The 57,729-nt window shown below is 37.0% G+C and overlaps 1 protein-coding gene across 5 annotated transcripts; it reads right to left on the reverse strand.

The window, feature by feature from the left end:
* Positions 1 to 6,525: 6,525 nt before the first annotated feature.
* On the reverse strand, positions 6,526 to 39,958 carry Asb15 (ankyrin repeat and SOCS box containing 15). 5 transcript variants are annotated; one of them, XM_047562866.1, is made up of 12 exons: positions 39,825 to 39,958; positions 33,556 to 33,628; positions 29,009 to 29,088; positions 27,918 to 28,023; positions 26,440 to 26,492; positions 26,221 to 26,352; positions 24,851 to 25,009; positions 18,039 to 18,284; positions 16,442 to 16,613; positions 14,247 to 14,817; positions 13,292 to 13,445; positions 6,531 to 9,078 (listed from the first exon to the last, which is right to left on the reverse strand). In XM_047562866.1, the coding sequence occupies exons 3-12, from the start codon at positions 29,016 to 29,018 to the stop codon at positions 8,906 to 8,908; spliced, it is 1,776 nt and encodes a 591-aa protein (XP_047418822.1). In that variant the 5' UTR covers positions 29,019 to 29,088; positions 33,556 to 33,628; positions 39,825 to 39,958; the 3' UTR covers positions 6,531 to 8,905. The 5 variants fall into 5 exon arrangements, 3 of the variants coding, with proteins under 3 accessions (XP_047418825.1, XP_047418822.1, XP_047418823.1); XR_007109990.1 differs by having other exon boundaries at positions 8,942 to 9,078; positions 13,292 to 13,378; XR_007109991.1 differs by having other exon boundaries at positions 9,064 to 9,078; positions 13,292 to 13,426.
* Between the last annotated feature and the right edge of the window lie 17,771 nt (positions 39,959 to 57,729).

Here is a 57,729-nt window from a genome sequence, read left to right on the forward strand (position 1 = left end):
AAGTGCTACTATCTCACAGTTGAGCTTTGTTCATTTCATAGACACCTTTCTTATTTAATTTGTCCTCAACAGGCAGATGAGGAAACAGAAATCATGCTATATTGTCATTTGCAAATTTGGGGAAACTAGAAATTCTTTTATTCTAACAAATATCAAAGATCATCTACTGTTAATAAGCTATTCCTGCTTTTTTTTTTTTCCTCCCCTAAGTCTTATCTGGTCTGTGTCACTGTCCAGGTGCAAGGTCATTTCCTGAAATAGATCTAACAAGGTTCTCACTTACACAGAAAGGTTTGGATTTTCAACATTTCTTACAGATGGTCTGTAACACGGTTGCTGAGCATACGTAATGGTTCTGAAGGAAGTTAAACTTCCGACTTTGCTCAGTCTGTTTGCTGGGAGAGTCTAGATAGCTGGAGAGAGGCTCCCAGGGGAGAATGTCAAGCAAAGGTCAGGCTCTGCACAGACAACAACTGAGCAGGCCACAGGGATCAGATGAGATGGCAATTCCCTTATCAAGTCTCACTCTCAGGCTTGGCAGTCAAGCAAATCCAGCTCTGCCAAGTTGTGGTAGAGAACATGAGTCAAATTTAAAATTGTTAGAGCTATTTATAATAAGGTCTTACAATTGTATAACATTTGTAGTTTACAAAATACATTTTGCACAGTGTAGCAGGCAGTACAATTAAATATGATATTCATTTAATAATCTTGTGCCCTGCCACTTACTGTGTGTGAGGAAAAAGTAAATGCTTTTAACTCCATATTGCAGAAGATGGGAACAGGTTTTGAGAGGTTAAAAGTCTCTTCACATTCACCCAGCTAGTAAGTGCTGGATATAGTTATGTTCCATAAGTCCAAGCAGATCCTCACACTGAAGTTTACTAGTTTGCCATTTCAAAATGCATCAAAGTGAAAGATGCATAGGATGCAAGATGGAGATTTGTACACAGCATCGATCTCTACTTGGTCACATATATAGCAGGCCAATGATTATTTATTGTTCTAACTCAAACATGTCAAAGCAAAACTGCAAGCTGATAATACTGAAACTATAAAGATGAAAATTTGATTTCCAGAAAAAAATCCAAAAGTGAGAAATAACTGAATTATCAATTTTTTAAAAAAGTGATACAACAGACCATGAACTTGGAATTCCACTTCTGAAACAGGAAACAGATTTGATGTATGCCTTGTGAAGGTCTGATAAAGGACATGTTACCTGGTGTGGACAAGATTTTTATTCCTTTCAGCAACTCCCTTAGTTATAACCCTGCGTGTTGGTGTCACTCTTTTGGACAGGTTTGCTCACTGGGGTGTCAGGAAGAACCACCGGAAGGGCGGACACTCAAACATGATCTTTGCCTTGGTGTGGCTCCCTCCTTGTGGTCATGACAACTGCTACCTTAGAACACTCCAAGCTCAGTGGTAGGGTGCTGGCCTAGACTGTGGGCGGCCCTGGTTTGATCCCCACCACCACTGGGGGTGAGAAGGAGAGAAACAACAGCAACCACAAACAACAATGAAAAAACCAAACGTCAAGTCCTGTAGGAAAATGGTACCTTACAGGACAGAAAAGTGGAGACCTGCTGTGAAGAGGGGGTAGAAAGGTAAAGTCAAGGTCAAAGTACGAATCAGAGGACTCAGCATGCCTGATAGTGGGGCAGTTAGTGCTTGAAAGCTAAAGCTGGACGCTGGTTACTGAGCTTTTTCACTTGCAGTTTTATCCTGAAAGTCAAAGGCACTGCCTTTTCCTCCAGACTCACAGCTCCTAACTGACCTTACTTCTATGTGCCCCCGGTGTTGAGAACCACTGCCTTTTGCTTGTTTGCCTCTGATTTTCCCAGGCACTCATTTCGGCAGTGCCCCATGTCTCCTGGATTTCCTTTCTGGAGCTGGTTTTCAACGATGTTATAAAAGACCCATTCTGCAGGTAACAAGAGCCTTTGCAGATTTGTGCCCTTTATGGGACAGGAAAACCTCCCTTTTAGCTCTTCAATCTATATGTTTTTGTACATTTGATTTTTAAGTTAAAAAAAAATCTAAAAATTTGTATTATAACCAGCATGCAAATGTGGGAGACTGGCAGAGCTTAGCTGGGTTGAAGGCCAGTCAGACCAGTAAAGGCAGCAAGCATCCTGTGGCCCTTGAAGTCTTCGTCTTCTACTTCTAATGGTCCTATCGGCATGGCAGACCTAATAAATTCTGCCCTGCCAGCACAAGAGCCAAAAACTTTCCTCTGAGCTGGAAGATCCCGTTGTTCAGTGGGGCCACCTCATCGAGGCTGTAAACAGAGCATTCAGCATTCACCTGTCCAGAGACATGTGCTTCCCTATCTTTGAAAGTGATTTTTCTTTCTTTCTTTTTTTAAACAAGGTGCTTGGTTCACACCTCAAATCACAGCTACTCAGGAGGTTGAGGCAGAAGGATACAAGTTCAAGGCCAGTCTGGACAATTTAGCAAGATCCTCTTTCAAAATAAAAATAAAAAGAACTGGGGACATAGCTCAGTGATAGAGTGCTTGCCTACCGTGTGCAAGGCCTGAGTCCATTCCCTGCACACACACCTGCACACCTACACAAGAAAGAAAAAGGTGATTTTTGAGATGTGACTTACGTAAGACTTATGTATAGTATTTTTTCTATAAAAATCACTCACCATAGTGTAAAAGTTTAATGATTTTTTTTTTAAGTCAACTTACCAAGTTGTGTCACCATCACCAAAAATCAGTTTTAGAGTATTTCTGTTGCCCTCAAAATATCCTTTGTGCCCATTTGCCATCAACCTTTATTCCCAACTCTCAGTTCCAGGAAACTACTCATCTGTTTTCTGTCCTTTGTTTAAATATTTTAAATAACTGGAATTCTGCAGTTTATGGTCTTTTGTGCCGGCTTCTTTTCACTTAGCCTAATGTTTCTGAAGTTCATGCATGTTTTAGCTTGTTGACTAATCGTACTCCATTGTAAGGATATGCCACATTGAGTTTTATGTTGCTAATGGGTATTGGGGTTATTTTCCTTTTTTTTTTTTTTTTTTTTTTGGCTATAATGGATGATGCTCTCCTAATTCCTGATGAACTAAAAATGGTGAGATGAAAAGAGCTTTGGATTTGAAATCAGGAATCCCAGGTTGAGTCCTAGTTCTGGCATTTACTACCTTAATTGCTACAAGATTTATTTCCTTTCATTGAGAGTGGAGGTAATCCAGCCCTTTCCTGCTCTGTACCTAGAGAAGTAATAAGACTTAAGTGAGACAATGTATGTGAAGTGCTTCGTGTAATACACAGGGGAAATGAGAGACCCTGCTATCCAAGCAGTCTTTCCAGATGTGATGAAGTGGACCAGATGTTTCTCAAGATTCTTTCCCCATTCATGGAACAAATGAGTTAGCCTTTGAACTCTAGGAAAAACCTATGCATTTTTCCCCCCTATGGACTTGGGGTCCTCTCCTTCTCCTATAAAAACCTGTTACTTAGAAAGTTTTTAATATCATCCTAACTTTCTGAAGTTTACTTGCTTTTTAAAGTTTATTTTAATGATCAGATAATAGGCTGTGTTTCCTGTTGAATAATAGGTTATCAGACATAGGAGAATCACTGTCAGAAGTGTACAACTCTGTGTCATTGATGCTCAGATTTAATCAGGGCACCCTCCAACCCATAGATTCAACTTAGTCTCTTGGGTACCTCTGGAGGGAACTTGGTGAAGGTCGAGGGGTCAGAGCAAAGCCTAAGCAAATGTTAGCATCTTCAAAAGTGAGTAAAATTGTGGCCTCATTCAAAATATTAATTCAATTGGGTAACTTGAACTTCATGGGTATTCAAGCATCCAGGAACATAGATTTCTGACTCTTCTTATATGTCATTTCTAGTTACTTGGCTCCTACAAAACAAAAAAACAAAACAAAACCCCAAAACAATAACAACAAAACCCAGAAAGATGCAAAAAATGAGATATTGGTATCTGACTCTGAATTCACCCTAAGGAAAGTATCACTTTTGTACCCTCCACACCTCCTACCTCATCCAGCATTAAAGGCTGCTTCCAGTTTAATCTCGACTGGCAGTTCCAGTCATGGAAGACTTACAGATTGAGAGCTGTGACTGTCCCATTTGCTGGAATCTGAAGCAGAGAATGTGAATTCCTGTCAGGGCCTCTGGTAGAATCACTGGCCAGCACAGCGTTAGAACTCAGGCACTCCAGTGCCCAGATTCAAATTACGAGACCATCTCCTTTTGAAAACAGCAAATCCCCAGACATCTCTAGCACTCCCTGATATTATATAACACGGTCACTGGGGTCAAATAAGTTGACTCTTTCTACACATCTTTTCCACTGAGAAGCCCTTTTCCCCCTTGTAAACAATTATTGATCAGGACTTTACAAAGCAAAAGAAGATGTGGGATTTTATGTGCCAGCGACGGTTCTCTGCTGAGTTTTCATCTTGTGAATGTTGTCAAATGATTTAGAGATGATAGTGAGAAGCCATATGCATCCTTAACATTATTTTTCATAGTCTCAGATCTAATTATGACAACCTGCAACTCAGTGAGACCAACTCTACATAAAATATGAAAAAGAACTGGGGATGTGGCTCAGTGGTTAAGCAACCCTGGTTCAATCCCTGGCATCCCGCCCCTGCCCCCCAAAATGGACCAAGGTCGTTGACTTTCACAGCTTTGGCACTGCCATCACCACTCTGTAATAGGAAGGAGAGCTTGGGTTTCACTTACACTTACTTTGTGTTGGGCATAATGCATCATAAATTTGTATCTTGTTTAGAATAAAAATAATAATAACTTGCAGAGCTTGGTTCAAACTAGTTCAAAGCCTGTATGTTAATAAGATTTGTTTACATACTTAAGGTATGTGAGGTAATCACTATCTTTTGCAGTTTTTTATGCTTTAAAATTGACAAATGTATATCTTTATCATGTACAACGTGATGTTTTGAAATACATATACATTGTGGAATGGCTAAGGGGAGCTACTTCACATGCACTAACTTTCATACTTATCATTTTTAATGGTGAGAACATACAAAATCTATTTTTTAGTGATTTTCACACATGCAAAGCATTGTTATTAACTATAGTCAATCTGTTACAGATCTCTAAATCTTATTCTTCCTGTCTAACTTTGTATATTTTGATCAATATCTTCCCAATCCTCCCCCACCTCCCAGTCTCTGGTAACCACTATTCTACTTTCTGCTTTGGAATTTGCCTTTTTTAGATCCCACATATAAGTGAGATCATGTGGTATTTGTCTTTCTGTGACTTATTTCACTTAATGTAATGTCTTTGAAAACAAAGTACATGTCTTTGCCTACTGCATTATTTATGGCACTGCAATAACATGACATATTACAGAACATACACACTATATATGTATGTGTGTATTATATTAAATGTGTGTGTCATACACATGTACTTGTGCATGTGTGTGTGTATATATGTGTACATATATAATATACATTTTGGTTAATAAATAATTTGGAGCATCTTTGAATTTTTATGTCCTAAATAATTTCAGATTAGGAGGGTAGCAATATACATAGAAGAAATGTGATTTGGAACTACAATTCGAATATTAATTTTGATAAAAATTTTGTTGTCAGTGTTGGCAAAAGTGCAAGCTCTATGCCATGAGACTCATCTTGTTGTTTCCAGGCTGTTCAGTCCCTATGTGCTGATTTTTCAATAACCTGCATCAGAAAGATGTTACCTAGGGATATTTGCTGCACAATTATACAGTCATTTCCTGTCTTTTGCACTGTCATTCTATTGCCCAGAAATGTGTTCAGTAAGTACTTAAAATGATTGAACCGTATTCTATAGGAGGCACTCAGCTTCAGTGTGCAGCTTCAAATTTTTTTTTAACCCGAAATGGATGTACTCTTTGGCTTTGGTCCACAGGAGAGCTAAATAACACCCAACTCAGAGTTCAGATCTGCTCTTCTCCATCCGGCTCTCTGGATGACACTGAGCAAGATTCACAGTGACTGCAGCAGCCACAGACGGCTCGGCAGCCTGAGAAGACGGCGTCCGGGCTCCACCACGTCAGGCCACAGGGCTGAACTGGCACCACTGTTGAATGTTTGGCTTCTCTTGGGCTGACTGGGAGGAGCAGCTGTTACCCTCTCCCAGATAAAGTGACACACACACTCTAGGAGAAACAGAGTGTGTAATTAATCCCTAATTAGATAGGGATTAATTACTTTTTTCCATCTAGTCCTCTTCAAAATAAAAACATTGCTAGAAAAGTCTAAAATGTGGTGAGAAAAAAATTGATCTGTTCTGAATATGGCAATTGCCTTAGTTTCTTAATTTTCATTTTCCTCCTGCTTCATAGATGCCAAAATAACCACTCTGAAAACTTATCGTATGTGCAGTTAATTCATATCTTTATATCAAAACATTTCATGAATATATTTGCCCCAAAGTGCACAAGAGAAAATGTCAAGGTTTAAGTATATTAGTTTAATATATGAAGTATCATATAGCAGACTTTCAACCTAATTATTATATTTTATTTATTTAGAGAAATATTTGTAGACAACAATGCATTTTAACCACAAATAAGAAAGCAATAACGAAATTGTACAATCCTGTGCTCAAAACATTACAGTTCAAATTAAATACATGAAATTTAATTTCTACAAAAATATGTCCTCTAGGAAATATGAAACTATAGCCCTAATTATACAGCTTTTTTCATACTTATTTATCTTTCAAAGATAAGCTAAATTCAATTTGAAAATTTTACAAATCAATGAGGTTTTACTACTGAAAGAATATAGTCAACTAATAGTAAAAATAAACATAAGAAAATGCATTTTCAAAATCGAAGAATAATAAATTTTAAAGATTACTAAGATTGCACAACCAATTTGGAAATTCAAAACTATCATTTTACCATGAGGTCACTGATTATTTTTGTCTGGGTCTTATATAACATTCATGCATTAGAGAATGTGCTTGACCCTGAGGAGACACCAGGAAACACAATAGCCATTGAGGACCCCCTCTCAGAGTTTCCAGTCGATGGGAAGACAGGCAAGAACAGAGGCTCCTACAGTATGGACTGAGAAGTTCTGGGTCAGGGCCTCCTCTCCTCCAGGAGGCAACATCTCAGCTGAGATCTGTAGGGTGAGGGTGAGTCAGTCAGGTGAAGAGGGTCAAAAGGAAGTGGAGAGAGGGTTCCAGGTGGAGGGAGAAGGAAATGCCAAGACCTCTAGGTGCAAGACAGCATAGTCCATTCTATAGCAGTGATTCCCAAACAGAGTTCCTCAGATACTTGCTGGTCCACAGGGAGATCTTCACCCATCAACAGGGAAATGAGGACAGTGCAATAAGTTCTTTCAAAGCTAAAGTCACTCAATTTTCATGACCGAATTTATGATCATCTTATTTTCTGTCATTCAAAAATATGATCTCTCATTATGAAATGGTGGAGATAGTAAACAGCATATTTTTAAAAAAAATAGATGACCCTATTTTTAAAATTAATGAAACAAAAACTATTCGCATATGAAACCCTAAAGTCTGGGAATCACTGTTCAATGAATAAACTTCTAGAAAGCATATAATATGGTTAAAGGGGAGAGAGGAAAGGGAGACATTAAGAGAGAAGGTTAAAGAGGAAGGCAGGAGGAATTTGATAGTGAAGGGCCACATAAGAACTTTGGACTTTTATTCTACAAGCAATGGGAATGGTTTTAAGCAAGGGAGTGAAACTACTAGCATTTATAAAATATCATTCTGGGATGCTGTGTGCAGAATGTGTGTGGGATAGGGGAAGACAGCCAGCAGGCAAGCCAGAGAAGCAGTACTGAATTATCCTAGGAAAAGGACCAAAGCCAGGCTTAGCACCAAGCTGGTGGAACTGAATAAAAGAAAGATCACTTCAAGCAATACACTTTTTAGGATGTGGTGATCAGTTATACTGGGTGAGGAAATTAGATGGTCAAGCCTGATGTCTAGTCTTTTTGCTTTGGAAACTAAATTGATCATTGTGCCAACAAACTACAGAATATAAGAGAAAGTCATGAGTTCAATTGGGGACATGTTGAATTTGAGGTATCTTTAGGCTCAAATGTTCATTGGGCTAGTTGCCTACACAGGTCTCAAGCACAGGAGAGAAAGTTTTTTTTCGGATATAAGAGCTGTGGTTTCCAAAAAAATCATTGGAGTCATACAAGCGGATGACATTTCCTAGAGAAAATATTACTAAAGGATTGGCAGGAGATGAGTGACATAGGAAGAAGCAGAGATAGACCATCCAGAGAGATAGGAGGAGAGCTAAGAGAACAAGATATGCATATATTGAAAACCAAGGAGGAGATAGAACTTCAAGAAGAGAGCAGGCAACAGGGTTAGGTGCCACAGGAAGCAATTGGAAGAGGAACTGAAGGGTGCTCATTGTCGTTAGCAACACGGAGATTGTTAGGGACCTCAAGAAGAGCAGGAGAGGAGACAGCAGATGTCAGTTTATAGTGTGGGAATCTGCAGGCAGGCAGGAATCCTTTAATACAGAGGTGCTCTCACAGAAGAGAAATGGGCCAGCAGCAGGTAGGAGGTATGGGTTTGAGAAAGTGGTTTTTTGCTTTTTAAACACAGAACCTTGATAGTGAGTATTGTAGCAGTCAATTGATAGGAAAAATTTAAAGACTTGTTGCAAGTGAAAATAATCTTAGAAATTCAAATACAGAATATTGACTCTCTCAAAATAAGGAAAATTCTTTGATGATGTACAATATGGTGTTCCCACAGGGACACAATACACCTATAAAATTGTCAGTGGATTTAAATACACTTAAAGATGTAAAATGATTCCAATAAATTCTCTGAGGGAATCACATTTTTGAACATTTAAAAATCACATTTAAAAATATTATTTTTAAGTTATGGTAATTTTAGCTCCTGTCCATAGAGATCATACTCTTTAAATAATATGTATCTTTGAATAGCTGGTGGTAGAGGAAGCTTTTCCATGGAGGCTGGCTGGCAGAGGCGCTGGAGTCCCATAAGTCTTCTGATTTTTAACCGGCACAAATGCTTTAACGAACAAGGATTCTCTAAAATGAATGGGAAACGAGCAAAAATTTAAAACAATGTTAGTGGATTGACCTATAAAATACAGATTTTATTTTTCAGAATAACATGAATAGTATCATTCTGAAAAAGGGGTTTGTAAACTTAGCAACTGGCGATTTTAATTGAAATTCACATTGAAATTAAGTATTCTAGACTACTTACATTCTATTTTATTCTATAACGTAAGCTCCAAGAAGACAGAGATTTAATCTGCCTCTGTGCCAGGAATGGAGTCTAACTCATAATAGATGTTTAACTGGAATTTATCAAATAAACAAATGAACTTGATTTAAGAAAGCAAATGCTTACATCTGTTTACTTTTCTAGAACTGAATATTATAGAGGTATTTTTCTTTACTTCCTTCCTCCCTCTTCCAATCTTTCTGATGAATAATTATCCAGGAAACATCAACACGAATTATTGCATAATTCTTCATTATTCCAGGTGAGGTTTGTTTCCAGGATCTGATACCTAAATACTTTATATTTTCATGAAAAAGATACTAACATTGTTCATCTATCTTGTATAAGCCTTTATTTTCAATTCTTGCTTTAATCTAAGTTATTATGACAATATTGATATATAATATCAACAACATGAACTAGTAAAGGGGCCACAAAGCACACAGGCAGAGGTGTGGCTTTTAGACTTAGCTGGCTTGGCTTAAAAATGAAATGCATATAACAATGGGACCTACCTTCTAAAGTAGTTTAAAGATTTAATAATTTAGTTCATGTAAAGTATAAAGTAAGTGCTTGGTACATTGTAACTGTTCAATAAATGTTAACGATTATTTAATTCAATAATAAAAGTGATTACATTTTTCTCTCATTTTAAATTATGACTATTCAGATAATCTCTTTTAAAAATCAACACATTTTCCAAAAATTACTGAGACAAACTTGTTGTTACCAAAATAGGCAGAAAAAAAATTCACATTTTTACAAAAACTACAATTTTATTTTATTGTTTTCCCTGACAAACTACCTTACATATACCTGGAGGAATCCTGACATCCAGTGGTTGACTGTGCTCATAGCAATCAACTGACAGGCTGCAGTAATACATGATAGAAACAAACAAACCAACAAAATTCCTGGCCTTATTCTTACTTAGATTGTCTTTTTTAAAGGCATCAGAATTGGGGGTTATTTTGAAATAAAAACATAGAACATAGAAGCAAAATCCATGCTGTCTACAAAAGAAGGTATAGTGGTATTGTAGAAAGAGCCTGTGTATTGAAGTAAGACAGGAGTTCAGATCTTTGCATTGTTATTTTCTATGTCTATAATTTTGAGCAATTAATTTATTTAAGCCTAAGTTTCTCCCCTTTTCCAGTCTCTAAACTGTTTCAACCTTTTTATTGTGAAATAAAATACCTATAAAGAAACTACACACATGTATAGTTTCACGAGTTATCATAAGTGACTATTAGGCAAACACTTTTAATCACCTCCCAGGCAAGAAATAGAACTTTGCCAGCCACCCCAGAATTTCCTCTGTGGTCCTTCCCATCTTAATTCCTTTCTTCCCCCATGAGTAATTGCTACTTCTATGTGTACAGCAATCACTTCCTTCAGAGTTTCATCAGCTAAGTGTACTATCCCTCTACTAAATGTACTAAAGATAGGAACAATACCTTTTAAAAAAACATTTGATTTGTTCTGTAAGTCTCTTTAGTCTGTGACTCTGCATTCCCTTTTTGTTAACCCTATTAGTTAACCGTGGAAGACCCCAATGCTCTGTGTTTTTCTACTGCCCAAGTTTTACTGATGGCATGTGATAGTACATGTAACCCCAGGTCCTATTGTCTTGTCTATTTTTTGATTAGACACAGGTTTGATCTCTTTAGCAGAACTGTATTCAGGATATAATGTGACATGAACAGCAGTTAATACTCAATGACCACATCCATTAGTTTACTGGGAACCACAGAAGGGTGATATTTATTTGTATAATTTCCTTTTCATTGATTATTTGAAATACTTTTATAAAGGGAAATTTTTGCTCACTTATTCTGGTTATAGGGAAACAAATTATATAAGTAAGGTAGAATGGTTTAAATCTTTTCTTTTATTAATTTTAAAGATAACAAGTTGATTATCATTCTTTGGAGCTGACCAGTTTTAAAATATCATACAGTTAAGATTGGGTATGTTTTCTACTCATAGTAACTATCTCCTTTCAGGTCTGAATGGTCCCATTGTGACCAGGGGAAGCTTTAAGTAGGCTCCTGAATTCTTTTGGCATGGTTTGTGTATCTTTGAGGGGTTCGTTGTCATTGATGTGACCAGGTGGATGTTCCAGGTTCATCTTGTACATTTCCTTCCCCAGATCTGGAGTCACCCATTTCTCCAAGAAATCACACAATTTCTTTACTCTTTTTTTGGAATGGCATTCAAGATAACTCGTCCAGTTTTACAGACATTCTTGCTCTGTTAGTAATTTCTTTGTTACCAGATCCAAAAATCTGGTAGTTTGCTCCCTGAGGGCTCCTCATCCTGTTTGCCACGCATTTTATGTGAACTGTCTCTTGTCCCTGTCCTGCTTGATTTTGACTTTACTTCTAATGTGGGCTTCCATCCAGGAAGGGAGCTCTGAGGGTTCAGTTTCAAGAATCCATAGGACCTAGGCTGTTTTGTGATTCCCTTCAGACTTAGCTTTTAATTTATAAAAATAAGCATGATTATTCTTTATAATGTCTCATGACATATTTTGCATATACATTTCAGATACTTTCCATAAACTTATCATGTAATAAAGATATCATAAAATAGCTAAATTTATTCAATAGTTTTAATATTATAGACACTGGTTAAACACCTTACATGCATTCTCTCCCCCTTTCTCTGCTTTTGGTGATGGGATCAAACGCAGGGTTTAGTGCACACTAGGCAAGTCTCTACCACTGAACCCATCCCGCAATGCCATGCGTTATCTCTTTATATCCCCACAACAGTTTTTTGATGCAAATATTATCTTACCCCATTTTTCAATGGGAAAACTAGGCATAAAAAGTGTAAGTAATTTCCTCAAAGTCACAAAGTACTATGGCTATCTTGAGAATTTTCTAGGAAACAAAATAGAATAAATTGTTGTTTGTTTCCATGAAGCTATCAGCCCTGAATCACATCTGAACTGAATAATCCTTCATCCCTCCTCTTAGGTATAGCCTGAAGTCTACCCCATCCTGTCTGTCTGACCTCAGCGAATAACTTTTAGGGTCACACAACTACATCATTCATTAGACTAAGAGTCCTGTTTTATTTTCCACACAATCTCTTCTGTTATAGAACTCATTCCAGGAGAAGGCTGATTTAGGTACATCAAGAGTACCAGATTATTTAAAATGTCATGCAATGTTCTATGGTACTTTTTTAAGCTCCATGAAATTGATATTCAAGTAGGTTTTGAGAGTTTATTTTCTCAAACTCTTATTTCGAAGGAGAAAACCTCTCCAATCTATGATGTTTTCCTAGTTTTTATTAGTATATGGTATAAACTGTACTTTTTTTCTGTATTGGGTATTGAACCTAGATGTGCTCTATTACTGAGCTACATTTCCAGTCCCTCCTCTTTTTTTTTTCTTTGAGATAGGGTCTCCCTAAGTTGTCCAGATTGACCTCGTGATCCTCCTACCTCAGCCTCTTAAGTAGCTAGGATTGTAGGAGTTCACTGCCACACTGCATGATTATAAACTTTGGCCTAGAGACTACAAAATGGCCTACCTCTAACCCAAACCTTTGATACTAGGTCTTTGTCAGTAAAGACCTAAGAGAAAGCCTGTCAAAAAATAATTCTAATTCCTTCCATTTCTTCACTTACTGTGTAATTATTTACTAAGTGTTAACTACTCATTAGGCATATGCTAAGTGTTGAGAACACAAAAAAGAAACAAGGCAGATCCCTGTCCACGTGGAGACTGCAGTCTATGTATTAAATATTATAGAAGTTAATTTTCAAAAAATGAGATCTAGTCAGAATGTAATATTATTCATTGTTCAACTAAAGAGTTGGAAATATTAAAACTCCAAATTTGTAACTCACAACAAAGGAAGTATTAAGGATGATTAAAATATATCGTAGGTAATTCTGAATAAAGAAACACTTAAAGGTATCAAAGACATTAAAAAACTTTCCTCACACACATTTTTAATAAAAAAATAATTATAGATGAATTTTTTTTTTTTTACCTAGTATTTGGCGGATTTCTGGCCATTCTCTCTGTACTTCTAATGCAGCCTTCAGTTTAGCACACAGAGGAACATAATCCATGTAATCTATCAATACACGAATAATGCTGCCTACTAGATGTTTCATCCAAGGAACTGTAATAAACTCACAGAACTGAGAGAATTGATATAATTTAATTTAGCAGTACTTTTCATATACCATATACATAAACATTATACATAAACAATTTTGTTATGGAAAATTACTCTTTGTCTTTCTATAAAAAAAGAAAACATCACTCCTTGCAATGAACAAAGACAAAAAACTGCTTGTTTTGTGAACCAATGGTCTTTAAGATGTATGCATCATTTGGACATGATTCTAGTCAACACAGCATAGAGAAGAATCATGCTTTTATCCATTCAGCCCTAATATTCTACCAAATAAGCAAAAGTAATTAATTGAACATATTTTACTTTCTTTACATTCTTGTTCCAATTCAAGAAAAAGAAACAACATTTTCTTGGCTAAATTTATGTTTATATCCCTATGTCATTGCAAATAAAAAAAATCAAGGATAAGAAATACATATAAATAGGATTGATTTTTTTTCTTGTAATGCTCTTAAACAAGTGAAAGTTTGAGTTAGGCCACAGAAAACACGTTCTTTCTTAGTAGTATAGGGAACATCCTCCAGGATAGACCCTATGGTAGGCCACAAAACAAGCCTTAAAAATTTGAGATCAAAATCATCTTTCTGGCCATGATGGTCTAAAACTAGACATCAACATCTGGAAGAAATTCAGAAACTTTAGCAAATAAGTGGAAGTTAAACAGCATGTTCCTGAGTAGCATTGGATTGTGAGGAAATCGAAAAGGAAAAATTAAAATGAAATATTAAAAATTGAAAATATTTATTGAGACTACTGTAAGAGGATGATAGCCCCATATGAAAAGGAAGAAGATGCAACTCACCGGGTTATCTTTTATTACACACGATGTCCATCCTGGCAGTACTTCTTCCTCTATTTCTGACCACACAAATGAATTCCCAAAGATGTCACCATGCATGCAGTCAAAGCACATCTCCACCTGATAGCCATTGTTCAGCAATAGCCTCAGCATGACCTCGTCATTTAGGGCATACTGAATGGCACTGGGGAAACGGGTGTCATTCACATGCATAAAGTAACAATTGACATTAGCTCCGTGAGAGAGAAGCAGTCGGACAAGCTCGTGATTATTGGCCCTCACTGCCACAAGCAGACAGTTGAGGGGATCTAGGTTTGGGTCTGCACCTGCAGCCAGAAGGACTTCTGTGCAATGGATATCATTATTAGAGACAGCAAAATAGAGCGCAGTCTTCCTGTCGTCGTCATAGTTCTGGGAAATGTGGTCAGCAAGAAGGGCGTTGACATCGAAACCATTTTCAATGAGTAGTTCCAGGCACTGTGTATTCTGTCCATCTGCTGCTGAGTGAATGGGAGTTAGCCCACTTTTCCGAATTGCATTTTTGGATGTTACTGGGATAAGATATTTCAGTGCACTAAAACAAACAACCACCAAATACCCTATGACATTAAGAAAATCAAGAAATTGAATACATCACCTTCCTTACTAGACAAGTGCATACAGTTCATTTGGTTTCCCTTACTTTCTCTAGGTTGCCTTACATTGAAATGTTTAGCCTTTGTTCATCAAACTACTAGTATTGGTGTCATTTAGTTCAACTTTGATTTATCTTCCTTCTCTCAATATTTCTGGGGAACATCCTAGATCTTATTTTTCTTATATTTGGTCCTAGATGTGATTCCTCAGAACTCCTCCCCACTCTCCTATTCTTTTCTAAGCAATATAAGTTTTTGTAAGCAACCAATGCTAATTTAATAGAAAATATATAAAAAAGTAAGCCCTTCTGATGACACAGACGAACACTTCATAATCTTGACCATTAGACTCATGGAGTCACTGGAAGTGAAAGCTGACAGTCACCTTGGACATTACTTAGTATAGTCCCTTTTCTTAACAGAAGGACAGTATGAAGTCTCCAGAGGGAAAATGACTTGTCCAAGGTCACACAGTTACATGTAAAGAAAGGACTAGACATTTGACCTTTTGAATTCTCATGAATTATTTCTCTCTCACTCATTTCTAGGCAATCTTCTTTAATATTAGCTATATAATTCTCCTTCTGAATTATTGGTAAAAAAAAATAACTTTATCATTTCATCAAATTTATACCAGTCCAATTGAAATCACTGACCACAGCTTATGTTTCTAAGGACATGTGATAAATAGTTGTGAATTTCACACTTGACTAACCATTTAGACATGCAAGAGAGTTACAAGCAAGGATAACTTGATCTCTTGTGCCTAATTCAGAGCTACCATGTGTGAATTTATGAACACTGGGAGTAAATCCAGGTAAACTTTAACAACATGTCACTTAGCGTCGATGATGCGTCATTGGTCCCTTAACTTAGCCACTGTGGCCACTGAAAATGATAAAACCTAAAACGATAAAGTTTAAAATGTTTTGTTTTATTAGAAAATCTTTGGGTCACAAGTTTTATAAACTACATTTAATTGCTTAAAACCATCTTTTCATGGTAGTGATTCTACAATTCTACTGGTATGTTGTTTTTAACACATTTTGTGGTTTCAAAATGTATTCAACCATTTGTATGGAAAAAAAATCTAAAACCAATACTTTTCTACTCTAGAATACATTTATTGTTATCCTATAATATCCTGAAGATACTGGAAAATAATTGAATAACACGTTGTATTGTTACAAATTCTAATCCTTTGTCAAAAGCAAAGTTTTAGAAACTCCATGGCCTTTAGTTAAATGCTTTTTTTAAAAAAGCAGAAAAGCACTCGGGTAACTTGTGCAGAATTCTCAACTATAATTTAATTCCTCCTAAAAAAGAGTGAAAGAGTATTTCTTTTTGCTATTATAGTAGTGTAAATTCATTTTGTGAAGTATAAGACTATAAAAAGGTGAAAACCCAAACAAGTTCTAAACATTTAATTACAAAACTTGCAAGCACTTTACTGATTTCTCCTTGGATTTGTGCGAGTATTATGTATGGAGAGACTGTGATTATTCTGTATTTATAATTTTGTATTTTCAACTTAAAGTAACCATACCATAACATATCACTCACAGATAATGTCCCTCATAGGCAGCTCGGTGTATCGGGAGATGCCCTGCTCTGTTAGGCACATTTCCACTTCCTCCATACTCCAGCAGGAGAGCAATGCAGTCAGGATTACCGCCCCCGGCAGCCTCAAACAACACTGATGCCCCGTCATCCGCCAAAGCAAACACATCGCCACCTGGCAGTATAAAGCACATGGCCTACAGATGACTGGATGGTACTGTTAATATAATCCCCCTTTTTACTTATGGGGATTGAACTCAGGAGCATTCGACCTCTGAGCCACATCCTCAGCCCTATTTTGTATTTTACTTAGAGACAGGGTCTCACTGGGTTGCTTAGGGCCTTGCTAAGCTGCTGAGGCTGGCTTTGAACTAGTGATCCTCCTGCCTTAACCTCCTGAGCTGTTGGGATAACAGGCATGTGCCACAGCATCTGGCTAAGATAGTTCCCTTGAAGGGGTGGAGGGAAATTGTTGCTTTCCCTTCCGGTTAGATGAGCCTAGAATGAGTAAGTCTGACTACCTTAAGATATCATCAGATAAACAATGTGACATGTGAGCACCATCAGCACTGAGAAACAGTGTAAGGCAACAGTGCAGTGTTTGAACCTGGCTCTGATGCTTACTTTGGGAGTTGGGAAAACTTTACTTCTATGCACCTGCTCCTCTGCATCTGTAATCTGGAGTAATATAGTTTATATCATAGGGATTTTCTGATAATTAAATGAGGTTATATTAGGAGGCAAAAAATGTTTGTTATTTCCCCATAGAGAATCCTTTGGGGCTCATGTGGTTCCTGCCTTCATTTACCGATGAGGAAACTGAAGACCAGTCATTTAAGCAAGTAGGCAACGGTCTCACAAGGAGTAGCTGGCAAAAACCAGTTTAGCAATTAAGTTTCTTAACTCCTGGCTCTTTAGTTATAGAAAGCACTTTGAAGGCTTAAAGCAGGAGCAAGATCACAACCTGTTGTGGAGAAGTCGGGAAAGATTTAGGGAGGAAGTATCTTCAAAGACTGATTTTGATGGTGTTGGAGAGCATTCCAGGACCTGACCCAAACCCTGGCAGAGGGAATACTGCTAGTCTGTTTTGGTTGAAGTGCAGGACACAATATGGGAATAGTGAAGCATAGGCCTGGAAAAACCACTCAAGTTAATGGAGAGGAACCGAGTTGCGGTATATAACGTAGGTTCTCATGTGGACATTGGAACCCTGGAGATTGGTGAGGAAATGATTACACTGGTCCAGGGAAGATGTGGGGGGCCTGCCCAGGAAGGCAGATGGAGAGACAGACCCAACCTTTCAGTGCAAGTAAATTATTGTGTCAGGAAGTTGGAGAAAAGGAGGATTTCAGTTTAGAAGAAGGTGAGGGTGAGACCCTGGTGAGCCGTCTGTGTGAAAATCAGGCTCTCTATAGAGAGCAGTCAGGGCTGGCTTTGCAACATGTAAGGCTTAATTGAGTTGTGGAATCGGAGGTCTAGGTCTGAAAGTCTCATGCCCAGTGACATTCAAGGCGGGCAAGAGAAATTCCCTAGGACCGCAGAAGAGGAGAGTCAGAGAGTCAGGACAAAAACCAGTAAAGCACAATCCCTTTTCATGTACCTTTGTGGATTAGATGTTCTAACACATCACAGTGACCATATTCAGCTGCCACACCTAATGGTGTGACTCCAAATCCATCTCTCAGGTGGACATTGCCTCCATGGCTTAGTAGCAGAGCTATGATGTCTTTCCGGCCTTGCTTGGCTGCTTCGTGCATTGCTGACCATCGCTTGACACAGGGCTGATCAAGGCTGGTGTTGTGTTTTATCAGAGTAGACACCATGTCGTAGGAGCCCTGTCTTACAGCTTGAGAATCATTTTAAAAAGAACATCCAAGAGGAAGCATATTAACATGGATACTTGACATGGTATTAAACTAATTACCAATTTTAATAGCAAATAGATATTAGCTATTCCTTTTTCTGCTGCTAGGGGACCTTGTATTTCTCACACCCACATTTCTAATTGTAGAGTATGCAAGATGACAATTTTTTTTTCTTTATGTCTCAGAGGAGGATAGGAATTTCATGGGAAATGCATGTCACCAGGATAGGATGTTGTATGCAGTCTTTCAAACTTCAATTTCTTCAGTAACGAAATGGGAATAGCATTTGCTCTCAAATTGTATAAATTAAATAGTGTATTTGAAATGCTTAGTATAGTACTCAGTACATAATAGGAGCTTAATAAATTAATGTCACTATTATTTTATCACCCTGGGACTCTGGAGCTGCATTATGTTGATGATACATATCCAGTTTTCCCCATAGACACAGGTTTTCTTTTTTCCCACTCAAAGGGAACTTTTCATTCCTCTACTTTCCTTTTTGGGTACCAGGGGTTGATCCCAGAGGTGCTTAACCACTGAGCCACATCCTCAGCCCTCTTTATTTTGAGAGAGGGTCTTGCTGAATTGCGTAGGGCCTCACTAAGTTGCTAAGGCTGGCTTTGAACTTTCCATCCTCCTGCATCAGCCTCTCAAGTCACTGAGATTACGGGTGTGCACCCTATACTTTCAATGAAGGTTAACAATAGTGCTGTGTAAAATCTAGGTAGGTCAACTGTGCTAAACGGAAGTATGTGACAGTTAATGAAGTACAAGGGGGTCACTAAATTTGATGTCTCTCTGCTCTCTTGCTTGTCTCTAGTGTTTGAAAATACTCTGTTAAAAGAAGTTTTTTTCTCCCAGTCTTGGATTATTAAGAGGTTCTCTTTGTTATGGAAACACTTATGAAAGATGTCACACATCATATTCTTGTCAATAGATAAAACCTTGGTAAGAAACCAGTTAGTTACAGTCACTCCTTTTCATCCAGTTCATGCTAGTTGTGTGGCAGGCTCTGGGTGAGTCACAGGGACTGTCTAGAGGAGAAGCTTATGCTATCTTCTATTTGAAGAGACATTCAAAGTCTGGACCTTTGCTGGGAGAGGCAGGAGAAGCTGTGAGGCCACATAGAACATTCTGGGCAGGAAGGAGGCAGAACACAGAAAGAATCTAAGGCCAAAGGGAGGGAAATGGCTCTAAATTGCCTAACAGGAGGATGAAGATGAACTGTACCTACTACTTCCTTTGGAGGCAGGTTCCCGTTTTCCTCCTCTCACCGTCCAAAGTAGAATCTGTTGACAAATGCCTCTCTCTGAACTGCCCGTCTGCCTGTGGCAGCTCTAATTCTGGTGAATTACTTCACCCTGGTATTGCAGGGCAGACACCAAGCAAGCTAACCCGGCTACGGGGAATGTGTCCTCATTTATCTCCTTGCCCCTGTTGCAGTTTTTATGATTAAAAAAAAAAAAAGTATCAAAATAATCAACATCTTTCCTCATGTTTGTTTTGCTTTTTTTTCACTCAGAATATATATTGATTAGAGATTAGTCTTTCTTTGTGAAAATAACAGCATGCCTAGGCCATACTCGACTTAAATAATTTCTTAAATATCAAAACTTCATTTCTAATTTAATTTTTCAGTCTCTAAGAACATATTTTTCACAGAAATAGTAATACAAATAGAGGGGAAACCTCTAAGACATCCTTAACCAGTAAATAACTGGAAAAAATGAAAAACTCATAGGGCACAGTATTGGTGTAACATAACTAAGTCAAACAAAAATTGAAAAATTTCTAGTTTTATAAGTATATGTCATATATTTTTAATTCTTTAGAATTTAAAATTCTAAAACTTAAAATTCTTTAGTACTCTTTAGCATATCATCAGAAAAATTTTAAATGAATTTTCAAATTTTATTCTTTAATAGTAAATGCTTAATGAAAACCTAACTTAAGTTGGAGAATTTCGAGACTTAGATGAAGCATTTTGCACCCATTATAGGCACTTTTGAGCATTTATTTCCTTTTTATTTTAAATTTATCATTTTCTTCCCCCCTCCCTCCCCCTGGTTATTTGTGTTTTGCTCATGTAATTTAGTAAACAGCTACAAATGATTTTATAACTCAAAACATACAGAGAAGACTTTTCTGAGGGATCTGAACAAAGGCTGGAAGATTAAAATAGGAGATGATGATTTGAGAGAAAGAAACTGTTGGTAGTGAAATGAACTGATATGTAAATGGCGGAAGGTGATGGGGAACAGAGAACAGTGGACCTAAGACATAGTGCCAGTTACCTGAGCTTCCTCCCTACTCTGGGCTCCACTGGCCAGGGTAAGCTTGTGCCTATCCAACTGAGGAAAGGTGACACCAAATCCTAGGGTGTGGGCAGAGAGGGAGTCCAAGAGAAAAAACAAACCTTAATAAGTGTCAGATCATCACAAATCAGATATATACTACTCAGCAAGCACATGTGTCACATGACTGTGATGCATCAAAGGCTGACAGGGAAGAAAGGACCTAGAGGGATCAAAAGTAATTATTTTCATTTTCTGCTGTCTAAGGATATCCCATAAATAGAGACAAAAATGATGGCATGAGGCTAAGAATATGTAAAAAATGGAATTATACAGAAAACAGGAACAATACTTTTTTACCTCTTATCTCTCCTCTGCAAGTTAAAGGACTGTAAATGACAAATTTCAAAGCAGAACATAGATTCAAGAAGAAAACTGAGGAAGTGACAGGAATGATCCATTTTCCTATAGAACCTAAAAGACTTAACATGACTACACAGCAAAAGTCCTGGAGAAGGCAACCAAGAAAATCTTTTCTCCAGATGCATGGGTGATGGGAATGCATGTGCATACCACCTCTGGAATGTTTCTCCATTTCCTCCATGGAGAATTTTGTCCTTTCTTTGACAGCTTTGACATTTCCAAATGCTAATTCTAGTAATCAATTCTGATAATTCAGTGATAGAATACCTTTTGCACACTTTAGATATGGCTAGAGAATTAAAACAACATATGTAACTTTGAAATATATATATATACATGCTTACTGCTTTGTTGTAGGCCTTAAGCATTAAAGGCATGCTTAGATGAAACAAAAACAAAATAAATGAATGATAGATGCAACTGGTGGTTGTTCTTTAAGAAATGACTGAACTGTCAATGCCAAGTGCAGAATAATTGTTTGCAAAGTAAAGCAGTATGGAACTCTGAAGAATGTGCCTTTTATTTTCTTTCAGAAATCAAAGGCTCTCTATAGAAACAACATATTCTTGAATGTTACTGCAAATACTCCATGGTATGTGTTAGCCTTTAAAAAATAATACATATTGCGTTAATTCTGATGAAGCAACCCCACATGTGGCTATTTCATTTACTGTTTATAGAATTTTCTCAGGCAAAGAATTCTGATGTTTTCATGAAAAGCACCATGATATTGTGACAGGCTAATGAGCATGTGCCCTGGGACTACTGTTTGTTTCTCAGTACTCATGTTTGCCCTTTTCTTTTTAGCAATAAAAGCTCCAAGTGTTAGCAGGTCACAAGTGGTCCACGTAGAGATAAAGTATCCCAGGCTCCCTTACACCTTGGAGCCTATGTGACAAAAGCTGAACTAATGGGACAGGAATGAAACTATCAATGCCAAATTCCTCTTCTTAAGTTGAAAACGCTTTCCCAGGGCTACTTCTTTCCTCCTTCCTGCTGCCTGGGACATGGAGACATCTGCAGCAACTCTGGAAACCCTTGCAATGGTGGCAAAACCTCATGCCAATCTTAGGCTCCTCACCTCTTGTCGGGGTTTCCGAGACCCCCAGCCTTAGGCATGGTCAAGATGGCGCCTGACGCTGAGCCAAAAGCGGCCAGCTATACAGTAAACAACCAGCGAATTCCAATGATTGGCTAGTTAACGATGTGACTAGAGCATGCCCCCCTCGTGTACCTATCCTGTGCTTGCAGCTGTCCGCGTTTATCTCGTGTACTCTCCCCTGATTGGTTGAAGTGTATATAAGCCTGGTGGGTGGGAGAGTAGGGGGGAGAAGCTGAGGAAGAGGCAGAAGCGGCGGGGGCTGAAGAAGAGGAAGAAGCGGAAGAAGCGGCGAAGGCGGAGGCTGAAGCCAAGCTGGAAGCTGGGAGTACGCGGGAGCTGGAAGAAGCTGGGAGAAGGGAAGCTGGGAGTGCGCAGAAGCTAGGGGTAAGAGAAGCGTAGGAGAGGGACTGTGCACAATAAACTTCCAAAGCTTCAGACGTTTGTCGTGTCTCTCTCTGCGGCCAGAGGGGACGCGATAACCTCTGAAATGTGATGTGAGAAATAACTTTTTTTAAAGTCACTTTTGTTTGCTTGCTTGCCTCGTTGTGTCCTTTTTGTTTTTTGTAACAGAAGCTCTTGCCATACCATAACTATCATAATTAGGTAGTTTGATCTAATCTGAATTCGGAAAGGCTGAAAGCTTTGACCTAGGGCTGGAGTTAGTGAAGGAAAGGCAGATCAGAGTGATCCCATGCTGTGGTGACATTCTCCTTGGAGAGTTCGACATCCCTGGAGACTCAATTCAAAGAGTGTAGGTTCTTTGGAGTCTCTGCAGATTCATTGTTTTTTATTCCCCAAATTTACTTCGAATATATACCTGTATTATAGCATTTGCAACCTGAATTTTTCATTTAAATCAAAATTAGATCTCCTTTTAGACTCTGAGAGGAGGAAGATTAAGTTCACTCATTTTTATGCCCAGGCTGCTCAGCATAGCATCTGCCTAACACGATTTCTCTATACATTTTGTTGTATTGATGTTGCTGAATTCATGCCATCAAGTGAAAATATTATTTTAGTCTTATGACTTTTCTAAGTTTTCTATCAACAATACTGAGGTGTTCTTTTAAAATGTGACGATGTGCTCTGAGAAGGACCTGCGGCTACCTCGGTCTGTGACTTGAGTTGTTTTATCCTCTGCTCCCAGGTTCCTGGTACGTAATCTTAGAGTCCTCCCTCTCCCGCTTCTCTTCCCACTACACTTGGATAATTTCATAATGGCTTTCCTCGCCTAAGAATCTATCACATGTGAGGGGTTATATATCTATTTTCTCTGATTTTTAATTTAAAAAAAGAATTCTGCATGGTGCAGGTGGTATTTCCATTTTGCATATTAAGACACTGAGGCCCATGGTCACAAGCTCATGCAAGGATCTAAACCTGACCATGTCCGCTGCCAAAGCCCAGTTCTCACTCCATCGTCCTACCGTCTCTAAGAGGAAAAAAAAAAATGTTATCTCTGGTCATTCCTAGTTAATTTCACCTTGTTCTGCTTCCAGAAATAGACCTGCCAGTTCCTGTTGTTCAACAAGAAGCAGGATGCACAAGGCTGAGAAAAAGCTGATAAATGACACCTTCAGATAAGCCATTCTTTCTTTGTTGTGTGAACGCTGTGAATCCCCTTATAAGTGCCAAATTTTGCAACTGTTCAGTTTTTTTCTGATTATTCTTTTTTGGCACCAAGAATTGAACCCAGGGGCTCTTTACCACTGAGCTATGTCCCTGGTTCCATTTTATCTTTTTTACTTTGAGACAGTCTGCCTAAGTTGCTTAGATCCTTGCTAAATTGCCAAAGTTGACCTTGAACTTGTGAACCTCCTACCTCAGCCTCCTGAGCCGCTGAGATTACAAGTGTGTGATACCATGGCCTGATTAGTCTGATCATTTTGATGTGGACTTGATGTCTTTCTTTGTAATCTCTTCTCGACCTCTTTCTTCTGGCTACATTCTGCACATACAACCCTCTTTACAACTAGACCCTACCTACAGAGTTTTCCTTTTGGCTTGACACTTCCAGCCTCATTAAACTAATTCTGATCTTCTTGGTTAGTGGCACTCATTATTAGGTACTGAAGAATGTAGTCATCCTTCATAGCTGACCTCCTTGTGTGTTATGGTTTGGATAGGAGGTATCCACTAAAAGCTCCTGTGTTAATGCAGGAAGCGAAATATTCAGATTATGACAGCTGTAACCCAATTAGTGGATAAGTCTACTTGATGAATTAATAATTTGAAAGACTATGGTACTGGGTTATAACTGTAGGCAGGTAAGGCATGGAAGGAGGAAGCAAGTCTCCGGAGCTATATCCTTGAGGATTAAATTATGCCCCTGGTCCCTCTTCAGTCCTTCATAGCTACCGTGAGCTGAATAGTTCTCCTCTCTATGCTCTCTGCCAAGACGTTCTGCCTCACCTTAGGCCCTGAGCAATGGAGTCAGCTGTCCATGGTCTGCACCTCTGAGTTCATGAACCAAAATAAACTTTTCCTCCTCTAAGTTGTTCTTATCAGGTATTTTGGTCACAGCAACAGAAAGCTGACTAACATACAGTGGGACAGAAAAACAAAATCATCTGGCAGGTGAAATGGGGGTCAGAGGAGGAGTTCAGGAAATGGAAGGAATTGAAGTAATATAATTTTTGACAAGATATATTGATTTCTAATAAATACTTATTAAATATTTATTATTTGTTTCAAATTATGAAAGTTTAGAAAAAAAGTTATTTACCAATCAGAAGGGGCGTCTCTCCTTTATCATTTTTGGTGTTGGGCCACACTCCCTTTTCGAGTAAAGTCCTTACATTTTCCACCAAACCAGCTTTGATTGCCAAGGTCAAGGGTGTTTCTCCATCACAAGTCTTGAATTCCCAGAGTGTCTTATAGGATGCTGAGATATGAAAACATGATATAAAAAAATTAAAAATATTTACTTAAGGGATATCGCATAGATCAGAATGACCCATTGTTATGTACCCCAGATTGAACAAAGTCAATTGATGAGAAAGGGAAGACTGAAAGTATGATAAAAATTGACCAAACCATGATGAAGAAAATTAGATGCTCATGGACCTGCTAATCAAATTGACAGCTAGACAACCTACATCTATGTTTTGAGTTGCTTTTCAAAAAAAAAAAAAACAGTTGTAAATTCTCTTTTCTTAAAACATTGTAAAGCAACTCTCCAATCCTTCATTTTGTTATTTAAATTGCATCTGAATTTTTTTTTTTTTTTTTTTGTCAAATGAAGTGTGTAAATGTAGGAATGAAAATGGGGGCTGGGGTTGTGGCTCAGTGGTAGATCACTTGCTTAGCATGTGTGAGACACTGGGTTCGATCCTCAGCACCACATAAAAATAAATAAGTAAATAAAGGTATAGTGTCCATCTACAACTAAAAAAAATTTTTTAAATGCATTTGAATGAATGTATCATTGTGTCAGAATGTGTTGGAAAAGAAATTTTATCCTTAACATCATCTCTATGCATCTTGCTATTTCATTTTCTAGATGACTGGCTAGCTAGCTAATGATCAAGTATTTCTCAGAGTTTCCCAAACTAGCAAGCAACACTAAAAGTTAAAACATAAGGCACCCTTATGATGTTCTATAAATGTCAAAATGTGAAAAAATACCATTAGGACATATAAATTATTATTAATGTTTAACAATGGGTCGATTTATCGCAATGCTGTTAATGTTTGCATCATGAAAAAGTAATGTAAGAACAAATATTTTAAACACTACTTCTTGCAATATATAATAATAATCTTTTGAAACTTTTGATAGCTCAAGATATAAAATTAAAAACTGATATCTAAAAGAGAAAAGCTTTATATTTGAATCAATTAATTCACAATATATAAAAACCTTTATCTCTTGTAGGAAATGAAAACATCTTCCCACCAAACTATACCACTTTCTTAGATAATAGGATGGCAAGGTGAACCTCAAACATTATGAAATATGCTAATTTTTTGTACTCCTGGGGTTAGAATATGGGTAGTGATTCAAATAATCTCTTACTCTGTTATGTTCATTAGGAACAATTATAACTTCTACCTTTCTGCTCTAGTTGTCAAAAGGCTGTTAGGTCCTCTTACCGTCCAGAACAATCTCAAGTATTTGTTGAAAAGGTTGAACGACGGCTTCATGCAATGGAAACCATCCTTTCTCATCAGCTTCGTCCAGTGCATGTTTATATTTCACATACTCCTGGAGCTCAAGGATGTGACCTGAATGAAACATGGTCTGTTAACACATCCTGTCTTTGCAAGGTAGGATTTCCAATCCAACCCACTCCAGGTAATAAACCCATTTACCTTGTTTTATGGCCTCTACAAGTTTCCTGTTCTGATGACTGAGTGGGACAAATCTACCAGAGAAAGAAAAATAAGCCACATTTATACTAGTGATATCCTTCAAGGAATAAAATATTTAATTTATACCGAGTTCTTGTAGGTAATTGGAATAATCGAGATCTACAGGAAATGCACAAAACCGATTTTATCTTCTTCAAAAATGTAAATGCCTAGGAGTCAGATAGAGTATATTTATGATATCCAAACCTAAGAATGCTAGTGAAGATGGCAAAATACAAGATTGTGATGTTATCTCTGAGGTTACACTAAGCTATGAAAAGGGAGAAAACAATTGCTGTCAGATTTAGAAGGGCTGGTTTAAGGTCACAGCCTGGTTTTGTGATCCCGGAAAAATCCATAGTCTCTCTGGGTGTTGGTTTCTTCATCTGTGAAATGATGGGATTAGATAGAAAGACCACTAAGGCTTCTTCCAACTTTAGAAGCTCTATGCTTAATAGATGTTTGTTGCTTGAACATAAGAATTGCTAATAGACATTCAGTAGCTTATGGTCCACACTGCATGTTAGAGTCTTTAATCAACTAATCTATAACTAAAGACAGGCAGAGCATTTACTAACATACGCCCAATCACTGGTCATGAATTAAATCCTCGGGCAATTCTCTGATATATGTGTTTATTAAATGGAAAAAGGATTTTATAACAAACTTACTTAACTCTATTAAACAGAAATATCAGCTAACATTCTAGGATTGTGAATAACTTCTGGGGCATTCTCAAATTCTAAAGTATGTTAGAGACAATGGAAAAATTAAAAAGATAAGAAATTTAAATGTAATATGCCCATTTTTAAAATCTCAAAAGCAATAATTTCATATCACTGAACCTATTCAAATAGCACTACTAAATTTCAGAATACAAGAGTCTACATACAATTAATAGAATGTAAAACTAAACTAAACTTTATATTTGTCAGAAATTGTGGTGTTCAAGACAGAAATTTATCTGTGGTTTTTAACTCTGGAACTCCTACTTACACAATGCATCAATTTTTTATATATTTTAATTGGTTTACTCACAAAGTTTAGCTGAGACGCTAGCAGAGTGTGTTACAGAATATACAGATTGCTGTTTATCTGTATGTACATTGGTTGCATAAATTGTACACTCAAATTTGTTCAAACTACCCATTGTCCTTTCTGATTACAAATTAACTTCGAAAATAGGCAAACTTATCCAACCAAATTCAATTAGGGATTTCCCATCTAGGTAATTTCCATTTTCCACATGAGGTGGGGATTTCTGGAAGATGAGATTATTAAAGTCTGTAGACAGTGAACTCTGTAGAGGTATTAGATTCCCTGCCAGAAAAGAAGGATAAGTATTTTCCTATTGGAGGAGTTGGGAAATGGCATTCATTTTATCTTATATCAAAATGCCATAAAGAAATTTTGATGAGGATAGTTGAATAGAATTCTACCTTTCAGGATGAAATGCAGTCTGACTGGATTCAATGGATTCTTGAATACTGAGTTGAATATCATAACTTGTAAGATGATCTTCATCGGAGTCATTAGTATCCATATCTGGGTATAAAAAAGGGAAATATAAAAGGGTGAAATTCTCATTATAATTTGCAAATAATACAGAATATCAACTGTAATTAACACTAGCAAATGCAAAATGAAAAACTAAAATACATTCACCTTTCCCCACTTAACAAACACAAATACAGTTAATGTAATCCATATATATGAGGCCCATTTTATTAATTTAGAATATTCAAACTGTTGAAATCTTTATCACCTGCCTTTTAGGAGTCATTTTTAAACTTTGGACATTTTTAAACTTTTGACTTATCAGTAATGACTGCAATCAGGCTTATAAGGAATCTCTTTTTCCAAGTTTCTGATATACACTAATTTTGTGCAGTGTAAACTGATGGACCAAAATTAGCATATGTTACCAGCTTAGAAACAGTTTACACAGCACATTAGAAACTTAACTCAACCAGAGGAGAAATGGATCTTTGGCAATAATGGAGAATGGAGATCCTTTACATTCTCTACAAATCAGCAGTGGTGAGCTGTAAGTTCTCTTTGGTCTCAGAGCATCATTTGAACAGTTAAGATAAGGACCATTCTAACTCCATCCATACACCAGAGACCAGGCCTTCCTGTAGATTACCCATTTATTCCCCTGTATGGTTATAGATAAGTATTGATTACAAGCCACTGCTCATTGGACCATCTCCCCTGAGTGTAATTCACAAGAATTCAAATGATTCTTCATTGACTTATTTCTTCCAAATATCAAATTAGAAGGGTGAATTTCTCTTTTTACTATTGGATTAATTGCATCATCTTATTTAGAAAGCTTAGTAAATATAGAAACCAAAATCGTTCTGTAGCTATTTGATTGACCAATATGAAATCATATTTAATTAGTACTTTTCAAACCAAAATGTATTCTTTGTATGAAATTTTACATGATAATATGTCTTTTCAAGGGGAGAAAACTAAAACTGTGTTCTTCAAGCAATTGCCAAAATACCGATGATGTGTTCTTTACCTCTTCTCATTCTTCAAGGTTAGATAACCTTATACTCCAAGGGCAGTTCTCAATAAGCTGAGAGCCAAGGTCAGCTTGGCCTGCGGACAGATTGTACAGAGTAGCATCATGTGGATATGTTTGTTCACTCTTCTGTACCAGCGCCCTTGCTCCCACTTCAGAACAGAAGGGGTAGCATAGTGGTCATGTTGAGGAACTGCACCAGCCATGGCAGAGTGCTCCAGTAAACTTGCTTCCTCACCATGATTTCTCAGTCTTCTCAAGGTCAGTGTGTGCTCTAGCAAACTATGTGGATCTATCTTTGCCAAATAGATCCAAGTGGCATTTTACTTTTTTTTTTTTTTTAAATCAACTGTGGGTTCCTCCTGTCTCCTTTCCCTAGAGTATAACTATGTGAGAGCAGGGAATTGGTCTGCAACCTCAGTGCCTAGAGAAGCAACTTCCTATGCTTCATGGTCTCCACTTGTGTGCTGAAGGTATTAATTAATGAGTTAATAAAAGAACATGTCTGTGTCCTCTATTCTGTACCATTGATCCACCTTTCTATTTTGGTACCAATACCATGCCGTTTTTGTTACTATTGCTTTGTAGTAGAGTTGAAGATGTGGTATTGCGATACCCACTGCTTCACTCTTTCTGCCAAGGATTGCTTTAGCTATTCTGGGTTTTTTATTCTTCCAGATGAATTTCATAATTTCTTGCTTATTTCTGTAAGGTACATCATTGGTATTTTAATTGGAATTGCATTGAATCTGTATAGCACTTTGGTAAAAAAAAAAAAAAAAAAAAAAAAAAAAAAGAACATGGAAACATAATCCAAGTTCTACTTTGTTCTTACAAGTGATCATTTCTTTCAGATATGGAGCCACATTTCCAGCTAAACACATGAGATTGCTCACTCTGTGTGTGACTTCCTTTTCTCACTTCTGTGCCTTTGTGTCCCCCACACCCATGGCCACACTGTCTCAAGCCTGGCTCAAGATGGTCCTCCCAGGGAAGGTTTAGCTGGAATTCTCCATTTCTTCTCCAGCCTTCTTTATTTATGAATATCTCTTTTTTTTTTTTAAGTAACATTTTCTCAACATTTGGATTTAAACTCATTTTGTATTTGTTCTACAAGTTCTTCACATATTATGTTTCATAGTCTCACTTGGACCATTAGTCTCCAGAGGGGAAATATCTTTCTTTTTGCAGTGCTAGGGATCAAACCTGGGCCTTCCCTGTGCTAGGCAAGTGCTGTATCACTAAGCCACACCCCCAGTCTGCTTTCTTTGTCCTTTAACTCTTTCTTCTCTCTCTACTCCTAGTCAACCACAGCAAATGGCTTCTCCTGGTGGTCACTGAAACAAGTAGTTTGCCTCACTACTGGAAAACAAGCACCAAGTCCTTCAGATAGTATGATTAGATGAAAAAGTGAAACCTGTGGCATGCCTGTTGCCTTTCTCTGATAGTACTGTGGCCATAGGGAGGTTACATAGCTCTGAGATTAGTAATAGGACAAAGAGCCTTTCACCTATTTAAATCCTGAGCTTAAGTCTACCCTGACAGGAATGTGGGCTTTCTACAAGCAAAGACATGACAGGTTCCTTAGAGAACAGGGGTCTGTGAAATTTTCTTTTCCTTTTTTACTTTTTAAAACATTCTTTTGACTACCATTAAGAAGATTATTTATATTCTTAACTGTTTGGTATCTCTAGTGATGGCAAGAGAAAAATGATGAAAAACATATGGACCAATTTAAGTCTAATTCAGGTTTCTCCTGAAATGCTTTCCAGTATTGAAAGCTGGGGATGAAAAGAAGATCTGTGAGCACATGTACTAAGGTGCCAGGCTGTCCAGAGAGCATCATTGGAATGGCGTGGAGACATCCAGACACCTGAGAAAGGCAAGAAGGGAATCATTTACTAGTACACAAACTTAAAATGACTAAGGCTCAGTCCTCCCTGAAGGCAGCAAGTCAAGATTATTTAGGGAGTATTGGGAAAGACCAAATAATATTTTGACATCCTCTAAGATATATTTAAAGTCGGGGAAACAGGCGGTCAGAGTAGGAAAATTGTGAGGATCGGTAAGGAGGACGGACGTCAGGACCACTATCTGAGCTATGCTCCATCCACTGTTTGATGTGCGCCAGCTGTTTCCCAAAAGGGACAAAAGAATCCATTCTTATACATCTATACAAAAAAAGACAACAATTCAACCTGAACATGCACACCCAACAACTAAAATCTCAAGGACAGGTTACAAGCAGGTTAGTCAACTTCCCCTTCTGTGCCTTTAAAAGAAGGGATAGCAAGAGACCCTGGTGGCACTCTTGCCCCTCCCATGTTCTCCATGGGAACTTTCTTACACTTCTGAACCTTAACCTCCTCTTTAACAAATTTCTGCTTGCTTGCTTGCTTTTCAGTGGTTGCAATGTTCATTAGGTCTGTGGAACATGACGAACCCGATTTCTGCTGGTAACATTCACAAGTATCTCACTTCTAAATTCAGAGGAATGAACTCTTTCTTAATAATAATTTTCCACTTAATGCTCAATCTCGTTCTGGAGAAGTCCACTAGTGAGATTGTTTATTCTGTTTATTCTCTACAAGTAGCTGACATACAAGTAATTGGGGCAATCTTATTGTACAATTAACCTTTTCCTTTGAATCTTGTTGGGGGTCAGGAACACATCCATGAGAGCTATGGATTCTTTCTCTGGAGCGATGCATGCCCACTCAAAATTTTGTTTATGATTTTAGGGAACTCATGGACCTTCTGAAGCTCTTTCATGTACTCCTGGTTTAAAAAAGAGAATGAGAGACAGCTAAATTCAGAATTTCTTAAATGCTAAGTTCCCAATGTATTATTCAGGCATCAATAATTAGTCATTTATTTTACAGATGGGCTGACATAAATCCCAAACTTAGCTAATGGGAAAGGCAAAATTCAACAATCCCATACACTTTAGAATATGTCTGGTAAGAATGAAATGGTGATAAAAGTAAGAACTAAAAACTCTGAAGTACTGGCTTTGCTTCAAGACTGTGTGAAGCACTTTGCATATACTAGCTTATCTAAATCTTAACTCTGTGTTGTCAATTTTGTAACTCCTTGTAAATAAATGAAAAAATAGGCTTCAAGTGGTTAAAAGACCCACCCAGTGTTGCAGAGCTGATAAGCAGACTCTGAACAGAACAGGGAGAACCTTCACATCCAAGGTCTTTCAGAAGCTGCAGGAAAACATCCCCAGCCGGTTGCCTTTAAAAGAAAACACTTTGATCTGGTTCTTCACAGCCAGGTCTTGATGACAATAACTTCCAAAAATAAAAAATAGCTTCCAAACACATAAATCTTTTCCTTTGGCTCTGTGCAATAAGGTTTTGTGTTGCTAAGGTGGTCTGAGGTGTCCGAAGCTTGCTTTCATTCTGTACTTTTTGTTTTGGAGTCTAAACATCACTGTCCAAAAAAAACAGGATCAGCATGCCAGTTAGTGCCAACTGAAGTGGTCAGGAGGCTGGGACATGCCGCAAGGCATGATGCAGGAGTGGACGCGAGCACGAGACACCTTCCTGCATCAGATCCTCTGTAAACCACCTCCAGTCCCTCTGTGCTAAGGCCTGACTGTTAAGGTGGCAGATAAGTTTGTGACACTCTGAAGAGTGTTCCTTGAAACATGGTAGCTCCCACAGCAGAGAATCACTGCTCCCCTTTCTTCCTGAAAAAGGATAGATAAAGCTGTGTTCCTCATGCATTGCTTAACTGGCTTACTCCTGATTACAGACAAGTCTGTTACTCACCCAGCCTAAAGCTCTGGTTTGGGCAGAACAATATTGGAATTATCTCCATTAATCCATAACAGGGTTGGTCTTGAGAGTAGGCTGAGTGGACAGTTGCTTCCATGATGCAAGGCAGGACTCTGAGTCCGTAAATATCACACTGCCCCCAGCACCTGTCACATCAATGTCACTCTGTTACATCAGTGAGAGATTCTGTCCTTTAGGGCATATTGTTCCATCCAACTATCATTCCTTTTAAAATGCCAACGCCACCACACTGGCCCCCAGGGTAGAACAAGGATTTCTTGGAAGAGTTGTTGGGAGTGGCATGGCCTGGAAAGATGGCAGAAAGTCTGAGGCTGAGGTCTACTGTGAGGTGATAAGAGAGGCTAAGGAAAAAGTAATACACCCGGGAGCAGTGGCACATGCCTGTAATCCCAGAGGCTTAGGAGGCTGAGGCAGGAGGATCAGAAGTTCAAAGTCAGCCACAGCAATTTAGCGAGGCCCTCAGCAACACAGTGGGACCCTGTCTCTAAATAAAATACAAAAAAAGATTGGGGATGTGGCTCAGTGGTTAAATGCACTGGATTCCATCCCTGGCAGAAAGAAAGAAAGGAATGAAGGAAGGAAGAGAAAAGAAAGAAAAAAGCAATACAGTAAAATTTTGATTTTCTTCACAGTTTTATACATGTCCAACCCAAATCCAAACCCTAGGTTTCTGAAAGAAATGTAAGCATCTGTTGTGTGGAGTGCAGGACCTCAATTCACAGAGGATTTTTTTTTTACCTTGAAAACACAATGGTTCTTGACTGATGGGCTCATCTACTGGCGGTCCCACAGAGAATCATCAGAACTTTCCCTATCAGAGGAAGAGTAAGGGTTAAATGAGGACATTTTCATTTTTTTAATTAAGCAAATAGTTATTATATACTAAATAATGTCCAGTCCCATTTTATGCAATTTGATGATTTATACATGTAATTTTAAAGATACAGTAAAATATTATAGGAAAATTTTGTTATAACTTTAGTATCTGTTGAATGGCTACCCACTTAAATTTTTTAGAGTCCTGTAGCACAAAGTGACACATCAGCTTAATGATTTCATTTGGCTGATTTCAGCAAAAGAACCAGCTAGTCTGCAAGAGTTCTCAGAGGGAGGTATAACTCCCTGTCAGGATTGGGTTCTACCCCACAGTCACCATTAACTTTTGTTTACAAATAATAAGTTATAGCAATTCCCTCTCTGTGGCATTTGCCTTTTTCACTAAAGAAAAAGCCCACGGATAATGGGGACAACTAGGATCGGTTCAAACAGCATCTTACTTTAACAGAACAAATTTTCTGCTGACACATTTCTCTCTCTCTCTCTCTTTCTCTCTCTCTCTCTCTCTCTCACACACACACACACACACACACACAATACACATACATATGCATATAGAATCTTAGACCAGAAAACACATGCTACTTTTGTGCTACCTCATAGAAATGCAAGTTGATATTTCAGAAAAAGTTATAAAAAGGCAAAATGGACCAATGGGTCTCTAGATATCAAGTATGAGCCCTGCCATGTGATAAGCATTTAGGAAGTACTGGCTGGATGAATAATAATCAAAAGATCAAACATACACTGCTCTTAAAATTAGATTAACCATGTGCTTTCTCTTTAGGTCATACATACATTGTTTGCAAAACTCACTTTCAATTATGGGACCACACTGGTTAATGATTAATTTCTATGTAAATACACTAATGATAGAGCTGGTCATATTAGTTTTGCTTATCTCTAGCTTCATATTACAAAATTAGAAAATTTTACTTTCTGCTATTGATTTCCAAGTCAAATTCAGGTATGACAGAAACATAGGAAGATGCACATTAGCTTTTGAAAATCATACAACAGTATAGATGGAAGCTTTAGTTTCACAACCACATGGATTCCAGGGGAATATAAACTTAAGAATTAAAAAGGATAGGGCAAGGATGAGATGTGAAAGGCAGCCTATTAGCAGACGTGCCCTAATCACAAGCTAGCGTGATAGTGTTTTTAAAAAGTCCTGTTCTTTGTCTGTAATTCCACATTTAGAAATTTATTTTATCCAATTATCAGAGATGCAGGAAAAGATTTGTATGTGAGAATGTTTATCTCTGCTGTATTTAAATTGCCAAACCCTTAGAAAAAAATCTAAATACCTAATGATAGACAATGTGTACAAGACAGTATTGCATACACAAGTAATAGAATGATGCAGTTATTAAAATTAATATACATGAAGAGTATACTCTTAATTTCATGGGTAAAATGAATGATGCTCATTTATCCAGATAAGACCAACCACTTTTACTGAACTAAGATTGACTTGTTTTTCAACCTTTTTCAGGTAAAAGTAACTAAGATTGACATTTTTGAAAGCTGTATATATTAAAGTGTAAAACTTGATGATTAAATACATAAATATAGATATATGTATATTTATACTGTATGTGTGAAATATTTACAGCAAACTATTTAAAATATTCAACACCTCACATATTATTTTTAATACAACCATTACAAAAACAGTAAGGTAGTTCTTCAGAAATTTAAAAATAGAACAATTTATAATCCAGTAATCCCTCCTCTGGTTTTATTTCTAAAGGGACTAAAATTTGTACTCCTTGTCCATTATAACACTATTCACAATAACCAAGATGTGAAACAAATCTAAATGTCATTGACAGATAAATGGATAAAGACAATTTGCTATACCTTTACAATTTTGGAATATTAGTCAGTTTTAAAAAAGAAAATGCTGTTACTTTGTGATGGGCTGACAGATCTGACTCCATGAGAATTTTCTAGGCCAGACTCTAAGGGAAATGACTAAACAGACTCCATTTTGCTCTGAGACTCCATGTTATGTAGGAAATAAGCTTCTCCCATGGGAACACCCCACCTCTGTGCCCATCATCAGTTACTTGGTGTGACATGTTTAATAATATACAATGGCAACTCCTATGTAGCAAAGAATTGTTCTCCTTTGACCTCTATTACTCCTAAACAATGTACCATGTAAACAGTAATTGTGTGGATGTTAACAACCATTCTTTAGTTTGTACCTAGGTAAGGGTCATTTTGACCCACTTCCCCCTCTGTTGATGATCTCATGATGTTAATGTGTAATTTTGAATCATAGCAACAGACACCTATGATTAATGTGATTTTTGGTATAAAAACCCCTACAACCCTGTGGTTGGGGCTGTTCTCCCAACAGCCATTTTTTGGGGCATTATGTGAGACAGTCAGCTGGCCAGCTTAATAAAGACTCTCAAATTTGGACTTCTCAATGATGATCAGTCTGTTCTTAATTTGTGCCCCATAACAACTTGTGACAACAAAGATGAACCAGGAGAACAGTACGCTAAATAAAATTAGTCAACACAACAAGACAGATATTGCAAGATCTCATGGATATGTAAAATCTAAAAATGCTCAATTCATGGAGACAATTGATCTCCTAGAACAGAGTTGCCAAGGGCTGGGGAGAAGGAGTGTAGAGAGATGTTGGTCCAGGGTTACAAGTTTTAGTTATGCAGTGTGAGGAAATTCCGGTCATCTGTTGTACTTCAATGTGACTATCCTTAAAAATATTAAATATTGTATACTTGAAATATGCTAGCAGGGTAGATCTTAAATGTTTTCACCACCAAACATAAAAGGAAATTAAGATTGACTTTGTGAAGCCAAAATTCACAAGTCTTCTATAAAAACTGAGAACTGGCATGTGAAGGCCAGAAACCTCCGCAACCTTGAGGAGAGAGGAAATTGTCAACCAGGGGTGGGGGTAGGGAGGATCTCTTGGCTTGAGAGGAAGGAGAAATCTGAAAGACTGATGTCTGTACCTGAATCATTCAAGTGCAAGTTCATCAACCTAAGCGATCACATTGCTTGCATAAGACCAAAAGTATATTTTTTATTCATTCATTTTTATGTGGTGTTGAGGCTCAAACCCAGGGCCTCATGCATGCCAGGCAAGTGCTCTACCACTGAGTCACAACCCCAGCCCAAAAGTTTATTTTTCACTGATTAGTGAGTGGAAGCTTCCAAGGAGAGTGAGGCCAACTGCAGATAATAAAAAAGCTAATTTTGGTTGGTACGACTGAGTCATAGGGTGAGTAAAATTGCTTTGACTGCGTTAATTAGTTACAACAACAGTAAAAATTTAAGTATCTTTAGACCTTAAAAAGAATTATTCATATATATGCATATACATAGACATAACTTCTCTTTAAAAAATTTGTTCCTGAGTATGGTGCATTTTGTTGAACATAACAAAAGTTTCCATCTAATGCTCAAGTCAAATATTTTTCCATTAGAAACTCACTCAAACAATAATAAGTCATTGCATTTCTTAGTTTCTTATTTTGAAATCACATACAAGTATCCATTTCTTTCTGCTGGAGGCAAAAGGGGATAGGGAGTGAGCACAGTTCCAATCATGGTCTGCCCGCGTTAGCTGCCTGGTGTGCTGGGTCTGACATGTCACAGATAGTCAACTAACATTGCCAGCTGTTATTCTTCCTCTGGAATGGAGAAGTAGGATCCGAGGATGTATGGGGTAGTTTTAGTTCTATTCCAGCTCTTAATAACCCCTTGAAAACCTCTGATAGCCCCATGATTTTTTCTCCTTCCTTTTCCCTGAAGTCACCAAACTTCAGAGTTAAAAATCATCAGCCCTACCTACTGTCAATCCATTTACAAGTAATTGGCCAGTCTCAGCTTGAATCCAAAGTGCCAAGGAATTTATCTTTCTCCCCACACAATCCTTCATCTTTAGCCAGTTGGACAATTAGGGAAAACACTGAAACTGAATCCATATATTAAAATCAGTGTTTGATGGTCCTAGTTTCTTTCCCTGGGAACCACACTAAGACAGTGTTGTTTTTCTGGGACAGGAGAACCCCTTTAATAATCTCCCAGGAAGGTTGTCTGGTCTCCACTGAGCCTTCTCCTTCCAAGGCTCAGTGACTCTTTCTATGCCATAGTTTAAACTCTTTCACCATCTTGATTGCTTTCCTGTAAACACACTCATTTATCTAAAAGTGGCTCTGAACATCAATCCCTTAGTGCAGCACAACAGGTATGGTCAGATCAACACAGCATTAAGTGGGTATGATCACCTCTCTCCTCTTAGACACTCTACTCTGTTTGTTTTGCCCAGGTTTAGAATTTCGGAGGTATCACATCACACACTTAATTTGGACCCGTTTGCCCCCAGTTCTACAAGTTGTATCACGACCTACAATTCTTTTCTGTGCAATTCCATGCAAGACTCTATTTATTCCTATTACATTTCAACCTTTTAAAATTGAACCTTTACTCCCACTGCTAAGACTTAATAAGCATGCTTTATGTGTGCTTATGCTCATTGGCAATGATGAATGTACAACAGAAATTGGTGCAGGACAGAGGCCTCCAGGCTGACATTGATCCGTTATTTAGCACCCTTTGAGAAAAGCTGTTTATCCAGTTACAAATCCTCTTACAGACATCTCCTTCCAGCATTCACGTCTCCTATTTGATAAACCGACCATCATGGAGAGATACCGTCAGATACCTAGCTAAAATATGAATGCACAATATCTGCTCTCCTCCCTGCTCCACTCCTCAAAAAGACAAAGGAGCACAACTGACATACCAGTTTCTATTTTCCTAAGGATTTGCAAACCATTGTATTTTTCCATTCAAAAATATGTGCTTACCGTCTGCTAGGTTTCAGGTACAGTGCCAAGCACAGCTGCACAGGATCTATGCCCCCAGGGAGTCTGTTGCCTTTAAGCAATGTATTCTAGATTTTCCCCTCAAAACAATGCCAAGCTCTTCCCTCCCTTTCAAGCTTTAGCACAGAGTCAAGCACATGGTAGATCCTCAATGTATGTTTGCTAGAGTAAGTTTAATAATTATTACAAGTGACATCAATTGAGGCAGATATTATGTGTATAATGGATTTGGATCATGCCATTTGACTTTAAGGACACACTTCTCTCCCAGGTTGCAGATAAGGAAACTGAAGCACAGGTGGTTAGGCAGTTTGCCCTAGCACACTTTTGGGGGATGGTGGAGTTGTAAGCTATATACCAAGATATCAGACAATAGAAGTCACACACGCTAAGTCCCTACATTGTGGCTGATGACCCAGTGACTCAGATGGAATTAATAAAGAGTGGGTCTCATTTGGTAACCTAGAAATTTATAAAACTCAGAAAAAAAGTTTTCTAAAAGAATTTAAGCAAAGAACCCACAAATTCATCCAACTCTGGTGGAAAGATAAAAATTTTAGAGTAGTTTTGAAAATAAGGTATTCTTATAAAAACAACTAAGTATAAAATTATGATTATTTTATCATGGTAATTTAAATTCTCCAGCACAAAGCAGGGACAGGACTTCCTCATTCACATCATTGCTCTTTTACAGAAATCAAATGACTTTCGATGTAGATGATTCCTTAGAAGCTGTTCAATAAAGAATCAGATGAGTGATGGTATCAGGTAAATTTTAAGGCCCTTCCAGCTTCAAGACTCTGTATAATTTGCAGGAAGAACATATTCAATCCCATTAAGTTTGCATTTTTCCATCTTAAAGGATTGTTTTTTAATATGAACATCTATTTTTTGCAATAACTAATAAAAAAAAACCTTGACAGATTTGTTTTAATTATTTAGAAAAATTATTATTTTTTTTTCTCAGAAACTAGGTAAGACCCTCCTGGGATTCCTTATAATGTATGACACTTCCTATTAGCATATTCATGCTTGAGCTTTTTTCACGATACATTTTTTGTCATACTTAATAATTATACAGTTGAGTTGATATTCTATAAATAAATGAGACAAGTCTGGCTTTATTCTATAATTTAAAAGGCCCTAGGTAGACAAGCCTACAGGTTGTCAATTAGAAAGACAGTAGTGAACATCGGCCACAACCTGCATCTCCACCTGTTCTAAAGATTTCCAATACTGAACGACTCCATAAGCTAGTTGGCAAGGTACAGATTAAATATTTCATAATCTCACCTTTTGGAATGATCATCTTGTCATTCTTATCCAGGGACTTGCCTTCCTAAACCAGAGGAAATGCCCTGGAGCCAATGTGTTCCTCTGTGTATCTAAAATTAAGCATCCAGTTGGTGGTTAAATTAAGATCTGACCTTGTACAACTGAAACACAAGCGTTCCCTGGCACACGGTAAAGTATTACCCATGACTTCTCTAGACCCTCATCAAAAGAAACGCAAGCCCACAGAGGGCTAATAAGATTATCTGTGTCCTGATTGGTTCAAACAACTCCCCTGAAAAAAACAAATGATCAGCCAATTCAGCTGCAGGGAGGGTTTCTGCTGCAGGAACAAAACCAAGCCACTTGGAAAAAAAGCACATTTTAAAATTACTTATCTAAGACATAAATCTGTAATTTGTGTGTCCACAGACCCTAATTTGCTTTGGGCAAATTTTTACACCTGACATTTCTTATTCTTCATCTTTTAGACTCAGGTCAATTCTAATTAAATGCAGAGTTCATATAGTAACTTATTCTTTGATTTTCATTTAATGACTGCCAATCTAACACACGAATTGGGACAGGGCACTTAGTGACATCTATACTGACCCAGAGTTTTTTAGGTCAAGTTATACTCTAGCATGTATAGTCTAGAAAAAAGTAAGTAGTTTTTAAGGTCAAATTATAGCATGTATAGTATAGAGAAAAGTAAGCAGCAGATGTAAAGAAAGCAAAAAATTCAGGATTTTAATTTAGGAGGGTTCCTTTTGTTTTTGATGATGATGATGATTGATGATGATGATGATGATGATAAAGTCCTCTGTCTTACTAGTTTTCTAATGAAAATGATGAGCCTCAAGTTAGTTTTGACAGGGCTATCCTTGGGCTAACCCAGGCTACTCTCAGCATTCACAAGCCATCTAGCTTCTGTCCCTCTACCTCGCTAAAACAACTCTCCCTGAGGATCTCTGGCCTCCTAGTTTTGAGACTGACAGGTCCTCCTTTCTTCTCATTTTACAGGTCCTACATGGTAACTGCGGTCAAGGATCCAGCCCTTTCTCCTGCCTCAGTTGTCTCGGGATCCTGGGAGCATGATCTGCTTTTGTTTCTCTTCTCCTCTGTCCGGTCTTAGTATTTGATGTTAAAGAATAAATATACAGATCGTAGGCACTTTATGAACCTGATTTAAAATTTTGAAAAGCCATTAATGCGAAATGAAAGGTCCTGCTTCCTCTAACTGGGATAAAGAGGGTTCACTTTAGTCATCTTCAAAGCAAATTCCAAGAAATATTTCATGTTTATACCACTGAAAACTCTGTATTGAAAGTGTCAAGGATGGAGGTCAAAACATTGTACACATTTTCTAATTATTATCTAATTCTTCATAATTTTTCAATAAAATTTTTTCCTAAGAAGCACTACCAGTACAAAATGTTTTATACAATGCTTTTTATATTCATAATATCAAAAATTCAAATAAACCTTTAGGGTATAATGCAAAATTATGGGAAAATGTGTACTTGACACTTTAAAATGGAATTTGTAACATTTCAGTGAAATTTCTGCTCCTAAATCAATTTATATCTGTCTTATTTATAGTATAACTATTATTACAGATTTTTCTATACCATACAATATTTTAAATAATGCTTAAAATGACAGAAAGGACAGAGAGAGAAAGAGAGAGAGGGAGAGACAGAGACTGTGTGATAAAAGGAAAGAGAGCATGTTACTAAAGACAGTCCTGTGAATAAATCTTGCCTTACTATTTTGCGGTTTCTGTAACCTCGATTCATTATTTTAATTTTTTGTATGATATGCAATTTATTCATTCATAATATGGGATTAATAACACAATGACCATGGCACTCTCCACTTTCATGAGGTCTATTTCTGAAGTAACTATTGATACACCCAAAATAAAATGTATTTTGAGTACCTCAAATATTTGAAAGAATGATCTGTTCCTGATGTTAATACTTTCCTCCACATTTGCCTGTTTGGGAAGTTGGCTCTTCCTGTGGGTTTTCCCAAAGTGGAAAAAAATGATCCCAGATTTTTCCACAATGTTCCTCTGGTTTGTCTGGTGAGGGTGAGTTTAGGGAAAGCTGTGATTTAATTGCAAAGGGTTACTGAGCACTGCTATCACCATGAAGGTACATATAATGACACTGGCATCCAAATACACAGCCCTTCTCTCTATATTTAGGAAGACATGCATGTCCTGTTTCAAGTTGATAATTATAGCAAGTGATACAGAAGAGTCTTAGGCTAAACTGGTTGGGGTGCAGTGTTAGAAGCCATGTCCTTGGACCCATTCATTTCTATTTTGGGAATAAGGAAATTACATAGCATTGTATGTTTCCAGGGAACAACACGGCATCTTGGCATTCAGGTTTAAGGCACCTGTTGCTGCCCCACTCCCCACTTCGCCCACAGGTACTCTGTGTCCATGAGAACAAGTGTGGGGCTTGCTGGCCTTTGTGAATTAAAAATACAGCTATTGCTATGATTAGCCATGTAATCACATCCACTTCCCTTGCCCCACAAAGCCATTCATGATGTTCCTACTGACTAACCCAAACCATTCTTTGTAAATCCTTATCAGAAATGCAGCTTTATCTCTGTCCTTTTAGTAAATCTGTGGCAGTCAAATAACTTAGAGAGTTATTATTTTGTTGTTTAGTAAGCAATACCTATAAATATGTCTCTCTTGGCTCCATTTTTACTTCCGTGAATTTTAGATTTTTCTCCTTCTCCTTTTTCCTGCCTTTATTCACAGGTTTATTATTTTGCATTTGAGGTTTGCAATTTTAAAAATGCACATTTGACTTCAACTGTGCATAAAGAAGACCTTAAATGTGAGGAGAAAAAAAATTTGTTCTTTCTAGTATGCTCCCCAGTACTTTGGTAATTTGCTTTGACTGGGCTGTGCACTGTTTTTGGACAAAAAACAACAACAGAATCTAAGACTCCAGTGCATTAGCATGAATACCTCCAGGAGTGCTGATGTCATAGGTCCTTGGAAGGAGCCACACTGTTGACATCACTCTGGTCATTTAGTTGCCATGCAGCAGCACAAAGACAAGGTGATGAGCAGGTAGTTTTTAGAAAGGTACAGTGCGGTAGTCATACTAAACCCACGGTGAGCAAAGGGAGTGGGGAGTGTTCTGTACACGGTTTCAGTTACACTGACCCTTTATTACAGGTAGCTGGCAAAGTGGTTGGCACATAGGAAGATCCCTTCAAATACACCTTCAGAGATTTCGCTAAACACTGGTGACTTGTCCATATGGGTTAACTGTTATTGCCTGCATAATTTAACTAAAGTTTAGTTTGATTTAAACTGAGTCATAATGAGTTTTTTAAAAGCTGGTTGATCTTACTTTATAATGAAATTCTTAATTTTGAGTTCTGTGAAAGATATTTTAAGCATATTTAGAAGAAAAACCTTGAATTAAAAGAAGGCAAGGGATGTGTATTTTACTCATTTGTGTGTTGGGTGTACTGGGGACTTAACTCAGGGGTACTCTGAGCTACACTCCTAGTCCTTTTTTATTTTATTTTAGGATAGGGTGTCATAAGTTGTTGAGGTTGGCCTCCTTTCTCTTTCAGCCACCTGAGTTACACCACCATGCTTGGATGATTTTAGTCTTAAGATTTGCCAATATTTTTGTGAATTAAGGCAAATATTTAAGTGCCCATGTCTCAGTTTCTTCCTAAATAATAATACTGCTCTTATTACCCCATAATTGTTATGATAATAAAATAAGAGCATAGTTAGGAAAGTTATTGGAAAAATTGATAATCCTTATGCAGGTATAGGAGTTACTATTATAATATCATATTTCTGGGACATAAAATAGACAAAGTATGCCATTTGGGTCTCTCTTCCATACATGCAAGCACACATTTTAGCATATATAGAACGTGGAACTAGACATTTTAGGGTATGCCAAGATGGGTGGGATACATGATTATCATTCCATAAGTTTACCTTTGTGTAGATAACAAAGAAAGAAAATAAGCCAGAATTTGGTAAGAGAGTTAAGATATAAGTAGACTGTGGAGGAGAGAATCTGAGAGCGCGCACACACACACACACACACACACACACACACTTCAACTTAAAAAATTATATTAATGGATTATCAAAGTAATTTATGAATTTTCTTTTTCTTCTATTCTCTTTTTTTTTTTTCTTTTAGTCTCTTTAATTCTGACCTCATATATATCCTCAATTGACAGTGCTAAGGCAAGGAGACTTTTGCTGTTCTTAATATCATATTTAATACACACCAAACATAATCACAATCAAGATTATCTCATAAAGCTATTAGCAGCCAAAGGAAATTTTGAATTATTGAAATTATATATTCTGTTCTTTCTGAAAAGAACTGATATTATTCATGTGCTCCTATTATGTTTTGATTTTTAATTGATGCAATTGCATAATCACATTTTATTAATTAATATTTGATTATGAAAAAGATCATTTTTACATTATCTATTATGGAAGAAATTATATAAATTTCGTGAAGAAAACTCACCGTGATAAAGTTAAAAATTTCAATGTAAATCCAGTCCTTTCCACCATTAAAAATTCCCTTTGCTTTCAGATTTTGTTTACATTTCTATTTCGTATATTTTAAAATAATTTTAATATAAAAGAGAAGCTTAATGATTCAGGAAACTAGAAAAATGTGATTATTTCTGCTAAATTTAGGTTTATCTTTAATAAAATAACATTAGTACTGGGACAGAATACTTTGGACTTTCAGAAGGTATTTCTACTAAATATTTGGCTTATGTGGCTTGATTTGAGGATCTAATATATAATTATTATACTAATAAAAGAGATTTTCACATTTCTTTATGTATGCTGTAATAGCAAAAGTCTTAAAATCAAGTTGAGTTTTGAGATTTTGTTGAGCTTGGAATGTCTGAGTAATTTTCTAATTTTGAAGGTCTAGTCCATTCGCTCAAGGTGAATAATTTCAGGGAGCTTTTAGGTGGGAAATAATAGTCAACTGACTCATTGGCTGTAGAGATTCTGACAAAATCAAGAAAAGTAGGACCCAGAGATGGAGATGAATGTGGGATTCTCTTCAATGCAATATTTGACAAATATGTATTGAGTTTCTACAGTACCAGGCACTGGTACTTAGGCACTGGTACCAACAAACTAGCCGGTTGCGATGCATGAGAATTTTACATTTCAGTCTATGAGGTGAATACTGAATGAGTAAGAAAATACATCATGGCAAACTCTATAAAGAAAATAGGCATGGCCATATGAGAAAACTTCTTTCTAGAAAGGACAGTCTGAGAGTAACACATTTGTGCTGAGACATCTAATATACAGGAATAACCAATGATAGAAAAGTATAAAGGACAGTTTCAGGCAGATGAAACTTCAAGTTTAGTTTTACTTGTTACTTTGAGGCAAAAAGAATGTGCCATGGTTGAGGAATTGACAAGAGAACAAGTCAACCTGAATCTTAGTGAAGAGGGTGAGGATGGGAGGTGGACTATGGATAGAAGCTTGAGTTTTATTTCAAATGAAATGGGAGGTGAATTAAATGGCTGTAAGCAGGAGGTGAATAATCTGGTTTAATACTAAAAAATAAGTAGTATCACTGGGGCAAATGACCTTCTCAACTTTGACTTAAAATCGAACACAGGAAAGCAAAGCTCTGAGTTGTTTGGTTGATATAATATATTGCTTTCTGAGTTGGATTTCCAGTTTTAGGATCAAGGGGCTATATTCGATTGCTTAGTAGCTCTGTCCATACTACGTGCTTTGTCAAACCAAGTTGACGTGTAAGAGGGTTGAAATTGACAAGTGACACTAGCAAGATGGAAGAATAAGAGTTTTATACTGTCATGTTCCCACAGTGTGCCAATTTTTACAACCAGCCATGGAAAAGAGAAACTGCAGGAGTCTAGGAGTTCAGTGAAGTTTCAGCACATCATTGGAGAAGAAAATCCCGAAACAGATGTTGTGAAGAGGGCAAGAAGAAAGTTTCACCTTGCCTGCATTACCCCTTCCCCAGGGTGGCATAGGAATAATGAGACCCCTTCAGCCCATGAGCCCTCCATGGAAGAAAGTGAGAGCATAGAGAACCAGTGTCCAGCTCCCCAAGCTCTAAAGGATGTTTTCCAAGAGGCCCATTTCCTTCTTTCCCAGCCCCAGATAATGAGGGGATAAGCATGACTGAGTAAAGGGGAGAGGATGGTGCAGTAGGGACTTAAAGCCATTAGGGATTGAAACTCAATGAAAGCCTGTGTATCTTACTAACCAGCTTGTGGACTCTTACAGGAACCCTGTCCACAGCTACTTAGGACATCTGGGGACTAGACAACTGGCCCATAATTTCCTCCAATATCTCACATGCTTCATTCTTCCATGTTGGCCAGCTCCCTAGGAATGTCCCGTCTCCAGAATGGAAAATGTGAACCTTTGCAGATGGCTTATGAGCCCATTCAGTTGATTGGCTCAACTCCGGAGGATCAGGAGCACAAACTTGTATATTTCAGGGTACTGTCCTAGGAAAAGTAAATGGGAGGCTCCAGGAACCTGGCTTGGCTTTGCAGGAACAAAAGAAAGCTTACCACATTCAAAATTCCTCCTATCTTGAGAAAGACCAAGAAAGATGGAATGGGCCACATCTAGAGAAAAGATCTGAAAAAGCTTCAGAATCCCCTAGCCAGGCAAACTGGTGAATTTCTCTCCAGAAGCCATTCACTAAAGACTCAAAGAAATGACCTCTCCAAATAAGAAGACAACAACACAAGACTTAGAAGGACATGAAAGATGAAGAAAATGACACCACCAAAGGAAAACAATAATTTTCCAGTATCTAGACCAAAAGTAATTTGCACATTTCCTGAAAAACAATTCAAAATAATTGTTTTAAGGGTGCTCAGTGAGCTACAAGACCACACAGAGAGACAATTCAACACAATGAGAATCCTAATAAAGAGATAGAAATAATTCTAAAAGTCAAGAAATTCTGGAGCCCAAGAATACAATAAATGACATGAAAAATGCAGAAGAAAGAACTTCAATAGCAGACTTAACCAAGAAGAAAGGTTCTACAAAACTGAAAACAGGTCATTTGAAATTATATAGTCACAGGAGGAAAAAAAATGAAAAAGAATGAAGAAAATTTGCAAAATTTAGGAACATCACCAAAAGAAATAATACATGCATTATGGAATTCCAAGGAAAAAAGAGTTGAAAGGGGGAGAAAGCTTATTTAAAGAAACAGTGCCTGAAAACATCCTAACCCAAAGAGGAATTCACTGAGTCACAGCATAATTAAGTTGTCAAAAATCAACAAGAAATTGAAGGTCTTGAAAACAGCAAGAGACTCATTATACATAAGGGAACTTCTATTAGACTAATAGTAGATTTCTCAGCAAAAACTTTGCAGGTCAGAAGAGAGTGGGTTGATACCTTTAAAAGAAAGAAAAAAAAGAAAGAACAAACTTCCAACCATGAATACTTTGCCAACAATGCTGTGCTTCAGAAATGAAAGAAAGATAAAGATTTTGCAAAAGAAAAAAAGAAAAAATGAAGTAGTTCATCCTACTACATCTGCCTTAAAAAATATTAAAAGGAGTTCTGCAAGATCATAAGAAAGGATACTATTTAGTAACATGAAAATATAAGAAAGTATAAAACTCACCAGTAAAAGTAAAAACAGCCAAATTTGGAATAGTCTAATACTACAATATTGGTGTATAGATCAATTTTAATTCTAGTATAAAGAAGTACTAATTCTAGTATTTTAGAAGTACTAAAAATAACTATAATTTGTTAATGAAAACACAATAAAAAAGAAGCAAATTGCACATCAAAAACTTAAAATGTGACAAGGGAATAAAAATGCAATTTTTGAATGTGATTATGATTAACTTGTCTTTAGCTTTGAAAAGACTGTTTTAATTGTAAGATTTTTGTGTAACCCTTGTGATGAGTACAAAGCAAAGACTTACAGCAGATTTGCAAAAGAGAAAGGAATCAAAATATATCACTACATAAATTCTCCACATCACAAAGAGAAGAAGAAGAAGGAAAGGAACAAAATAACTACAAAAGTTAGAGAAGAATTAACAAAATGGTAATAGTCCTTACTTGTCAGTAATTAAACTTGCACAGATTAAATTCTCCTATCAAAAGATAAAGATCGGCTAAATGGATATAAACCCAAGAACCATGTATATGCTGTCTATAAGATACTCATTTTATCTTTAAGAAAATACATAGGCTGAAAATTAAGGAATAGGAAAAGATATTCCGTGCAAACAAAAGAGACCAGAGGTAATCATGTGTGACAAAAATGGAATTTAAGATAAAAAATTTAATAAGAAACAAATGTCTTCATAAAACAATAAAGGATCAGTTTAACAATATAATCAAACAATTATAACTACACATGGACCCAACATCAGAGAACCTAAATATACGAAGCAAATATTTGAAGTGAGATATAGGTAGCAATACAATAATAGTAGAGGACTTTAATACTCCACTTTCAGCAATGAGCACATTATCAAAACAGAAAAATCAATAAAGAAACATTGGATTTGAGCTACACTTTAGAATGATCCTAACAGACATATGGAACATCTCATCAAACAGCATCAGAATACACAATCTCTTCATGTGTACATGGAACATTCTCCAAGTTTTATAATGTTAGGACATAAACAAATCTTACCAAATGAAAAGATATTGAAATCATATCAAGCTGATATGGAATGAAATAATTAACAAATAACAAAAGAAGAAACAGAAAATTCACAAGTATGTGGAGATTAAACAACATACTACTGAAAAACCAATGGGTCAAAAAAGAAACCAAAAGGGAAATATCAGAGTAGGAATAAATGAAATGTTGACCAGAAAAACAATAGAAAAGATCAATGAAGCCAAGAGTTGGTTTTTGAAAAGCTAAACAAAATTTGTAAGTCTTCAGCTAGACTAACTAGGAAAAAGAGAAAAAAAAAAAGGAACAAAATCATAAATGGAATAGGACATATTCCAATTTACATTGCAGAAATGGAATCATAAGAGACTATTATGAATAGTTTTATGCCAACAAATTGGATAATCCAGAAATTAACAACCTACCAAGACTTCATCATGAAGAAATAGAAAATCTGAACATACTAATAACAAGTGAGGAGACTGAATGAGAAATCAAAACTTCTCTCAACCAAGAAGTGCCCAGGGCTAGGTGCCTTCAATGATGAATTCTATCAGAAGTTTTAAAAAGAATTAATTCTAATCATCTCAAACTCTTCCAAAAAATTGAGGAGAAAGGAGTGCCTCCAAAGTCGTTTTACAAGGCTAGCATTACCCTAGTAACAAAGCCAGATATGGACAGTATGAGAAAAGAAAATTATGAGACAATATCCCTGATAAGCAGTAGATGCAAAAATCCTCACCAAACCAAGTAAATAGCACATTAAAAGGATCATATAGCATAATCAAGGGGAGTTTATTCCTAGAATGCAAGGATAGTTCAATATATGCAAAGCAATAAGTGTAATATTTGACATTACGGAATGAAGAATAAAAATCATATGATCATGTAAATAGATGCAAAAAGCATTTGACAAAATTAAACATTCCCTCACAGTAAAAATTCTCTACAAATTAAGTATAGAATGAATGTTACTTAATGGAATTAAGGCTGCATTTGACAAGCCTATAGATGATATATTCAGTGATGAAAAGATAAAAGTTTTTCCTCTAAGATCAGAAACAAAACAGGGCTGCTTACCTTCCCTCTTTTATTCAACCTAGTACTAGAAGTTCTAGCTAGAGCAATCCAGCAAGAGGGAAAGAAAAGGCATCCAAATTGTAAAGGAAGACATTGTCTCTGTTTGCAGATAGAACAATCTTATTTATAGAAAACCACAATGACTCTTCCAAAAAGTTATTACAACTAATCAACACATTCAATAAAGTTACAGGACACAAAATCAACATACAAAAATTAGGAACATTTCCATGCATTAATTACACTATCTAAAGAAATTAGGAAAAAAATTTATTTTTCAAACACTGCAGAAAAATACAAATAAAATACCGTTGAATAAATTTAACCAAGGAGGTGAAAGATCTGTACACTGAAAACTATAAAACAATGATGAAAGAAATTGAAATGGACACTAATAAGTGGAAAGATATTTTATATCCATGGAATGGAAGAATTAATATCATTAAAATGTCCATATTACCCAAAGTAAATTACGGATTCAATGCAATACTTTCAAAATCCCAGTGCCATTTTTCTTTTTTTTTTTTTTTTAAAAAGACCAAATTTAAAATTTATTGGAATAGATAAAGATGCAGAGATACAAACCAAAGGAATGCACAATCTTTTCAATGACATAATATTAGAAAACTTCCCAAATCTAAAGAATGAAATGGAAAATCAACTACAAGAGGCTTATCAGACCCCACATGTACCAAAAGTACGACAGACCCACACCAAGGCTCATTATAATAAGAATGACTAACAAATAGAATAGGGATATAATTTTGTTTTAATTGTAAACAAATGGGATACATGTTGTTTCGCTGTTTGTACATGGAGTCAAGGCATACCATTTGTGTAATCATAAATTTACATAGGGTAATGTTGTTTGATTCATTCTGTTATTTTTTCCCTTCCCCCAACCCCTCCCACCCCTCTTTTCCCTCTATACAGTCCTTCCTTCCTCCATTCTTGTCTCCCTCCTTAACCCTAACCCTAACCCTAATGCTAACCCCTCCCACCCCCCATTATATGCCCTCATCCACTTATCAGCGATATCATTCGTCCTTTAGTTTTTTGAGATTGGCTTATCTCACTGCCATTTTTCATAGAAATAGAAAAATAAAGTTCCTAATATTTGTATGGAAATACAAATGAGCCCAAACAGACAAAGCAATCTTGATGAGGAGTCAAGATAGAATCATTGTACTCTTTAATTTCAAATTATAATATAAAACTATAGTAATCAAAATAGTAGGGTACTTGAATAAAAACAGACTCAAGGACACATACAGAACACACAGTCAAGAAATAAACCTACACTTGCACAGTCCACTGATCTTTGAAAAAGACACCAAGATTACACACTGGGAAAGGTGCTGGGAAAACTGAATGTCTTATTTATCAATCAGACTTCCATAAAGCTAGAAAAAACTTTTGAATAAAATCCATTCAAAAATTTTTGAATGAAATTGGGTCATTATCTTACCACCCACACAAAAAATAACTCAAAAAGGATTAAGGATTAAACTTTAGATGTGAAAATCTAAACCAATAGAAGAAAACAGGGGAAAATCTTGGCAATAGTGTCAGCAATGATATTTTGGATATGACACCAAAGAAACAACAGAAGCAAAAATAAACAAGTGTGATGGTATCAAATTAAAAGTGTATGCAATGTAAAGGAAATAACAGCAAAATTCAAAGGTAACCTGTGGAAAGGGATAAAATATTTGCAAACTGAATATCCAAAATATTAAGGAATTCATACAATTCAATAAAAAACAGATTATCTATTAAAAACTGGGCAAAGGAACCAAACATATTCCCAAAGAAGACATACAACAGGTGTATGAAAAGGTACTCAATCAACATCACTAATAATCAGGGAAATATAAATCAAAACCACAATGAAATATCACCTCGCACCTGTTTGGAAGGTTATTAATGAGTCCTTCAAAGAAAGAGAAAAGATAGAGAGAGAGAGAGAGAGGAGAAAGAGAGATAACACGTGTTGGGGGATAACCCATCATACTGTTGGTGGAAATATAAATTGGTATGGTCATTATGGAAAACAGTATGAAAGTTCCTCAAAAAAATCAAAAATAAAACTACATTTGATCCAGCATCCTACTTCTGGGTATATGTCTGAAGGAATTGAAATCAGCATCTTAAAGTGATATTTGCACTCCTGTGTTCATTGCTGCATATTCACAATAGCCCAGATATGGAATCAACCTAAGTGTCCATCAGTGGATGAATGGATGCAGAAAACGCATTGTATATTATAATGGAATATTATTCAGCTTTTTAAAAGAAGGCAGTCTTATCATTTGCAACAACATGGATGAACCTTGGAAGGCCTATGCTAAGTGACATAAGCCAGTCACAGAAAGACTGCATGATATCACTTGTGGAATCTAGAAAAAAAATTGAACTCATACAAATAGACATGAAGAAGTTAACAGGGTCAGGAGGGTGGGTAAAATATTGGTTAAAATATTGGTTCAAAAATAGACCAAATTATGCTTGAACAGGTACAGATGTATCACAATGAGTCCCGCTTTTGTGTATAATTATAATGCCCAATTTATATATGTATAAATTTTATATATAAATACACATAAATTATATATATATATACATATACATATATAGCCAGTCTAATAGAAGCAGGGAGTCAAGGAGTGGGAGGAGGGAAGGGAAAAGGGAAGTACCGAGGAATGAAATAAAATGGAGCAAATTATGTTATATGCATATATGAACATCTCATAATGAACTCCATGATTATGTATAATTGTAATGCAAAACAGCAAAAAGTACAAACTTTCAGTTATAAGATGATTAAGTACAGCATGGTAACTACATTAACAATAATGTGCCTATCTGAAATTTACTAAGAGAGTAGATCTTAAATATTCACACACACAATGATAATTAGGAAAACAATGGCTATCTATATTAATTAGCTTGATTGTGGTAATCATTTTATAATGTATATCAAATTATCAAACTGCATACCTTAAATATATACACTTTTTATTTATCATTCAGATCTCAAAGAGTTAGAAAAATTTTGAATAAAAATAATAAGAAAGTTGAAATTCAGGTCAGACACTACAGATGTTAATTGAGCTATATTATACATGAATTCTCACCTACAATAAGTCAATTTGGGGGTTCTATCCTAGTAATTCCTAAATTGGGGTTTGGGGAAAGGGGAAAGAAGTTTTGTCTCTGTTTTGAATAAATTTATTTAACCATTTAATCATTAACATGGTTAGACAGTTTATTTTTCAGAATCATTAACTTGTAAAAATGAATTTCTAAGAGGGGGTGTTACACAACTCAATTGCAAGATTATTGAGTTCGTCATTCAAATAATTATAGCCTACAATTGAATAACAATTAGGGAAAGGCTAGCACATTAATTCGTCTGTCTCTTTCCTCACCGGTTGCACACTTTTATTAATACTTCATAAAATGATGGTGGGAGAGCAATCTTTTCTTTATAATTCTTCTTTTGAAAGTTTTTATTTCACATGTTTCTTCTGGGTGATTTTCAGAATCTCTACAGTAGTCAACATGAAACTGTGATTTAAAGTAGATTCATGTAGGATGAATTGACATGTCTAAAATATTGTATCTCTCTGTCCAGGAAAATTATAGGTCTCAATTTATTCAAAACATTTCTTTTGAACTAATAGAGTTTCATAGTTTCTTACTGAAATTTGACTATTTCTTATTTATTACTCAGTATTTTTTTAATCTTTATTTCTTCATAAGTAGAATTGTTTTTGCCTAATAGTTGAAAGGACTATGGTTATATTTGAATTGGTTCTTTTTTTTTTTTTTTTTTTTTTTTTGGGTGCTGGGGATCGAACTCAGGGCCTTGTGCTTACAAGGCAAGCACTCTACCAACTGAGCTATCTCCCCAGCCCCTGAATTGGTTCTTGAAAGCTAACCCTTTTTGTTTATTTATTTGGATTCAACTGCTTTTCACACCTCTTTTTCTAATGATTTCAGGTTGATTTTCTTGCATATACACAATGCCATTGTACCGAGAGGATGGAAAACTTAAAAAGAAAGGTAATTAGGGGAAAAAGACATTTCTACCATAAAATACTCAGAACAAGAAATTAGTATGCAAACACCAAGGATGTCTTCTAGAAAAGCTCCCCAAATAAGTACATGTAGGTACAGAAATAATGATGCTGAAGGGATGAACCAGAGCTAATCAAAGCCCAGAGAAAGGATGCAAGCCAAGGGGAAAAGATGTGTAGCTGAAGAGACGACCAGCTCAGTCAAATTCTGCTGCTGGGCCAAGTCAGATGAGCACTAGTGACTGACCATTGGATTCAGTAACCTTTTGTCTTGTTTTCTAGAATCTTCTCGCTCGCTGTCCAGACTTCCTTTCAGTGGTTTCTGTCTTTAGCCCCCTCTCCTGTGCTTCTCAGCATATCACAAAGATGTTGTGGGAAAAAGAAATGCAGTGTGGTTATGTTTAGGGGTGCTAAACATAAATCTAGATTCCTAAATCTAGAACTGTTGCTTCCTTTTCCTATGCCTTTTCTCTCTGAAAAATTTCTCTCAGTTCATGAACTTTGACTTATTTTATGACTAAGAACCACTGATTTACAAAAATCAGTTTTTCTTCTACTAAAAGAAGAATGTCATGTGGCAGTCTTGAGTAGATTTTAAAGTTTCTTTATTACAACTTCTTAGAGAATGATGGAATATCAAATGAACAAGTGGTTGAGGTGAAAGGCATAATAACCACTGTCAGAGTCGACCTTTGTGGCCATTTAGAATTTTTCTCCGTTCTACTTCCCCTTAGGTCTCACTTCCCCATGATGCCTCCTCATGTGACATGAGACCCTCAGCAAGGGAAGTGCCAAGGCACTTTGAGATGCAGCCGTCTCTTACCTCTTTGGAGTCTCCCTTTGTCTGCTGAAATATTGTAACTGGGCCTGAAATTAGATGAGTGCCGATTTCTCTTTCATTTTTAGAATCTACAACACTGTCACTTTGTGTTCTACAGTCTGAATATTCCTGACTTTTACAGTTTCAGATTCTGTCAAAATGTTTATGTTTGCAAAGCTTACCACCTTTTTTTCTTCCATATGGATTATATTTTAAAATTGGGGAGGCTAATTAATTTTTGAGCAAGATTTATACTGACCTTAAGTTATCATCTCAGAGCAACATAAATGAGGTATTCCTCTTTGAGTAATGCCATACTCATTTATCCATTGGGCCTGTATTTATTAGCTACTATGTGCCACATACAATGGTAATGCTTAACAAGGCAGGGGACAGATGGAGGGAGGTGGAGTTGGGCCAAGGAAGATGTATTGCTTAGCTTCCAGGAAGGAACAAAGAATAACAAAGAATATGACGTAGAGAATGACTTGAGCTGAGACTTGAAGGATGGAAGGGGGTGTTTTCTGGGTAATCTAAAAAGGGACAGGCATTCCAGGCATAGAAAATGCATACTGGTCTGAGGGAAAATGACATATGTGGGACAAATTATAAAAGCTTGTTACATAGTTAGTCACAGAATGTATTAAGGAGCCTGCAGAAAATGAGCAGATTTAGTTAGGTGTTAGAATTTGTAGGACGTTATGTTCTGAACTAAATAATTCAGGGCCTTATTTCTTCCTTAGGACAATGGAGATGAGGAAAAGCTTTATCTTTGGGATAACGCACAATGAGTGGTATTATTCCTCAGTCTCTAAAGGTCGCGTGTGTCGTCTGAACATATTGAAACATGCCCTCCCTTTGGATATTCTCCTGTACCCTCTCCCACTCGCTGTCTTCATACATTCTGCCTCCTACGGGAACACTACCTTCTAGCGCTGTGTGAGTCTGTGTCTCCAGTGTTCTGGGACTGAGAACTACTGAGGGAGACAAGAGGAAGTTTGACAAGCAAGTTAGGTGGGAAAATATCCTGGTCAGATTAACAATTTTGCCTCTTTTCATTTGCAGACATTTTACATTAAAATTTAGATGTAGTTTGTATTCCAAATTAATAGGAAGTGCTACTCTCTGTTCACAAATGGACATAGGCCAGCAGAAACACAGCTTTTCACCCCATAATGCATGGCTGGAGCAGTAAATCAGGCTCTCTAAAACTTGCGAACCAATCCACTTGCTTTACCTAAAAAGTTTAAATGTATGGGTTTAAAGGGTTTGCAGAAATCTTAAGAAAAGTACCCCCCATATTTTCTCCTCAAATCAGGCTTAGGAGTGACCAAAAGGTAGAAAACATGTAAACCTACATGGTATATTCATAACTGAGTACACCCAGCAATAGGAGAAAATTTTCAAATTACAAAGGAATTTATGAAATTACTTGTTAAGTAGAAAGTTCTCATAATTTGATGTATAGCAGTTCAGTCAAAAGATCTTTCAGAAACCCTTCTATTGTGTAGTAACTCTCACAAATTCTTTAGAACTCCACACGTCAAGAAAGATGAAGGTAGAAATAGCAAAAATAGCCTTAAGTTGGGCGGGACAATTTTCCTAGGGCATGGAGCCTAGGTATTTGGAGGACAACTATTTTGTAACTGTAGGGTTGGATGATCATGTCCTGACTTTCACTCCAACACAAACAATGAGACCAAATAGTCAAGTGAAGCTTTACTTGGCAAATTAATCATTGATACTAGCCAGGTTTCAAATGGAGAGTGTTAGGTTAGTGGAGCTCTCCACAGTGGCTTACAGACCTGTGGCATCCTACTATCTAATGAGAATCATCTCCTCTGAGGTGTGTTTAAGTACATCATGCAATATACGAATTCAGAGAGCAGAAGGGAGCCTGTTGGAGACAGACGCCACCATTTCTAGATGGAAGTCAGTTCCACTGTAATAAGCCAAAGCTGAGCACACTGAAAGCCAGCACCTTCTAGTGGGAGAAGAGCACACAGGAATGACGCCTATTTGGTTTGCTTCCCAACTTTGTATTTTGAATTCTTTCCTAAGACTTAAGTGTGCCTTGTGAATATGGGTTTGTTTTACTAATAGACTTAACCAGGAGGTCCCCTGCTGGCTGCAATTCTGTTTCGGAGAGGTTTGCCCCCTTCATAATTATAATGATTGCTAATATTTATTGAGCTTTTGTTATAAACAAGCATTATACTACGCCCTTTCCTCGAGGCCTCTGTGTGCAGTTGTACAGGTTGTGCCCTGCACAAGGATGCTTGGGCGAAGGGACTAGGAGACTGAGATGCACTCTTCGCTCACCCCTTTGTGTTCTCTGATGAAGGATTGCATCACCTGGAGAGATGGTCGGTCACCTTTCTAATCTGCACAAACCTACTGTCTGAGTAGTTCTGGTTCTTTATTTTTTTATTTTTTTTTTTTGGTGCTGGGGATCGAACCCAGGGCTTTGTGCTTGCAAGGCAAGCACTCTACCGACTGAGCTATCTCCCCAGCCCAGTTCTGGTTCTTTATATGCTTGATCTTATTGAATCCTCACAACCGTCTTGTAAAGTAGTGTTGAATCATTTTTTGAGAAGGAAGTCAGGCTTAGGAGTTAAGTAAAATTTCCAATGTCACACAGGTAGGGAGGGGAATAGCTTTAACCCAAACAACTTAACCACTTATGTAGATGGTCCTGAAGTGTGATTGCTCATGTGCACAGGTGCTTACATGGTAAAATCAAAGTCCTCCCCACTCCCAGCTGGAACCAGAGATGCTATGCAGTGTCTTCCCAACCTGAGTAGTCCTAGCTCAAGTGGCCCAAAGCAGAAGCAAGCTCAGAGATGCCTCTGTGCCTAGCAAGTTTGACCATGGGCAACTGAACATGTAACCAAACCAAAAACATATCAGACAGTGTGCTAGAGGACCTGGGCTCGCCCTGCTCATTAGGGAGTCACCTGCTATCTTAGCTTAACTTCTGTTTGCCCTCTGAAGAAGAGAAGCACATTCTTCCCTCCAAAGTTCTTGTCCACCTTGTCGTCTCTCTCAGACGCCCTTCTTGTCACTCTCCCATTTCTGCCTGTAGAAGTCCTGTTCCTTTAAGACTCAACTTCCACCTCCCTTCCCTGTCTCCATGGAGCTTTTATCCTGACAGACCCCATTTCTTTTCCTCCTTTATTTCCTTATCATGTTTAGTTTGTTTGTCTCCAATTGTAATTATTTGT

This window comes from Sciurus carolinensis, chromosome 8 (assembly GCF_902686445.1).
Source record: "Sciurus carolinensis chromosome 8, mSciCar1.2, whole genome shotgun sequence".
NCBI classification, from domain to species: domain Eukaryota; kingdom Metazoa; phylum Chordata; class Mammalia; order Rodentia; family Sciuridae; genus Sciurus; species Sciurus carolinensis.

What these genes read in the sequence shown, in the direction of transcription:
- Asb15 (XM_047562866.1), bottom strand. An exon ending in ACTGCATTTCATCCTGAAAG is followed by an intron (nt 26,493 to 27,917) that starts GTAGAATTCTAT and finishes TTTCTCTGGTAG; the next exon opens with ATTTGTCCCACTCAGTCATC. An exon ending in TGTAGAGGCCATAAAACAAG is followed by an intron (nt 26,353 to 26,439) that starts GTAAATGGGTTT and finishes TGTTTCATTCAG; the next exon opens with GTCACATCCTTGAGCTCCAG.